We start from the raw sequence: 72,089 nt of genomic DNA, 5'->3' as shown, positions 1-72,089 counted from the left end.
TATTCATTTTCCTTTATTTAAAGTACTAAATTAATATAAATATTAATAATAAAGTAACATATGTAAATGGTTAATGTATATATTTGAAAGGTTAGTTTAAGATTAAACATTAGCCACAACTATATAAAAATATTATTTTGCTTTATTGACTTCTATCGGGTGAAAATTTAAAAAGTAGACGCATAATCTTTTGACCAGTCAAGTAAATTTTCTTACGCTCTAAGCCCTAGAGTCCTATCAGAATTGAGCACACAATTGCATTAACTCCTTGTACAACCCTCCAAGAAGCCTGAAAAACCCTATAACATAGGTTGGAATAGCCTTAGCCCTACTTTTGATAACAATTTCTCTGCCTTGCAAGAAAAAAAAATGATCCTTTCCAACCCTGTAATGCATTCCACACCCTCTCCTTGTGAGCGGAGGTGTTCTATACAAAAGGGTTTATATAAGACCAGTCCACGAAATGAATTATCTCATTATATAATACCGTTAATAATAGAGACTTACATTTCACCAGGATGACCATATGTGACATGACTTGAATCTTGAGTGGATTGTGAACTCCTACCTATGAAGGCGATCATTTGATTTATGTGGGTGAGAGTGGCCGAGTCGCCGACTTAATAACCATACAATTTTGGGGATTAGTCTAATTGGGGAGTTGGGAATACAGGTATACAAGAAGGAATTCACTTCTTCCCTAATGTTGGGGTAAGTAGATAAATTGCTTCATTAAGGGTTGATTCCAATGTAGCGCCACACTCTCTCTTGGCTCGAGAGGGGTTTGGTCATAGTTAGACTATGATTTATTGTTCATTAGAGGGATCGGTGGTACTTAAGGAGTTAGATGTAACTACAGCGGCAGAACGATAATTTTGGTCCAACTGTACTTACGTGGAATTTGTGAAGAGTCATCGCACTGTTGACATATCCAATGGACATAGAAATATATTTGTAATGTGAAGAGTGCAACAATCATTCTTTAATGGAGTGACTGCTAGTTAATGGATGTTGAGTAATTTAAAATTTAATTAAAGGAGTTTAATTAATTATTTCATAAGGTCCCCTTTGTAGCTCAACAGAGATCACTGAGAATTAATTTTGGATTAATTTGAATTGTTCAAATTAATTGAGGAAATTAATTATATGTGATATAATTAATTTAAATTAATTATATGTGTGATATAATTAATCTAATGTATTTGATACATTATAAAATAAAGTTTATTAAGAAAGAAATTAAATATTTGAATATGATTCAAATATTAATTTATATAAGTGAGATTCATATAATTATGTTTAGTATAAATGTGAATTATATTAAATATTATGTATTAATGAGAGAATTTAAAACTATAGGTTATATATTGTATTTGATACAATATAAAGACTATAGTTATGTGTTATATATGATATAACATATGGTTATATATACATATAATAAGTTAGTTATTATATATATATAGTATTTAAAGTAAATTAATTTTAAAATTAAAGTGAGGGTAATGACATTCCTCCTCTTAATTCTCTTCTTAATCGATCGTGGAAAGGGGAGTTGGGGTTTTGACGTTTTTTTTCTTCTTCCCAAGGGAGAACAAAACTTTTTGTAAGTTTTACAGAAAATTTTCCTTCCTCGATAGAGAATACAAAGATTTCGCTTGTTGTGGTGTCTTGGTTTTGGTTTGAATTTCGAGGAAGGATCGTGACCTTTTGGGAGGATTTTCATGAAGACAGATTGTTTCTTCAAAGGTAAGTCGAATTCTAACCCTTCTTCCTTTCCTCTTATTCTAAAGCATGCTGTAAATTATTTTGTGTATATGCATAATTTGTTTGTATTGTAATTTTAATTATTGTGAAAAACGAAATTGGAAATGATTCGTGCTTCCGCATCAGACCTCACGGTTCCTTCAATTGGTATCATAGCAAAGGTTCTTGGTCACAATTTTAATTTTTCAGAATTGAATTTACAGTTAATGGTAGGTTTGCATTCTGTATTTTATTCATGTTGATGAATGGATGAATGATCTACGATTTATGAATGTTTTCGTGATTGGTCTGTAGATTTATTGCTTTGTTTTTACAAAATTGATTTGTAAGGGTCCGGTGTTTTGGGTATTATTTGTTGCAATCGAGTCTATAATTCTCAAGTTGTATTGTTCGTGAGTTTTCCCACGACATTCTGATGGATTCGAGGCCCAAATTAAAGCAAAATCGATGGATTTTGCAACTATACAATGAATGACTATACAGTAGCGTTGCAACGTTGTGCCCTAGCATTGCAACACTATGATGAGGCGGATGGATCATTTTCCCTTAGCGTTGCAACGCTCTGAGACGAAAAAAATGAACTAGTTCGAGTGCGGTTCGGTTCGTGGCTCAGCTGGTTCATGTCCGATTCGCTTGGTTCGAGTGGTTCGCGAGTGGTTTGGGTTTTGGGCAGTCTGGTCCGTGCGGTTCAAGGTCCGGTTCACTTGTCTTGAACCGATTTGACTATTATTTGTAATAGTTAATTTTTTATTAATTAAATTAATGGTTTAGGAGCCCAATCTCCATAAATTGCTGTTTAAATTATACATTTGATGAGTGGTCTAATTTATATACATCATAATGTATGCCATATAGTAAAACCCCACCATAAGTTATGTATTATTTATGTCTTATTTATATTATAATGTTATAATATATAGTTGCATGATTTAATTTTTATAGCATGCTCATGCATCATATAATATAAGTGTTATAACATATGCTTGCATGCATTAATAACATTGTCATGCATCATTTATATTATAAGAGTTATAACATGTAATTGGATGTATATATGTATGTTATTATTTGAATTTCATTACTTTAGTATATAAGTGTTATGTATGTTAAGTAATAAAATGAAAATTGCAGAAAGCATGACACTACTTTATATTTTTATAAATGTTATAACTTTATTAAGTATGTCATTTAATGTAATATATGGTTTTAATTTGTTTAATTTATTTTATAATTGTTAAAATTAAACGAAAAAAGAAAATAAAATCAATAATTCAGAGTTACATGCAAACTTAGGTTCAAATAATTTTGAAAATAGTTTTAAAATATGATTCACATAGACCTAAGATCACAAAATTTCTAATGTGATTAGAAATTAGTTTAATCTCTTAAACAGATTAATAGGATTAAATTGTTTTTAATAAAAGATTAAATTTGTAGCAAACGTATCTATAAGGGACCTTTTGTCCAAGGTTAGTTCTGTCTAGGCTGGGATATTTAAGTTGACAGAAACAAAACATCCCTATCTAAGAACTGACTTGGAAAGGTGAATTAGATAGATTTGCTACAAGCATGTAATTAATTGATTAAATTTTATTAAAATTTTTAATAAACATTTGTCAATTTGTTTAACTATCCAAAGTAAGTGTTACTATTGGACAAATTTAAACAATCACTTAGTAAAATATTTAGCTGTATTTTTCTAAGTTATATTAATCCTAGGTAAAACACTCAATGGGAAGAAAATGGGGTATATGATACTTCATTTTTTCTTTTCACATTTCTCCCTCATAGTTCACACCACACCGTGAGATCTATACTTGGCCTCGAGGCACCTTTGCTTGTGTCCCCCTACGGGTGGTGTTTGTATAGGTCAATACCAAGGTGAATGGAGACAGTGTTTATAGTAAGTGAGGGCAGGATGTGTGTCAACACATCCCTCAGTCTCTCTCATTAGTTTGTAGTAAAATTTCTTGCTCGACCTCGAGGCACCTTTGCTTGTGTCCCCCTACCGATGGCACTTGCATGACTATTTACTCAAACTCCATAAATGGATAGGATTGTTTTAGTTTTTGCCCTAATCGATTTTTTCCTACAGTTGGCTCATTAGACGGAACTCTAGAATCTAAGATGAGAGGTTACACTTACAAGAAAATGTTAAGCTAGTTAACAGTTTTTGGACCGAACAATGGTGACTGATATTTACAGTAACAAGGAGTTGTTCTATATATTAGTTGAGATTGTCTCATTTCAGGGAATGAGTACATGATCACTCTATAGTGACTTTTACCCTGCCTTACTGAAACATCGTTGCAAAATAGATGTCACATAGGGGTGCATGAAATTATTTTGCTAAATTTGATTAGTTTTCAATTGGGTAATGCTTGAATACTAATATAAATAAATTGTATGTTTTAGAAAATTTAACAAATGACTTCCGCAACTCTAAATTTATTTGTCGCCGACAAACATACTGGTGAAAAACTACACTACATGAAAAAATATTATCAACATACTGGTGAAAAACTACACTGCATGAAAAAATATTATCAACACAATATTAATCATCAATGACCTAAGATTTGTCCTTATGGAGGATTTCCTCTTGTTCCAGTTTAAAACACCACTCGAAACGTTTGGGAGGCATATGAGTGTTGGGTACAGACAAATGAAAAGGCCCAAGCGTATATCTTGGCAAGCTTTTCTGAAGTCTTGGCCAAAAAGCATGAGCCCATAAGATCATGGAGTCCCTGTGGGGAATGTTTGGACAACTGTCTGCTCAATTCAAGCATGATGCTCTGAAATACTATTGGGAATGGTGGCCTAAATCTCCTTGTGAGTCGTAGTTTGTAAACTCTGTATAAATATATTGTTATTAATAAAATAAGTGTTATTTTATAAGCATTTACTCAATCCAATAAACTAAGATCTGAGGTTATTTTATGTAAATTTAAACAAGTATGTAGAGACATACAGGTAGATCTTGTTTAAATAATAACCTAAATGGTCTGTAGTATATGGATAAGGTTGGGTACCTTATCATCCTTGTGACACTATGGATACGACCCGCTTTATAGGTGTTACAAGTGTTGTAAAGGGCTACAAATAATCTGATCCTGATCATTCATGTGGAGACATGCAACCGGGGGTATCCTATATAAAGAGTTTGTATAAGATCGGACCACGAAATGATTAGTCTCTTTATATAACACTGTTGATAATAGAGACTTACATTTCACTAGAATGATCATAAGTGATATGACCTGAATCCTGAGTAAGTTGTGAACTTCTACTTATGAAGACGGTCCTTTAATTTGGGTGAGAGTGGCCAAATTTCCAACTCAACAAGCCTACCATTTTGAGGATTTATTTGATTGGGGAGCTAGGAACTCAGCTTCACAAGATGGAATTCACTCCTTCCTCGATGCAGGGGTAAGTAGATAAATTGCTCCCTTAAGGGCTGATTCCAGGTCTTGAACATAGTGGCCACACCCTTTCTTAGGAAGAGGGGACTCAGTCATAGTGGAACTATCACTTATTGTTCATTAGAGAAATCAATGGTACTTAAGGAGTTAGATGTAATTATAGTGGCAAAACGATAATTTGACCCAGCTGTACTTACGAGTAGTTTGTGAAGGGTCATTGCATTGTTGATTGGTTATATGGACATAGAAATATATTTGTAGTGCGAAGAGTGTGGCTGTTGGTCTTTAGTGGAGTGCCTGTAGTTAACGGATGGTGGCTATCATGATTAAAGAGTTTAGTCAGTTATTCACGTACCGTTGGAGCTTTAAACTACAGGTCCATAAGGTCCCCTTGGATTCAAGCTGAGAATCAGTTTTTGGGTTAGTTTGAAATGTTCAAATTAACAAGAGGGAATTTGATTATATATGATACAATTAAATTGATTCAATTATATATGATATAATTGATTTGATGTATTTGATGTATTTGATACATTATTATTTGATTGGAGGAATTAATATAAATATGATTTATATTAAATGCCATAAAATAGGAAAAAAAAACTATGATTTATATGTTGCATATGATACCTAGTCTAAAATATATATATATGTTGCATATGATACAATATTAAAACTATAAGTTATAAATATAATATGATAAGTTAGTTATTGTATTTATTTATAATTTATGATAATTAATATTTCTTTTTCTAAATAACCGACTTTGGTGGGTAGTTATGCACGGTTTTATGGTAACTGTGAGATTAAAAAAAAAATATTTTTCAAATCATTCGGTCGAATCGTCTCACAAAATTCACTATCGAGTAAAAGGAGTTTTACTACACGATAGTTTTATAGAGCCTAAATAATCAAGCATTGAGTTACTATGATAATACTCATTTCTACACGATCGAGTATCAAGTCTATAAGATAGAATTCTTCCTCTATACGATTGTTCATCGCATACCCGATCGTTTACTTCCTCCTTCCCTCTATCCAAATTCATACAGAGCCCATAACTCTTGGATTCTCACACTGAGAATACCAAGGTAACCTTTGTTGGGAATGTCCTAGAATTCGCAATTCGTGTTAAACATTTTATTTATCAATAACAATGACTTGTTGATTTTGCATCTTATTATGGAAATCAAATAAACGCATCCTTGGCTATAATCTGAATGATGTAACTTTATGTAGTGACATAAACAGGATCAAGTTGACAGTATATAGCCTAAATGATCTAATAAGTATATGGATGAAATTGGGTATCTCATCCTGGTAACACTATTGGATGCGACCCCACTATGTAGTTGTTACAAGAGGTTGTAAGGTGCTACAAACGATGTGATCCACAAATCGTTCATGTTGAGACATGTGAGTGGGGGCATCTTATGCAATGAGTTTGCATATAGACTGGACCATGAAAATAGTCACTTTTCTTTATAACGACCATTTACTATTAAAACTAACTATTTCATTTATAACCTAGGTTAACTCGATCTTAATCCTGAGCTAGCTATGAACTCCTGTTTTTTCGGATTTATTCTTTGATCTGCAAACGGTGAGAGTAGTTCAACAACATACTCAATAAGCTTACCATTTTGGGGATAAGATCGAATGAATAGCTGGGGACATAGCCTTGCAAGATGGAATTCACTCCTACCCTATTTAGAGTTAGCAGATAGGTTGTTCTCTTAAGTACTGATTCCAAGTCTTGAACAATTGGGGCCCCGCCTTCTCATGGTAGAGAAAGGATTTGATTCATAAAGATTATGAATCAGAATTGTTCATTAAAGGATCAGTAGGAACTTAAGGAATAAAATGTATTTATAGGGGTAAAACGGTATTTATGAACAACCTATGAAGAATTGACTTACTGATTATGGTTATTAAGTAGACATAATATATCTATAGTGAGGGGAGTTCAACTATGGGCTATAGTGGAGTGCCCATTAGTTAACGAATGGGGGGTAAATCGGACTAATGAGTTTAGCCGATTAATCTCGAATCGTTGAAGCCCATGATCTGTAGGTCCGTGAGATGCCCTTACTAGCTCGTAAATAGATAAGTTTTAGGGTAGCTTGAGAAATTAATTTGAAACGTTCAAATTAAACAAAACAAGAGAATATATATTTAAATATGTTTTAAATATATGAAGATGATTATTGTGCAAAAATTGATTTATGAAATTAATTTAAGAAAATCATTTTTCAATTTTATTAATCAAAATGGTTTTGAAATGATTTTTTATTTTTAAAAAATTGGTTTTGCATGTTGAACAAAATGGAGAATGCATTTTTTTCCATTATCTTCATCTTCTTGCTCACACAAAAGCCATTAACTTCTCTTCATTAATTCTCAAAGCATGAGTTGCAAGTCATGCAATTCACTTCTTTACATGTTCATCTATAATATATAAAGAAGCTTAGAGTCATTTGAGAAGAACTAATGCAGAAATTTTGAGAGAAAATCTCTGTGAGAAGAAAAGTGTTCTTCCATTCGGCTATTGTATGTTCTTCACTGTTCACCATTTCAAGTTGTTCTTAAGTCCCACATCTCTGTCTAAAGCTTCAGGAGGATAGTAGGGAAGACTTTGAGGTGATTCACGGTGATCTCTGGTGAAGATTGCTGCTGTACATTCGAGTTCTTGGAGAGTTATTCAAATGTATGATCTGAAAACCCTCTTTTTAGAAGAAAAGCATGCTTTAGTTTTTGCCAAAAATAGTGAATGTGAATGCTTATGGATCCTTGATACTTCCGCTGCATGTTATTTAACTCTTTCAACCTTGTGGTGGTGTCGATTTCTGTTCGAGGATCGAAGATCGAGTTTTACTCGCTGGTGATCGAGGATTTTCCAGTTGCTCATTGCATTCGTGCTGTTTGGATGCTTTAGTGACTGATCAAGGGAAATACGTGAAGAAGAGTTCTTCAATGGTATTGCCACTCAATCCTTTGTATTTAATTTAAGAAGCATGCTATAATTTATCATTTAATACATAACCTGTTTATAATGACTGTAAATGTATGTGTTCTTTCTCAAGGGAGTTTGGAATAATCCGCTTCCGTTCACTGGTTCTATATTTAGAGTCCCTTCAAATACATCTTCAATGCCCGTATGCAAGAAGGAGCATCTGTTCGAGAACACGTTATCAACATGATAGTCCACTTTAACGTGGCATAGATGAATGTGTTTGTCATCAATAAGGCCAGTCAAGTTAGCTTCATCCTGGAAACTTTACCTAAAAGTTTCCTGCAATTCTGTAGCAATGCTGTTATGAATAGAATTGACTACAACCTGACCACTTTGCTCAACGAGCTACAAACTTTCCAATCTTTAATGAAATCCAAGGAACAGAAGGGTAAGGAAAATGATGCCTTATCCTCTAAGAAGTTCTATAGAGGTTTGACCTCTGGAACTAAGTTTGTGCCTTCTTCTTCTAGCACCAAAAAGTGGAAGAAGAAGAAAGGGAAAAGTTAACCCACTAGCTGCTACCCAGAAGAGCTAGAAGGCCAAGGCTGCAAAGGGAATATATTTTCATTGCAACCAAGAGGGACATTGAAAGAGGAATTGTCCCAAATATTTGGCAGAAAAGAAGAAGGCTAAGCATGGTAAATGCGATTTACTTATTTTGGTGACTTATTTAGTGGAGAATGATGATTCAGCCTGGATAATAGATTCAGGCGCCACTAACCATGTTTGTTCTTAATTTTAGGAAATTAATTTCTGGCGGCAATTGGAGATTGGAAGATGACGATGCGTGTTGGGACTGGAAACTTCGTCTCAGCTACGATAGTGGGAGGTCTTCGACTCTACTTACAGAAATCTTATATTTTATTAGATAATGTATATGTGGTTCCAGGTTTAAAAAGGAACTTGATTTCTGTAAAATATCTTCTAGAACAACAATACCCTTTAAATTTTCATGCAAATAAATTGTTTGTTTACAAGAATAGAGTACATATTTGTTCTGCTAATGTCGAAGATAATTTATATATGCTAAGGCCATTAGCAACTGAAGCTCTCCTAAATAACAAATTGTTTAAAACTGTGATCAAAATAAAAGACAGAAAATTTCTCTTAAGAAAAATGTCAATCTTTGGGACATAAGATTAGAACACAGAAATCTAGATATGATTGAGAGACTGGTCAAGAATGGACTTCTAAGTGAGTTAGAAAAAAATTGTGAGTCATGCCTTGAAGGAAAAATGACTAAAAGATATTTTACTGGAAAAGATCATAGAGCCAAAGAACCCTTCGAACTTGTACATTTAGATCTCTGTGGTCCAATGAATGTTAAGGCAATAAGAGGGTTTGAATATTTCATCACTTTTACTGTGATTATTCTAGGTATGAGTATGTTTATTTAATGCAACATAAGTCTGAAGCCCTTAAAAAGTTCAAAGAGTACAAGACTGAGGTTTAAAATGCATTAAATAAAACGATTAAAACATTTTAATCTAATCGAGGTGGAGAGAATTTGGATCTAAAATTCCAAGACTATTTGATAGAGAATGGAATTGTATCCCAACTCTCAACATTTGGTACACCTCAGCAGAATGGTGCATCAAAAAGAAGAAATCGAATCCTGTTGAACATGGTTCGATCTATGATGAGTTATGCTTCCTTACCTGACTCATGTTGGGGTTATGCAATATAGACTGCAGCTTACATTTTGAACTGCATTCTGTCAAAAAGTGTTACTAGAACATCTTTGGAATTATGGAGTGGTTGTAAAGGAAATTTACGCCATTTTAGGATTTGGGATTGTCCAGCACATGTGTTTGAGGTAAATCCTAAGAAATTGGAACATCATTCAAAATTGTGTCTATTTGTAAGTTACCCTAAAGGAATGAGAGATAGTTTCTTCTATGATCCTAAGGATAATAAGGTATTTGTGTCGACAAACGCTAATTTTATAGAAGAGGACCACATAAGGGAGCATAGGCTCTGCAGTAAAATTGTGTTGAATGAGTTTTCCAGTGAAATTACTAAACCTTCAATAAGATTTGTTGAAGAGCTTAACACCTCAACAGGAGTTGTTGAAGTTGGTTTATCTAGTAGATCACATCTACTTCAAGTGTTAAGGGAGTCTCGACGTAGTGGGAGGGTTACAAACCTGCTTGTTTGTTATATGTGTTTAACAGAAAGCCTAGCTATTGTAGTTGATGAAGATGTTAAGGATCCATTTTCTTACAAGAAGGTAATGTGGGATGTTGACAAAGATGAATGGATCAAGTCTATGGATCTCAAAATGGATTCTATACTTCAATTCAGTTTGTGATATTGTAAATCAACCTGATAGGGTAAAACTTATAGGTTACAAGTGGATCTACAAGAGAAAGCGGGGTGCTGATGGGAAGATACAAACCTTCAAGACTAGACTTGTGGCATAGGGTTATACTCAAGTTGAGAGAGTCGACTATGAGGAGACTTTCTCACCTGTTACCATGTTGAAGTCTATCGGGATACTCTTATCCATTGCCTCATATTATGACTATGAGATTTGGCAAATAGACATCAAGATTGCTTTTCTAGATGACAATCTTGAGGAGACCATTTATATGGAGCAACCAGAAGGATTCATAATCCAACTTCAAGAGCAAAATGTTTGCAAGCTTAATTGATCCATTTATGGATTGAAGCAAGCTTCTCGATCTTGAAATATAAGATTTGATACTGCTATCAAATCTTATGGTTTCAATCAGAATGTTGATAAGCCTTGTGTTTACAAGAAAATCATCAACAGTTTAGTAGCTTTTCTTGTATTGTATGTAGACGATATCCTACTCATTGGAAATGATGTAGGTCAACTGACTGAAATTAAAAATTTGCTAGCGGCCAAATTCCAAATAAAATATTTAGGAGAGGAAAAGTTTGTTCTAGACATTTAGATATTTAGAGATCGAAAGAATAAAATGTTAGCCCTGTCTCAAACATCATACATTGACAAGATGCTTGTCAAGTTTTCGATGTAGAATTCCAAAAGGGGTTTACTCCCTTTCAGGCATTGAATTATTTTTTTTAAGGAACAATGTCCTAAGACACTTCAAGAGGTTGAGGAAATTAGACGGATCCCCTATGCATTGGTTGTTGGTAGCTTGATGTATGCAATGTTATGTACTAGACCTGACATCTACTATGCAGTGGGGATACTCAATAGATATCAGTCTAATCCAGGATATGATCATTGGAACACCGTTAAGAACAACATCAAGTATCTTGGAGAATGATGGACTTGCTTGTGTATGGTTCTAAGGATTTGATTCTTACAGGATACACAGACTCCGATTTTCAGATTGATAATGATTCTAGAAAATCCACATCAGGATCAATGTTCATCTTAACGGAGGGATAGTAGTTTGGAGGAGCACCAAGCAAGGGTGCAATGCTGACTCCACTATGGAGGCTAAGTACGTAGCAGCTTGTGAAGCTGCTAAGGAAGTTGTGTGGCTTAAGAAGTACATGACTGATCTGAAAGTGGTTCCATACATGTCTAAGCTCATCACTCTTTATTTTGGTAATAGTGGTGTGTGGCTAATTCCCGAGAGCCTAGGAGTCACAAGCACATGAAGCACATAGAACGGAAATATCATCTCATTCAAGAGATTGTGCATCGAGAGGACGTGATCATCACGTAGATAGCTTTGGAGCACAACGTTGTTGATCCATTTACAAAGGCCCTTACGACTAAGGTGTTTGAGGGTCACTTGCAGAGTATAGGTCTACGGGACATGCCACATTTAGTCTAGGGAAAGTGAGATATTTTGTATTAGGCATGTATTATGCCCTAGTTTATTGTTTTGTGTGTACTTTTTTATTAGTATGACTTTTATATTATACACCCCACTAGCTTTAAGACGAGTGAGAGATTGTTGGGTTGATGCCCTAAATCTCATGGGTCATGTATTTTATAATTGTAATGTACAAACAATTTATTTATTTAATAAAATCTGAGGCATTTTATTCTAGTAGCATTATCCCACAAAACCAATAAACTAACATCTAAGGTTATCTTCTGTAGTTTAAACTGTAGGATTGTATCAACAGCAGTAGAAGCACAAGGATCATCTAAGCACTCAAATTCACTAATTTTGGCATAATATAAAGAATGCTTCTGTAGAAAAATAGGTTTCAAGACATACCTCTTGTAGAACTTCTTCAAAGCTCCATCTCCAGCTGCTATCTTCTTCATATCTTATTATAGACCACATCAAAATCTTCTCCACTATTCTCTTGGTGCTCTAGATTGAGTTGTAGGATTCAAAACAAGCTTGAATCAAGGGATGAAGGAAAAAGGCTCACTGCTGCAACCTTGTTGAAGAACCATTATTCCAACCGAATTTTCTCTCAAAACTCTATAGATTGCATGCCCGATTCTTATCCAATCTCTTCATTATATTACAAATCAACATGCAAAGAAAAGAGTTGCATAAGTTGCAGCTCATGCTAGGAGAGGACAAGGCCAAGATATTGCAAGATGTATGAGCTAGTTCAAAGATGGATAATGGAAAAAACCATTTTTCCATTTTGTGTTTTTGTTTTCCAATTTTTTCAATTTTATCTAAAAATAAAAATTTGATTTTATAAATCTATTTTGATTTTAAAAATGAAAATTTAATTAATTTCATAAATTAATTATTAAATAAAACTTAATTAATTTAATATAAAATATTAAATTAATTTTAACACATATCCATCTTTATATATTTAAATCATATTTAAATATATAAATTCTCCTATTTCGTTTAATTCTAAAATTAAACATATAATTATATCTCATATAACTACTAATTCCCTTAATTCTAATTTGAACGTTTCAAATTAACTTATCACACTATTCTAGAGCTAGCCCGTTACGAGCTAGTTGGGGGACCTTGTGGACTTACAGATCATGGGCTCCAACGATCCGAGATTAATTGGCTAAACTCATTAGACCAAATTAATCCCCATTCGTTAACTAATGGGTCATTCCACTAAAGCCCATAGTTGCACTCCCCTCACTATAAATATATTATGTCCACATGATTTAACCATAATCAGCAAGTCGACCCTTCACAGATTGTTCGTAATAACGACTGGGTCAAATATCTGTTTTACCCCCAAGATTACATCTTATTCCTCAAGTCTCTACTAATCCTCTAATGAACAACTGATTTGTGATCTAATCACCAAACCAAACTCTCTCAGTCCAGTGAGAGGGTGTGGCCCCTTGTTTAAGACCTGGATTCAGTACTTAAGAGAACAACTTTTCTCTTATCCCTAAATCGGGTAGGCGTAAACGCTGTCTTGCACCCTGTTTCCCCAGCTATCTATCCAGTCTTACCCTGAAATAGAAGTCGTATTGAGTTAGTGCTGTTGAGCCAACCCTCAACTATGCAAATCTAAGGGCAATCCTAAATAAACAAGAGGTCATAGTTAGCTCAGGATTAAGATCAAGTTACCTAGGTCATTTAGGTGAAATAGTCAGTCTTAAACAGTAAACAACGTTATAAACTAAGAGTGACTTATTTCTTGGTCTTGATCTTATGCAAACTCATTGCATAGGACACCCCCACTCCCCATGTCATAACATGTACGAATTAGGATCACATCGTATGTAGCACTTTATAACTCTTTGAACAACTACAGAGTAGGCCGCATTTAATGGTGTTACCAGAACAAGGTACCCAACCTCATTCATGTACCATATATCATTTTGACTATTTACTCGAACCCGATCCACTCTTATATCTCCATATAAAGTTCAAGTACTCATATAATAGTCATGGATTTTAGTTTATTGGATTTAGACTTTCATACAATTTATGAGATCAATAACAATTATATTGATAATAGAAAATGTTTATCATTTTACAAACTGCGAGTTTTTAGGACATAAAACCCAACAATACTCCCACTTGGACTAAAACTCTAGTGGATCAATATACAAATATATACAATGTTGAGTTTACATGGAGAGAATAAAATGTACAAATACAATAAACTAGGGCATCACAATACCCATCAATTCTCCCACTTGCCCTAGTGATTCAAAACTCGTAGACATAGTCCTACTAGGTGACCCTCGAACACTTTAGCCGAGAGGGCCTTCGTAAATGGAACAACTATGTTTCTTTTGTTGATTCACTTATAGCAACATACTCAACTTGATGCTTCTCCACACAACTGCTCCTCCGTTAAGAGTGAATACTGACCTTGAAGTTGATTTCTTCGAATCAATATCGGTCTAAAAGTCAGAATCAGTGTATCCAGTAAGGATCAGATCCTTAGGTCCATACACGAGCATATAATTTCTCGTTCTCCGAAGATACTTGAGAATGTTTTTAACAGCAGTCCAATGGTCATGACCAGGATTGGACTGAAATCTGCTGACAATTCCTACGGCATAGCATATATCGGGACGAGTACACAACATTGCATACATCAAACTCCCAACTGTAGATGCATATGGAATTCAATTCATCTCCTCAACTTCTTGAGGTGTCTTAGGACTCTGCTCCTTAGACAAGTGAATTCCATGCCTGAAAGGTAAAGATCCTTTCTTGGAATTTTGCATTTTATACCTACAACATCTTATCTCTATAAGATGTTTGAGATAATGCCAATGTTCTGTTCTTGCGATTCCAAACTATTTGGATTTCAGGAACATATTGTGCTTCTCCCAAATTTTTCATTTGGAATTGTGAAGCCAACCATCTCTTAACGTCAGCTAGATATTCTACCTCATTCCCAATGAGTAGAATATCATCAACATACAACACCAGAAAAACGATAGTTTTGTTGATGATTTTCTTGTAGACACAGAGTTCGTCAACATTTTGTTAAAAGCCATAAGATTTGATCGCAGCATCAAATCTCATATTCCAGGATCTAGAAGCTTGTTTTAATCCATAAATGGATCGATTAAGCTTGCAAACTTTTTGCTCTTGAGCCTACTATATAAACCCTTCTGGTTGAGACATATAGATACTCGCTTCAAGATAGCCATTCAGAAAAGCTATCTTGACATCCGTTTGTCATATTTCATAATCATAAAATGTGACTATGGACAAGAGTATTCTAATAGAATTTATCATGGCAACTGGAGAGAAGGTTTCTTCAAAATATAATCCCACTCTTTGGGTAAACCCTTTTGCCACATGTCTAGCTTTGTAGGTCTATACCTTACTAGCTTGGTCTCATTTTCTCTGTAGATCCATTTACAGCCGATGGGTTTTACCCCTTCCGGTTGATCTACAAGATCCCAGACAAAATTGAAATACATAGATTCTATTTCAAGGTCCATGGCTTTAATCCATTGGTCTTTGTCCAAATCATTCAATGCTTGATTAAAAGACAATGGATCCTCTAAACCATCATCTGGTATGATGACTTGAGTTTCAGTTAAACCTATGTACCGGTCAGGCTGTTGCACAACCCTCCCACTACGTCGAGGCATTCTCAACTCTTGAGAAGGATGTGAAGTATCAGTTTCATCAACAACTCTTGTTGACGGACCTGCTCTATCAACAACTCTTGTTGAAGGACCTGCTCAATCAACAACTCTTGTTGATACTTTTATCGTTTCTCTGGACATTTCTTCTATTACTAGTATTGCGAGGTTGATGGTTCTTTATATAATCTTCCTCTAGAAAGGTTGCATTTGTCGATACAAATACTTTATCTTTCTGAGGATCATAAAAGCGACCACCTTTAGTTTCTTTTGGGTAGCCTACAAATAGGCATACTTTTGAATGGTGTTCCAGCTTTTTAGGATTCTGCACCAACACATGTATTGGACAACCCCAAATCCTAAAGTGACGTAAATTTTCTTTACGTCCCATCAAGAGCTCGTACGACATTTCAGAAACGCTTTTTGAGGGAACTATGTTCAAAATATACACCGTAGTCTCAACTATGTGTCCCCAAAAAGAATTTGGTAACATAGCGTAATTCATCATGGAATGAACCATGTCCAACAAGGTTCTGTTTCTCCTCTCTGCCACATCGTTCTGCTGGGGTGTGCCAGGGGCTGTGAGTTGAGACTAAATTCCATGTTCTATCAAATAGTTTTGGAATTTTGTGTCCATATACTCACCACCTCGATCCGATCGAAGTGTTTTAATCTTTTTACTTAATTGGTTCTGAACCTCAGCCTTATATTCTTTGAACTTTTCAAAAGTTTCAGACTTTTGGTGCATTAGGTAAACATGCCCATACCTCGAATAATCATCTATAAAAGTAATGAAATATTCATACCTTTCTCTTGCTCTAACATTTAGAGGCCCACAAAGGTCAGAATGAATCAGCTCTAGGGGTTCTTTGGCTCTAAGACCTTTTCCAGAAAAAGATCTTTTTGTCATTTTACCCTCAAGACAAGACTCACATGGTGGTAATGAATTGTCTTCCAACTTATTTAGATGACCGTTCTCAACCAATCTCTCAATCTTGTTGAGATTTATGTGACCCAATCTCAAGTGCCAAAGATAGGCATTTGGAGAAATCTTCCTCTTCTTATGAGTCCCAACAGTTTTAAACATCTCCATGTTCAAAATAGCTTTGACCTCAGTTGGTTTTAACATGTACAAGTTATTTCCCAATTTTGCAGAGCAAATTTGTTTATTACCCATATTGATGAACACTTCACCATTTTTGAAATAAGCTTTATAATTTTGTTCTAGCAAACAGGAGACAGATATTAGATTCCTTTTCATAGAAGGAATATAATATACATTTTTCAAATAAATGTATTTATCTCCTATAAATAACTTCATATCTCCCACTGCTTTGGCTGAAACAATCTCCCCGATGGACCTTAAAGATTGTTTCACCTTCTGTCAACTGTCTCCAGGAACTTGTTTCTTGTGAGATAGTACATACATGATTATTGACACCTAAATCAATTATCCAGATTTTATCGTTTTCCACTAAACATGCTTCGATAACAAGTAAATCATATTTATCTTGTTGTTTGAATTCAGCATTCTCATCTATATAATTCATAATTTCAGATGAGTTGAAAGATAGAGGAAAATCCTCTGTTAAAACTCTGTTGGTATAATCAACTGCTAGTAATTTGTTTGTTGATTTGATTTTACTGTTATGTACATCGAAAGTGAGTATTACAGAATTCGACATGCTGATAAAATTCAAACAAATTCTAATTAGCAAATTGTAACTAAATCCAAAATCAAATTTTAGCAAAAGTAATAATGTACCCATAACCATTATTTATTTGCAACGATATTTTAGTGAGTTAGAATATGTGCTACCGAGGGGCAGTCAAATACTCCTTCACTAAACAAACAATTTTGACCAAACACTCTCCCTGGAATAACTCTTATTTCTATAGTTGATTAGTTATCATTTTCGGTCAAGATCTTTACTAACAACTTAGTAATTCTTGTAAGTGCGACCCGCCATTTTCAGATCCTATAGGACGGTATGAATTTGCCTTTGAAATAGAAGACAATATCCAAAATGGAACTATAAGACCTTATTCATTTTACTGAAGCCTATGTTGTTCCGAATCCTATGCTACAACCCTTCGTGGGGATAGCCGTCGCTAAACGACCAGCAAAGGGCCGCTTAAAGCTAACCAGTAGGCACAACATAGGAATCTCATGGTTCAGACTAATGGAGAAGACCTTAGGATGTATTGACGCATATCCTTCACCCACTTACTATGAACTACTTCCTCTGTTTACCTTGATATTGACTCATACAAAACACTTTCCGTAGGGAGGTCATTCCCAGGGTGACACGAAGTGTCATATGAATCTCACGATGTAAACTATATGGAGACGTGGTAGTTGAAATCTATTTATCGTATAATAGACTTATATTTGAAAAAATTCCTCTTATTCACCAAAATCTAGATTTAAGCTAAAAAATACTCTCCGTAGGGAGGTCATTCCCAGGGTGACACGAAGTACCACTTAAATCTGGATTGTGAACTCTTAGAGACATGAGAGCTAAAAATAACGTACTGTATATGTTATTAATCTCCTATTGAAGTTTTATAATAACTCTATCATATAGAAGTTATTAAACCGCCACTGAAGTGTTCTACTTTGGGTAGATTTATACTTAGGTTCTTTTTGGCTAATAAAACAACCTTAAGTCTATGTGGTTTATCCAAGTATAACTCTTATAATTGGATTTTAACCTACGATGTCTAGGTGATAAACCATTTTATTATCTCATATCACTCACATATGCTCATAAAACCGATTACCAACGCTCAATAATTCGGTCATAATCCCCAGATAGGAGGTGTTCCGTAACCCGTCAACTTAAATACCCCCAGCCTTAGACAGGATTATATACCCGTTGAGTTTGTAACCTAGGTCTTATAAGTTTTAACAATTAAAATAGGTGGTCAACCTATGTGAGCATGCAACTGTTGTTTATGGATTTTAAATATCTAACCCAATTTTATAACAACTTATAAAACTTTAGACATGTTATTCATCCATAACATACATGAGGCATTCAAATTTAATATAACATTTATATTAAATACAAGAAACCCTAACATGCATACTATATATTATAACAATTATAACATACTTTCAATGCATGTTACATGCTTCCTATGGTGGGATTTTAAATCTAAATGGCATACTATATGCCCATACAAGATTTATTTAATTATAACATACATCAAATGCATAAATAATTAAACACAGACTGATATGGTTTTAGTTTTGGCAAAAAACAAGCAAACAGAAGCCTAACTATTACAAAACAGCTTCCGAACCGCTCCCGGACTACTCGAACCGCTCCAAAACGAACTCAAGTAGCTTGAACCAGACCCAAACTATCTGAACCGGACCAGCCAAGAATTATTCAAAGCTGAACAGACTAGACCACAAGAGAACCGGTCGAACCGGCATCCCCTGCACATGTTAACATTTTGCTAAGTCTCATCGTTTAGCAATGACGACCATCGTCTAGCATTTTGCCAGATCGTTTAGTAAATGTTTGATCGTTTAGCGCGCGAAAAGGTAAATGATTGTTTAATGCCATCGCATAGCATTCAACGCATCGCCCAACTGCTGCACAAAGGTATGTGATCGCATAGCAACTCGACGCATCGCCTAGCTCCCGCATAGAGGTAAACGATCGAGTAGTGCTATCGCATAGCAACTCGACGTATCGTTTAGCTCCTGATCAAAGATAAACGATCGAAGTAAGCAATCGCTCAAGGCTATCGTATAGCTCTTCATCGAATTGCTTAGTTCTATCGTATAGAACCAAACGATTACTTAGCACCATCGTCTAGTGCTCATGTCATCGTTTAGTATCCACTGTGTAGCTAAACGATCGCTTAGCTCCATCGCATAAAACATCATCGTGTCGTTCAGCATCGTAGGTAAGAGATTTGTTTAGTTTCATCACATAGAAACGCCAATGCATCGCTTAGCACTTTGTCTACACGATCGCTTAGCTCCACATCTAAACGATCGCTCAGTGCTATCACGTAGCATTTCATCGCATCGCTTAGCGTGCATCGTTGCTAAACGATCGCATAGTACCATCGTATAGTAAATTTAACGTATCGTTTAATTCCCACGCCAAAACTAAACGATCGCTTAATGCTATCGTATAGCAAATTGAACGCATCGTTTAGCTCCCGCAGGTACACGATCGTCTAGCGTTCAACATCACAACGACCAGCGCCCATTGCTATACGGTCGTATAGCTTTTCTTCACATTGTGTAGCATCTGAAGCTCGACGATCGTTTAGCAACTGGAACCTCAGTGACGATAAGAACAGAGGCTGATTTTCTGGAACTACAACTCGGCCTCTTCGCTTGTTTCTTCGATTTACCGCTTAATTTCAACTCTAATGACTCCAAATAAATTACAGACTCTTAAGAACACATTAAAGCTCATCAAGCAAGAGCAAATTACAAATTTAAATGAGAAATTAAAGAGAATTAAACAGCCAAAACTCAGAAAACCATATCAGTACATCAGTTTCATATTGCTGATATAAAACACCCACCAAACAAAAACTAAACCGAATTGAATGCTTATTTGATGCTCTGATACCAATTATAGGATTGTATCAAAAGCATCGGAAGCACAAGGATCATCTAAACACTCAAATTCACTAATTTTGGCATGATATAAAGCATGCTTCTGTAGAAAAATGGGTTTCAAGACATACCTCTTGTAGAACTTCTTCAAAGCTCCATCTCTAGCTGCTATCTTCTCCATATCTTGTTGTATACAATCTCAAGATCTTTTTCACTATTCTCTTGGGCTCTAGATTGAGTTGTGGGACTCAAAACAAGCTTGAATCAAGGGATGAAGGAGAAAAGCTCACTGCTGCAACCTTGTTGAAAAACCATTCTTCAAACCGAATTTTCTCTCAAAACTCTATAGATTGCATGCTCGATTTTCACTCCAATCTCTTCAGTATATTGCAAATCAACATACAAAGAGAAGAGTTACATGAGTTGCAGCTCATGCTAGAAGAAGACAAGGCCAAGATATTTTAATATGTGTGAGCTAGTTCAAAGATGGATAATGGAAAAAACCATTTTTCTATTTTGTGTTTTTGTTTTCCAATTTTTTCAATTTTATCTAAAAATAAAATTTTGATTTTAATAATGAAAATTTAATTAATTTCATAAATTAATTATTAAATAAAACGTAATTAATTTAATATAAAATATTAAATTAATTTGAACACATATCCATCTTTATATATTTAAATCATATTTAAATATATAAATTCTCCTATTCCGTTTAATTCTAAAATTAAACATAAAATTATATCTCATATAACTACTAATTCCCTTAATTCTAATTTGAACATTTCAAATTAACTTGTCATGCTATTCTAGAGCTAGTCCGTTACGAGCTAGTAGGGGGACCTCGCGGACCTACAGATCATGGGCTCCAACGATCCGAGATTAATTGGCTAAACTCATTAGACAAAATTAATCCTCATTCGTTAACTAATGGGTCATTCCACTAAAGCACATAGTTGCACTCCCCTTACTGTAGATATATTATGTCCACATGATTTAACCATAATCAGCAAGTCGACCCTTCATAGGTTGTTTGTAATAACGGTTGGGTCAAATATTTGTTTTACCCCCGAGATTACATCTTATTCCTCAAGTCTCTACTGATCTTTTAATGAACAATTGGTTTGTAATCCAATCACCAAACTAAACTCTCTAAGCCCAGTGAGAGGGTGGAGCCCTTTGTTCAAGACATGGATTCAGTACTTGAGAGAACAACCTTTCTCCTATCCCTAATTCGGGTAGGCATGAACCCAACTACCTATCCAGTCTTACCCCTGAAATAGAAGTCTTATTGAGCCGGCACTGTTGAGCCAACCCTCAACTATGCAAATCTAAGGGCAATCCCGAATAAACAGGAGTTCATAGTTAGCTCAGGATTAAGATCGAGTTACCTAGGCCATCTAGGTGAAATAGTCAGTCTTAAACAATAAACAGCGTTATAAAGTAAGAGTGACTTATTTCTTGGTCCTGATCTTATGCAAACTCATTGCATAGGACGCTCCCACTCCTCATGTCATAACATGTACGAATTTGGATCACATTGTATGTAGCACTTTACAACTCTTTATAACAACTACAGAGTAGGCCGCATCCAATGGTGTTACCAGAACAAGGTACCCAACCTCATTTATGTACCATAGATCATTTTGACTATTTACTCGAACCTGATCCACTCTTATGTCTCCACATAAAGTTCAAGTACTCATACAATAGTCATGGATCTTAGTTTATTGGATTTAGAATTTCGTACAATTTATAAGACCAATAACAAGTAGATAATAGAAAATGTTTTATCATTTTACAAATTGCGAATTTTTAGGACATAAAACTAGGGTTAGCAATGGGGCCGCGGCGGGGTAGGGTCCCCTGTCCCTAGCCTCGTGGGGGAAATTCCCCTCCATCCCTGCCATTTGAAGGCGGAGATGGGGGCGGGGATTCCCCATCGGGGAAACGGGTCTCCGTGGGGCCCCATTCCCTGTTTCCTCACGGGGATTCCCCATGGGGAATTCCCTATTAGATCCCCGTGGGGATTTTCCATTTTTTTTTATTTTTTTAAGTTTGGGCTTAAATTTAGAATTTATATATTCAATATTGGGCTCACAACACTATAAGTCTATAGTATACTTTATAAACATACATATAAATAAGTTATTTTATATATTATAAATATATATTTATAAAAGATTAAAAATATAACTATATAAAATTGGGGTCGGGGTTGGGTCGGGGCAGAGATACCATCCTCGTCCCCGCCTCCGGGACCGGGCCCAAAGAAAATTCCCCGATTTGACCCCATCCCCGGTCAAACCGGGGATTCCCCACCCCGCGGTGAATTTTGCCAAACCTATATAAAATCCAATATAAATATGTATATAGAGACATATAGGTGGGTCATGTTTAAGTGATATCCTAAATGGTCTGTAGTAGATGGATAAGGCTGGATACCTTATCCTTGTGACACTACGAATACATCCCGCTTTCTAAATGTTACAATTGTTGTAAAGTGCTAAAAATGGTCTGATCCTAATCATTCATGTGGAGACATGTGAGCAGGGGTGTTCTATACAAAAGGGTTTGCATAAGATCGAACCACGAAATGAATAGTCTCATTATATAACATCGTTGATAATAGATACTTATATTTCACTAGGATGACCATAGGTGACATGACCTAAATCCTGAGTGAGTTGTGAACTCCTGGCTATGAAGACGGTTTTTTTTTTATTTGTATTGGTGAGACCGTTAGCTCAATAAGCCTACTATTTTGAGAATTCGTCTGATTGGGGAACCGGGAATACAGCTACACAAGACGAAATTCACTCTTTCCCTAATGTTGGGGTACTTAAAGAGTTAGATGTAACTACAAGAAAAAACGGTAATTTTGGCCCATTTGTACTTATAAGCAATTTGCGAAGAGTCATTGTACTGTTGACTAGTTATATCCAATGGACACAGAAATATATCTATATAGTATGAAGAGTGCAGCTGTCGGTCTTTAATGAAGTGACCAACAATTAATAGATGTTGAGTAATTTAATTAAAAAGTTTAATTAATTATTTAAGTACCATTGGAGCTTTAATCTATAAGTTCATAAGGCCCCCTCTGTAGCTCAACAAGAATCATTGAGAATTAATTTTGGATTAATTTGAATTGGTCAAATTAATTGAGAAAATTAATTATATGTGATATAATTAATTTAAAGTAATTATATGTGTGATATAATTAATATAATGTATTTGATACATTATAAAATAAAGTTTATTAAGAGAGGATTAAATATTTGAATATGATTCAAATACTAATGATATGGGTGAGATTCATATAATTATATTTAGTATAAATGTGATTTATATTAAATACGATGCATTAATAAGAGAATTAAAAACTATAGGTTATATTGTATTTGATACAATATAAAGACTATAGGTCATGTGTTATATATGATATAACACACACACACTCACACACACACAAACACACAAACACACAAACACATGTATAATCACTATTTAAATTAAATCAATTTTAACTAAATTTTAAAATTTAAAATTAAAGGGAGGAAAATAACTTCTTTTCCCTTAATTCTCTCCATAATCGATCGTGGAAAGAGGAGTTGGGGGTTTTGATGTTTTCTTTTTCTTTTCAAGAGAGAACAAAACTTTCTGTAAGGTTTACAAAAAATCTTCCTTGAAACTTTTCCTCTCAATCTATTCACTCCCTCTTCCAAAAAGAAGCAATGCTCACACCTCCTGCCAATTCTCTTAACCAACAGAGAATACAGAGATCTCTCTTGTGTTGGTATCTTGGTTTTGGTTTGAATTTCAAGGAAGGATCGTGATCTTTTGGGAGGATTTTCGTGAAGACAAATTTTTTCTTCAAGGGTAAGTCGAAATTCTAATCCTTCTTCCTTTCCTCTTATTCTAAATCATGTTGTAAACTATTTCGTGTATATGTATAATTTGTTTGTACTGTAATTTTAATTACTGTGAAAAACTAAATTGGGAGCCATCTGCGCTTTCACTTTGGACCTCATGGTTCTTTCAATAGTGAGTTTCTTAATTTAATCCATAGTGATGTATGTGATATGAAAAGTACTCCCACAAGAGGTGATAAAGATATTTTGTCACATTCATTGAAGATTATAGTAAATATTGCTATGAATATTTATTACATAGTAAAGATGAAACCTTTACTATTTTTAAAACATATAAGGCAGAAATTAAAAATCAACTTGAATAAAAAGTAAAAGTGCTCAGATAAGATAGAGGTGGTGAATATGAATTATCATCACTTTATGAATTCTGTGAAGCTAATGGCATAATCCATCAAACTATAGCACCTTATACACCATAACAAAATGGTGTAGCTGATAGAAAGAACTGAACTTCAAAGGACATAGCTAATTGCATGTTAAATATTCAGGTTTACCTCGTAATTTGGGAGAAAAACTTCACTAGTAGCAAATTTTATACCAAATATAATTTCACATAAGAAGACTAATAAGCTACCTTATAAAGCATGGAGGTGTTTGGAAAAGGTACAATTTCTTTTACCAAACAGGACCAAACTTGGACCTAAGACAATTGATTGTGTCTTTACAGGCTATGCAATGCATAGTGCTACTTATAGATTCATGGTAATTAAATAAAAAATATCTGATATTAATAATAATAATACCATAATGGAATATATTGAAGATGAATTCTTTGAAGATATATTTTCTTTAAATGAGGAAGGACACAAGATTATTGGTGCCAAAAGAAATTATGAGGCCAGATGTTCAAAAGGTCAAGATGATCAGAAAACTGAAGCTAAACCTAGAAGAAGTAAAAGAGCTAAAAAAGCTATTTCTTTTGGACCTGATTTCATAACTTATATGATCGATGGTAAGTCATGAGACTTTTCAAAAAGTTGTATCATTTCCTGATATACCTTATTGGAAAGAAGCTATCAATAGTGAGCTAAAATCCATTTTACAAAACAATACTTGAATATTGGTTGATTTATCTCCTGGAAGTAAACTAATTGGGAGTAAATGAATTTTTAAGAGAAAGCTAAAGGTTGATGACAACATTGATAAGTACAATGCCCTATTCATAGCCAAAGGCTTTCGCCAAAGAAGGACTAGATTTCTTTGATACCTATTCTCCAGTGAAGAGGATGTTAATTACAATAGCAGCTTTATAAAATTTGGAAATACACCAAATGGATGTAAAAACAACATTTTTAAATGGAGATTTAAATTAAGAAATCTATATGGAACAACCTGAAGGGTTTATTATTAAACGACTTGAAGACAAAGTTTGTAAACTTGTCAAGTCTCTTTAAGGGTTGAAACAAGCACCCAAACAAATGACATGAAAAGTTTGATCATACTATGTTATCAAATGGATTTAAGATAAATGAGTGTGATAAATGTGTTTATGTTAAAACCATAGATCAAGAATATACCATTATTTGCTTGTATGTGGATGATATGTTGATAATGGGCACAAGTAGAAGTGTCATTGATTCCACTAAAAGGATGTTGAAATCCAACTTTCAATATGAAAGACCTTGGTCTGGCTGATGTTATATTTGGAATTCGAATAACAAGAAATCCAAGTGGATACATACTTTCTCAATCTCACTATATAGAGAAAGTCCTGAGAAAATTTGATCATTTTGAGAGTAAGCCAACTGTTACTCCATTTGGTCCAAATTGTAAGTTGAAGAAAAACAATGAACGAAGGTATGTCTTCTCTAGAATATTCTAGAGTTATTGATAGCTTAATGTATATAATGAATTGTACAATATCTGATATTGCCTACTTAGTAGGAAGGTTAGCAAGATATACTAGCAATTCTGAGCATGATCATTGGAATGCTTTCGTCAGAGTTCTAAAGTACTTAAAGTACACTCTTGACCATGGATTGCATTATATGAGGTGTCCACATGTACTGGAAGGATTTAGCGATATTGCATTTCTATCAGAATTAGTCATTGTATTCTGTTGAGATGATTGCTATAGTCTACTTTAGTCCTTGTAGAGCGCATAATCGTCTTCAAGACAATACTTATCAGAAGCATGCTTCAACTATGTTTTGGATTCTCCAAAGGTTTTGAGATTTTTTCAAGTCTTTGATTATTTTCATATCTAAGCCTTGTTACACCATTTGAATTTGGTTTGAATTTGAATATTATATATTAAGTTTATTATTTCTAGTAATTGAGGTGTAAACAATTTAATAGTATATTCAACTCTATATTTATACCATTTCCCCTAACAACCATTAGGCCCTTAAGCTTTAGTTGGGTGAAAATTCTTAATAGCAATAAATGATCTCCTCCATGGTAAAATGTTTGCCAAGTCTTAGAAGCTCTGACTCTAAAATCAGGCAGATGGGGCCTACAATCCTCAAACTTCTTTGCAAGGACACAACATTGCCAATAAAGTGATCTAAACAAAGACTTAGCTAGTCAATGTCGTTCCTTTGGTTGTACCACATGAAAATCCCGCCACACTCATGAAGGGTATTTCGGAAGTTACACATCAATTGCTCATTGCATGTAAATATTATCAGAATTTTTATCCGGCATTAATTTGGAAATTAAAATTAATTAGGTATATATTTAAACAAGCTATTATTATTATTATTATTGTTGTTATTACTGTTGTTATTATTGTTATTGTTATTACCATTATTTTTTTTTATCACTACTACTGCAGTTGAATTGCAAAAATAATTATGTAAGTTTAAATGTTTATTATCAATTAAATTTTTTATATTGCATATTTATATTATCAACTTTTTAATAAAAAAAATATTGATAATTAATTTAAGTATCTATTTTCTTTCCTTCTTTTTTTTGTAGTTGTGTTAATTAAAGAGTTAATTAACTAATTGATTATGTCAATTATAAGCTTTCTATATATACAGAAGGAGTTGATATAAACTAATTGATTTTAGATCATCAAACAATGTCTTTAATTAAAAAAATAGCTATAATTATAAATTAAAAAGAAGTACAAGTGTACAAGATTATTTAATTAAAAATTAACTTATTTTATTATTAGTTAGTTAATTAATATCTTTTAAAAGATCAATTAATAATTTTAATAAATAATTTATGTTGTTATATATTGCCAATAAAAAGAGATTTAAACAAATATAACTATGTTTATCCATATTAATTCATAATAATAAAATAAATTATTTTTGTAAGTCAAAAACTTCAAACTTAACTGGCATATTGTACGTGTTAACCACCAAAACACTGTGTTCGAATCTCGCTCTCTATTGTACTCGAGGGAAGAAAAAAAAAAAACCCTTCAAATCCAACTCCTCATTTACAAAGCAAAATTCTCTACATATTTTAGAGACAAATCATTTTCAAAATTTGAACCAAGCTAGATTTTCACATTTTAAATAATTTTTCTATAGTAAAAATGTTTCGATTTCAACGAGAAAGAGTATTGAAGTTAAAGAGATAAAATCGTGTTAGACGCCAATTTAAGCATGAATAATTTAAATCTTCAACCCCTTGAACTAAAAATAAAAATTGTGCCAAAAACAATGAGCCAAAAATGTATTTAAAGAGTGTAAGAGTGTTGGTACAAATGCAGAAGGATAAGTTGAGAGAAACATATACCCTAATAAAGATTAGGAAAATTTAAATTCTTACTCTAAACTAGTCAAGTTATATCAATTTTCACTCTAGACTTCCAATTTCTACTAACTCCCACAAATTTTAACAAAATATGATGCAAAATCTACAGGCTCACCGATTTTAATAATATCAAATTATCAATTTTTTTATCTACATATATATTATACCTAAAATCTGCCTCAACGGAAGAACACAGGAAAAAATACATACAACCATGAACCCAGTATAGGGTTAGAAAAATTTACAGCCAAACGAGCAAATTTCATATCGATTAGATCAAATTCCGTTTACGTTCTGGTTTTCTTTTAACAAGATACATTCTGAATGTTATTGGAGTGCATGCTCATCTTAAAGAACAGTCCTTGCAAGCACACAAAACAAATCACAATGGGTATAAGATCTTCAGTTTTATTTCACAGAACAATCTCTACAAGCAGCAGTATTTACCTGTTTAGACATGTAAGCTTCATAGACTTCCACGACAAGCCGTGGATCCTTCTCGACAAGTTCCATATACTCCTCCCTTTTGGTAAGCTTGTCCATGTTGTCGATAATCACCGACAAAGCTGCATCGATCATATGCTTGCCATTGTGCTGGTGTGCAAAGACATAGTTCATGATCGAGTTGTCCCAGTTCAGTTTTGATATTAGGAACTTCTCGCAATGTGCCTTCAGATGCTTCACTTCGTACTTCTCAGCCAAAACTAAAAGGTCATAAGCCATTTGCTCATCAAGACAGGCGTCTGCTGTGTACAAATAATTAACAAAGGCACGGAGGGCATCAAATGAAACATCGCTGATTTTTATGGTACCGCTACGACTTTCTTCCATTTCATTCTCAAGCATAGCTTTGAAAACTGGGGAGCGACTCACCTGAAGGATACATGAAAAAAGGTAAACTATGATAAGAAAAAGGAATGGCTAGGGTCTTGTCTATACTAGACCATAACACGAGAAGCTAGGCAAAGTTATATGCAAAATTGCAAATGTATATATGCAAAATGTTATATGTATAAATTGAAAATGTATATAGAACTCAGCTAATAAAATAGTATCATCCTTCAGAAAGTAATAGAAAAAAATCAAGTCGTAAATTTTGATACTCCAATCTTGTTCCATCTTTTATCTCATCTCCAAGGCACTAAATTTATAATCATGTTAAAATAATATTCATCCACCAAGGTGCAACAAAAGTTACAGAGAAACATCTTCTGACCTATTATTCTCTCTCTCGTGTATTCTGTAGTCAAAGGAAGATAGAGGCCTCTCATATCTCCCGATAAAATATTTAGGGATAGGCATTAAATGGGTAATCAAAACACAATTTCCCACAATTGTATTAACACCATGTGTAGTAAATACTGCCAATTTCCAAAAATTTCCCACAAATACAATTTCCCACAAATGTTCTTGCCTTGAAGAACATTTGTACTGCCAAGAATGTTGAAATCAATCAACTTGTATATAAGAAATGCAACTGCATCTCTATTACTGCTAGTGACGTTATAGTTATGAAAATTTGTATTATGAATCATTCAATGAGGTCCGTCATGTTTAATGAATTTGAATCTCTTAAATTGCTTTATGTGATTGAAACACGTTTTTGCATTGGTTATCATCATGCTTAAGAGGTATAAACTAAACTAATTAAAGGTAGTTTACGTCATGGTCATTAGTGATACATGGGAAAATCACAGAAAAGATGATGCAGGAAAGGCTGGCATATAAAGGAGTTGGTGCTTGATAAGTTGATAACTTATGGTTATATTCTTTCCTTCGCTTCATATATGATCTGAGTTTGGAATACATGCACCTTGTCTAGATTTGATGTATGATATATGGGATACAATGATTAAAAAGGTGAAGACAATGATTTATAAACATGAAGAATTGCAACAAGTGACTTGTCCCCTTTTTATGATGTGGTGTAATATTTTCATTGATTGTTGGAATAAGAATAATACTGCACTTCATTGTTTAGCACATTTCTTGAATCCAAGGTATTTAATTATATTATCTTTTCTATCTTATATTCTAACCTTATAGTTTATATTTTATAAGAGTAACAGTTTTTTAAACCTCTATTTAGATACTATAGTAAAGAATGACATACAAAGTCCTTTAATTGAATGGCTCAAGAGGTCGAACTAACTCGAGAGAGAATGAAGTGTTTTAAGAATGATTTTAGTGACCTTGCAGATCCTGCAAAAGTGAACATGGATTTTGTAACTTTTCAAATCTGGAGATTTTGCTGAGTATGCTTATATCTCAAAGATATGTTATCGATCCTATACGTTGGTAGGCAACTCATGGGGTCTATGAACAAATGCTTCAACCAATTGCTTTGAAAGTGAAATCTTTTTCCTCTTCATGTTGTGAGAGAAATTGGAGTACATACTCTTTAATTGACTCTCTCATGGCATGGGATCTACAGAGGATTTGGATCTACGCTTTTTTCCGCGAAAACTCCAGAATATCCAAAAGGAGAGACTAAGTCATAGGATATTGTTGGAGATACTTTTGATTCTTTTGAAAATGCCAGCATGCTTGAAGTAGCTATTGTCTTTAAAGGAACCAGATTGGAGGGTGATGTTTTGGAAGATGATGGTGGTGAAAGTGATCAAGATGATAATGTTATGAAGATTTGACACTTGAGAGGCTTCAAGTTTTTCTAGGTTCTAGTCTACTTTGTTTTGATTTGTTGAATCGTGAATGTTTTGTTGGATAAATGTGTTAGGTACTTAAGCACCTTGGAGAACACACCCCAAATGCTAGTTATTGGGATGGGAGAGCCAAGCCACTTAAGTATCACATTGGTCATCCAGTTCTAACCAATGTGAGACAAAGACATCCCATACTATCTTGGTTCCTAACAATACCCCATCCCTAGAAAGCCGACCTCCCAACGGCTACTCTAGCGGTACTTCACTCGGCCACACCCGATCAGAACCCTAAACCGGTTCCACTCCAGAACGTCAACCGGCTCTGATACCATTGTTAGGTACAAGCACCTTGGAAGACCCCTAGTTATGGGAATAGTAGGATTATTAGTAAATATTAGGATAGTTACTAGAAGAGGCATTTTGGTAATTAGATAGTGAGCTTGTTATGGCTTTTGATTATAAATAGAGGGAGTAGGTTGAGAAAAAGGGTGTGAAGTATTTGGAAGAAATTTTTTTGAAATTAAGGGAGAGACTAGCCCTCTCGAAAAGCTAGGTTATCTTGTTACCCGTTCTATGATATTATAGCATATTTCAACATATTTCAACATATTTTCACATATTTCCATATCTCTATGTTCTTGGATTTATTCTTGTATTCTTAAGTATTTCCTTGTTAGGTGGTATTCTAACAAATTGGTATCAGAGCACGTTCGTTCTGAGAATATCGTTATGGATTCAGATGCAATGTGTGATAGGCTAAAGGTGTTAGAGACCCTGGAATCAATGCAACAAACATTGAAGGATTACCAGCAAGGATGTGAAGAGAGAGAGAGTAAAAGAAGACTAGCAACCATTAAAGTAGAGAAGGAAAACCGTGTTTGAAAACTATCTAAACGAGCTCAAAGAGTGGGGGGAAGACAAAGATCGTACCCGAGGGTACCTCCACAAAAAGAGGGGGAATGGATTGATCAGGTAAGCGGGAAAGAACGAAGGAGAAATCTATGGTAAAGGCGGGTGGAACAAGAATGGCATGAAAGAAAGGAGAACATATCGACGAACCTGTGTTCAGAGAGGTGGAGGAGCGTGCGGAAGAAGAAACATGGGAGGAAGGGCTACCTGATGTGCAAGTGGTTAGAAAATCGAGGAGGCGGGCAGAAGAAGAAGCGACAAATGACGAGACAACAGGAGATGAAGTTCTGGGGAAAGGGTTGTTGCAAGTTTAGAGAGGAGAGAAAGAAGAGATTAGAGAGGAACAACCATGAAGGAACCATCGAAGTAGAGCACTACCGACGACAAGAATGGGGGTGGCCAAACACAATGTGTCAAAGAAGAATTGGCCAGTGGAGTGGCAAATAGACGGATAAACGACGAGGTATGAACTTAACTGATTTCACAAACTCAAATAAACAAGATGGCGAGCAAAGAAGGGGGAACACGCGAGCGGTTGATGGGTTAGGATGGCAAAGAGACTGGCGAATGAAGAAATGGTGGCTAACGAAAACACCGGTGAGCGAAGTCGCGAGGAGGATGAAAAGGTTAGGTGTGCTGAAATTTGCAAAAGAGGGTGTACTACGATAGATGAAGATGACGAATAAACGACATGGAGAAGTTGAGGCTGAGTTGTGAATGAAAGATTGGGGAAGACAACATGGGCAATTCCAAAAGCTGAGGGGTATACGAGGCGACGCCAAAAGTAAAGAGGACGTCTACCGAGGCCAAAGGCAAAGAGGAAGGTGGCCGACGAGGAGTGCAACCTGGTGGATAATGGCAGAAGAAGTCGTGACGATGGAGAAAAGGGAGCACTTGCATGATAGTTGGGACCACTGACGTGTCAAAAGCTGATGGGAAGGAATGCCAACCATAGCATTATGGGCTTAATGTCTTTGTTTGGGTTGAGTGAGACTAAAGCTCTAGAGACCCACGACTATATTCTGAAAGAAAGAAGAAAAGGAAACATACAGTGGCAAAAATGGAAGGAAATGTAAAGTCTAACCCTAATGCCATCCGCGTGTCAACCGTTCGTGTGGGCGAGATATGGGATTGTGGGTTTTTCATTCATAGACTGAGCAAGCTATGCCTTAATGGGCCAAATTTAAATAGGAAGGTTAAGGTCCACATGCTGTCAGAGGTGGAAAAAGGGGGATTACTCAATGGACTTCTTAAATGTGGGTTTCGGTATTTTAGTGGGGTGACAAAACCCAATATAATCCACAAGAAATTGAAGAATTGGGGAGAAGGAACAGGCACTAAGGGCTCGATTAACAAGGCAGGATCGTGATAAGCCATCACATTTCATAACTCATGGCATACTATAATAATTAGTTTCTATATCAAAACATTTGAAAGTAAACCGCTCACTGTTAATCGGCTCCTCCTCAGATTTTTGGTTCCTTCGACTCCCATTTATCCTGAAATTATATTGATAATCTTCTAATTATCCTCCACGTGACCATAGTCAAATTATTTGCAAATTAATCTTCAAGTATAACCAATTTCACTAAACTTTTCCCAAATCCCTAATTTGATCCAAGGTAGAGTTTGCTTTGTAATTTGGTCCTTCAATTGCTCTAAAATTAATTTGATTCAATAGGGTGGGATCGTGATAAGTCAGATACTAAGGGTTCGATTTTAAATAGTATGGATGGGGCCCAGTCCATTGCTAAGTTAGAAAATGAGGAAATAGTTGAAGATGGACTTTTGGTGGGGCGTTATCTTGACTTAAACCCAGAACCCAAACCGCCCAAGCAATATCATACCATATGATCTTTGGCCAAGTGTTCCTCGAGGTAAGCATCATCTTTAGTGGTTTTATTTTGGCTTACTATCTCTAGCAAGGTATGATAATGATGATTGAAGTGTTGTGCAGCAAAGTGGGACGTCCAAATGACCGAAAGGAGGTTGTCGGACCATGGACAACAAGAAAGACACGATCCAAGCTGAAAATACACACGAAGGAGCTGATGGAAAAAGTGCCAGTGGTGGAAGGAGACAATGATTTGGAGAAAACGCTGTTTTCTTTTTTTTGTGAAGCGGTGGGATGACAATTCCCACGTGATGTGTCAAGTGGTGGGGCCAACAAGTTGGAAAATGTTGCAGAAACATACTGGATTGGTTATGGGCTGGGATTGCTGGAAGCCTACTGCTACCTTTAAGAAAGATAATGATTTATGGGCCCAACTTTTGAAGAGTTGTGCGTGTGGGGCAATCCAAGTTAAAAGAGGTTGTTATATTCATCGCCTGATATATGGGCAGTGGGGTTACTTAAGGGAAGGCTGCTGTGTTGTTCTGGGCAGCAAGTTGATAGTGGGCCCAGCCCATTTGAGGAGAACAACGCCAGTGGAAAAGAATGTGGAGTCATGGCCTGCTTAATGGGCTAAATCCAAATGAAGAAGTTGAAGCCTAAATTGCTTAACAAAGTTGAAGACATTTCTTGTAAAGAGGCTGGAGGTTTTGGGTTTACTGTTTTATTTCAATTTAAAGGGGAAAAAAAAAAAAAAAAAAAAAAAGAGAGAGAGAGAGAGAGAGAAAAAAGAAAGAGGTCGCCCACTTTTGTGATTGCATTTTAGAAGCACACCTTGAGGACAAGGTGTCTTCGAAGGGCGAAGTATTGTAAGACCCCTAGTTGGAATAGCAGGTTTATTAGTAAATATTATGATAGTTATATAGAAAGAGGCATTTTGGTAACTAGATAGTGAGCTTGTTAGGGCTTTTGATTATATATAGAGGGAGTGGGTTGAGAGGAAGGGTGTGAAGTATTTGTAAGGAATTTCCTTTGGGGAATGAAGGGAGAGACTAGCTCTCTCAAAGGCTAGGTTATCTTGTTACCTGTTCTATGATATTATAGCGTATTTCAACATATTTTCACATATTTCCATATCTCTATGTTCTTGAGTTTATTCTTGTGTTCTTTAGAATTTCCTTGTTAGGTGGTATCCTAACAAAATGTAATATGTATTTCACTTTCAAACTTTAGTATTGACATGACATTTTATGCTTTTTGGTGAACTACATTTTAATATCTTTATGTTAAATTTACGTATGTTCAAAAGAAGATATATGAAAAAATAATGTATCCTCGATGTTCCATATCTTAGTTTTTAGGAATTGGTATATCACTATATCCTATCGTATTTGTATCTTATATCCGTATATGTGCTTCTTAGTCTAATAGCAATACAAAAAGATTTCTCTCTTATTCTATGACAAAATCAACACATTCTTACTAATAGATTGGTTCATAAATAGCATACAATTAATTACGTGATGAAATAAAAATGACAACACAAAATAATTAAATATATGTTTCCTACTTAAACCCTATAAAAAATAGATGTGCAATCCCTAAAAAGAGAGCAAATAATTATAAGGGAACATACTCTTGATAAAGGACTAAGAGATCATGGGTTCAATCCATGGTGGCCTCCTCCTACCTAGGATTTAATATCCTACGAGTTTCCTTGACACCCAAATGTCATAGGATCAGGGGGTTGTAAGTTTCAAACATAATTTTTTATTGAGAAACTATGCCTTCATGAAAGACCAAATTGAAAGGAGTATACAGAAACAGAATGTTAGAAAAGAAAGGACTCAAACCATGGAGAATCAGGGATAAAAGATAATAATGATTTTTTTTAAAAGAAAAAAACCCATGGTTACAAAAAACCCGAGCAAACTCATTGATTCTAGCCAAAGCTCTCAATACTCTCCCCAAAACGTCTCCAAATCTCTAAACACTCTCCTATTCCTCACAAGCCAGATATTCTATGAGACAAAAAAAAACAAAAACAAGAACCCAAAATTTTTGGGGGAGAGGGAGGGAGGGGAACGCCAAAGTTATCCTTCTTATAGACCAACATGAATTGTTATGAGCCAACTACATTCAAAAGCCTTAAGGTTGCCCTAAATTGAGCCTGCCAACTAACAACCACAGAAAATATGCTCCATATACTCTCACGACCCTAACGATATTAAAATGTAACAATTGAAAAGCCAGCACATCCCCAACCAAGTGTCTTTCCAGAGCATGAGTCTCTCACCATTGCCCACATTTAGGCCACCGAAGGATTGAATTGATAAACTGTTCTACAGTAACAAGTCTGGGAGCTTCAATTGCAATCCCTCTCCAACACCCAAATGCTCTATCTATTACAACTAAACCCACAATTACTAGGAAAACCTGAAATCCATTCAACCGTTAAGGGTGTGTTCTTTCTCCTTAAATTTCCATGATCAAGGCCACTGACCATTAACTCCCATGCCATAAAAATTGTAACCAATCAACCAAGTGCTCTGCTCCCTCTATTTCCACCTGTTTACAAGGGAAATGTCCATTTCTTCAACATCTAAGCTAATCCACAACCTCATTAGAAATCAAAATAGAGTGTAGGATAACTTGGCAGAAACGTCCAACTAAACTCAAGCAAATCTTCATCCCTTCCACTTGTTCCCAGGCGTACTACAAATTTACAAACGGTAGTGGAATCTCTCTCTCACTAATTTAGTCATACTTGGTTATCAAAATACTATCAGAAGAGGGATGACGGAAAATTATATGAACTCATAGTGAAGGCTTGAAATCCTTTTTGTCTTATAGCTAGAGAAAAAAATTGAGTAGAAAAAGGAATTTCAAAAAGGAGAATTTTAAGTAGTGAAATTGAAATGAGTTATAATAATTGTATGCAGAATAAAGAATATTGGTAACAGGAAAGAGAAAACAAATGACTTGTGAAGGGACAAACCCCATTTCAATGAAAATTTCTAAATCAACATGCAATGGCCAAACCATATTTACCAAATAACAAGTTTATGCCTACAGATCAATTCACGACTTAATTATCAGACTCGAATCAACGATTCACACATGGTAATTCGGAATTCCAATTAGCTTAGCCTCCCTATCCCCCCTTCACCTCCCCTCCAAAATAAAAATCCTTTCAGTTCGTACTATCTTTCACATAATTTTGCTACAAATCCAAGCTTACTGCACCAATGCTTATGAATTTAGCAGTTAAGCATCTTACTCTTCGACGCTTCGTAACTAAAATAGAAAAACCACTTAGATTCAAAATAACAAGTGGCCATCTTACCAGTACACAACTTAACCTCATACCCAAGCCAGACCGGAATCAAATCAAAACCACAAAGAAAAGTATTGTATTAGAAAATAACCAAGTAAACCTGTCAAATTCATACTAACCAAGACAGCTTTATGAGCGGGAAGAGGCACGGCGTATCCCTCAGGCCCATCGCTGGAGGCGATCAAAACGACATCCGTAAAGCAAGGAGCATTCGACCGATTATGAAGATGATCGAGAGGGGACCAAAACCTGAGGAAAGCGACCTTTGATTTCAAGTCTTCGATCTCACGCTTGAGCTCTTCCTCAGTCTCATTAGCTTCATCGTAGCACTCCTTGCAGGTTCCGGCGTGGCGTGACGGGTATTCGTCCTGACACGATAAGCACTTCATCATTTCTTGATCGGACTCATTCTCTGTGTCCGAAATGGCTGTCGACGACAAAACCCGGCGCCGCATCGGGAAATTTGTCGTCGGCGCAGGGTTTCTGTGAAAATTCTCTTCTCGTTGCTTTGATTGAACGGAAACGATCCGAAAGAGACCGGCGATTGACGAAGGATTACCTTTTGGAGATCAATCAATTTCTGTTGCAAACATCGAGATAATCTTTTTTCCAAATTGGAATTAGTGAGAACCCAATGGAATCGAGGACCTCAAAGTAGAAGTAGTTTGTATGTATTCTGGCGTATTAGGGTAATTTTAAAAAGCTGCTTTCAAAATTTTCATTATTTTCTCATCTCTAAATAAAAAATTTTACATTTTTTTTTTACAATATATGGGGACTATGAAGCATAGACACAAATACGGTTACACGATATGGATACGATGATTCTGTCAATTTCTAAAAAACTAAGATACGGATACATCTAAGGATACGTCTTTTTTTTTATATATACTTTTTTAAAATATATATTTCTAAAAAACGAGGATACCGATATGTTGAAGATACATTTTCTTTTTCTAAAAAAATTTAGGATACAAATAAATTTAGCATACAAGTTAATAACAATAGCACAAAATAGAATATAAACACTGAAATACAATACAAAAAAAAACATCTAACGTGTTGAAGTACAATAGTTAATAAAATGCAATAGAAAAGTGACTCATATTACAAAGAACAAGAAGATTAAAGGGAGAAATATGAAGATAAACGAAGAACTTCTTCATTGTATTATTGAAGATATCCAAATGGTTTATATTTTGGTAGACTTTGTGGGGACTCAAATGTGAAGATGAAGATTAGATGATTCTAGGGTTTGGTTTTTTATTTATTTTTTTTCCTTTTAGTTTTAGACTCGAGTAGTGAGCTTTTTAAATAGGTTGCCTAGTTTTAGATTGGGAAAGATTAGATGAGTTGCTTGTCTTTTTTCTTTAAAAAAAGGTACGCGTGGAAATAAATACGTCAAATCGCGTGTCAGATACGTATCTGGGAAGTATATGAAAGTATCGGTATCTGATACATGTCTGATACGGATTCTTTGCCTCACATGAAGTATCTGTGCTTCATAGTATGGGGATAAGGTAATCGAAGTACAAATCTACGTGGCTTGAGTTAGGTTCATTTTGGCATTTGAATTTTACTGAAAAAGTATATCAAATATTAAGGGGATGTTTGGCGTGCAGAGTTAAGTTAGCAATAATTATTTGGGAAATTAAGTTATCTAAGGAGTTAGATTGTCTGTGTTTAGGGCGCAGAGTTGGGTAAGTTAAATTTGAATGTTTATATTTGGGGTGCTGAGTCTATTGAGTTTGGGTATCTGGTGCATTTTTTTCAAACGAATTTGATTCTGTCTTAAACTTTTTTTTCCAATTTTTTAAAATTTCCAACTACACATATTTTCCTAAAATTTTTAATGATAGAAATTTGTTTTATTCTTTTTTCTCATTCTTAAAACATAACAAATTCCTACAAAGTCTACTAAAAGAAATCCTAAAAAGAAAAAATATACCAAACATAAACTTTGAATTCAATTTTTGAACACTCAATTGCTTAAATAGACATATATTTTTTTTTCTCATTCCTAGACACCAAACATATTCCGAACAAATGTAAACTTTTGACCATTCAATCATGAACACTGATGAAGCTTACAACAACTTTTTTTTTTCCTTCTTGAATAATGTAACATATTTTTACCACACAACTTATGTTGGAAATGTCCTAGAACTCGCAGTTCGTAAATTTTGTTAAACATTCTATTTATCAATAAAATATTATTGAGTATTTTATTCAATAAAGTTGTTGATTTTGCATTCTATTATGAAAATCCAATAAACATATTCATGACTATAGTATGAATACTTTAACTTTATGTAGTGACATAAATAGGATCAAGTTAATAGTAAGCCTAAATGGTCTATAAATATATGGATGAAATTGGGTATCTCATCCTGATATTGCCTAAATGGTCTATAAGTATATGGATGAAATTAGATATCTCATTCTGGTAACACTAGTAGATGTGGTCCATTTTGTATAGGTAATATAAATGATATGATCCACAGATCATTCATATAGAGACATGTGAGTGGGGGCATCCTATGCAATGAGTTTGCATAAAGACTGGACCACGAGATAGCCACTTTTCTTTATAATGATCGTTTACGGTTAAAATTGACTATTTCATACTAAAGTAACCTAGGATAACTCGATCTTAATCCTGAGCTAGCTATGAACTCCTGTTTATTCGAGATTGTCCTTTGATCTGCATGGGTGAGAGTAGTCCAACAACACTGCTTAATAAGCCTTCCATTTTGGGGATAAGACTGGATATATAGCTGGGGACATAGTCCTACGATATGGAATTCACTCCTACCCATTTTAGGGTTAGCAGATAGGTTGTTCTCTTAAGTGCTGATTCCCGATCTTGAACAATCGGGGACTCGTCTTCTCATAATAGAGGGAGACATGGTTCATAAGTAGTATTATGAATCAATTGTTCATTAGAGGGTCAGTGGGAACTTAAAGAACAAGATGTATTTATAGGAGTAAAACGATAATTTTGACCCAACTGTAAATACAAACGACCTGTGAATGATCGACTTACTGATTATAGTTTAAATGGACATAAATACAACTACAGTGAGGAGAGTGCAACTATCGAGCTATAGATATGTGCCTTGATAGTTAACGAATAGTAATGAATTCGGTTTAAAGAGTTTAATGAATTAATTACAAATCGTTGGAGCTCATGTAGGTCCATTAGGTCCCTCTACTAACTCATAAATTGGAATAACAAATTGAGTATTGATGGATGAAATTAGGGTTATGAATTTGAAATGTTCAAATTCGATTTTAGGGTTTTAAATTGATTGTATATGATACAATTAAAAATGTTTAATTTAGTTGAAATTAAACGAAATTGGAGAATCAATTAATATTTAAATTATGATTTAAATATGAAGTTTAATCATATTGGTGGAATTGGTGTTTTATAGATTAAGATATTGAATTAATTTTCTATTAATTAAAAGATTTAATCAAAATAAAATTAGTTTTATATAAATTAATTTTATAAAAATAAAATTGTTTTATTTAAAATAAAAATCAATTTTAGGAAAATTGATTACAAAACTAAATGAAAGAGAATTTTGGAAAAATCCACTATCTCTTTAAGTGGTAACTCACCAAATTCCATCAAATGTTTCATTAATACTCCAAGTAGGAGCTGCCTTCCATGCAGCCCTACTATCATGCATGATTTCAGTGTATATATACAAGTTTCATGTAGAAAGATTGGATGAAATTCTGAATTTACTTACTGAAGTGCTAGAGAATTGAAAACCCTAAAAAACCCACCTACATTCATCCTCAATTCAACTTGATTTGAGTGTTTCCACCACACATTCCTTCTTGAGCATGGTGGAGAAAATCTTGGTGGTGGTCTTCTTGAAGAATCAAGCTCAATCTTGGTGAAATTCTGCAGAATTCGTGGAAGATTCAAAGGTAGTGTTTGTTTCAAACCCTCTTATGAATGTCATATGAGTAGCATGTTTAAAACTCAAATTAAATATAGTTTAAGTGCTTATTGATTCTGAATTATTCTGTTGCATGTTATATTACTCCCTTCAACTTGAACACTCAATTGCATAACAATTTGATCTACAATTAATTTTAATAAAATGAACATTTTTTTAATCCCTAACCCTAATAAAATTAACATTTTTTCGAATCTCTAACCCTCAATTAATTTTAATTCTACCATAAATGTTAATTCAAATAAAACAAAACAAATTCTTATCTTATTTCTTGTCCATGTGTGAAATATGAATTTTAATTTTTATAGTTAATAATTTTGTTCTTTTTTGCAAACGTTTGATTCTTTACATTTTACACTAATAAAACAAAATATATATATATATATATATATATTTTTTGTGCAGACTCATTTTTTGCAAACATTTTTGGGTTAAGTCTAATTTTCAATATCTATGTAATGTAAAAAAATGCATAACAATGTAACACTCGATACATCAAAAATTGTTTCCCAACAATTAAACAAAATTTGGACTATAAAAAGTAGACTCCGAATGTAAAACAAATGAACTTCAACTAATTATTGGAAGAATTGTGCAATTAGTTTGAGCTCTACCAGTAAGATAACAAACTACAGTTAGATTAGAATAAAGCTAAACATAAATCAAACTAAAATCAAACATACTACAACATACCTTCAAAGATTCGGAATGAATTAGATTAAAACGCCAAGACTAAATAGGGTTGTTATTAAAGGTCTTGTTAGAGATGATTTTTGTCGAAGTTGGTCATCTGAGGTAAATGTTAGTGTTGGTTGACAGAGGTGATATTCATTGGAGCTGATCATCAAAGATGGCTTTGTTGGAGTTGTCCTCGAATGTAATGACCGGATCCTTACATATTATGGTCCAACCACTACGACATGCATACTTAGACTTTTCTATCATGAGATGAGTTTTGGTAAAAATCTCAAAAGAACATATCTAGGATTTTATTAATTAGGTAGAAAACTATATAAAAAGTTTATTTTACAAAACACCAGGATCCATAAAACATTAGCGTAGTGATACAAAAATGCATATGCCTATGATAGTGAGCTTAATGGTTGGCCATTTGAGCGACGTCCAGTTCTGCCACCTACGCTGTGTGGACCTACAAAGTCTGTAAAATAGGATGAGTATATAATATACCCAGTAAATAGTTCTCACATAGAGTAGTGACCAAATGCACAATCACATGCAACATGTCCTGAAAACATATGATTGGGACCGAAAACATATAATAACATGTGATGGTCGGTTATGCTTCTAACGTAAATTTCTCCACCCTGGTAGGAAGATGAGGACTTAAGCGGAAATTAACCCATCTGATGATTAGCGGGTCATGCAGTCAGTAGGGCTAGAGTTGCATCCAACATCAACCATTAGCATAAACGTAAGATTGGACTAGAGGGGTGCAACCATACATACCCTGTTAGTCCCTAGCATAAAGTTGACATAGAATTGGGTCTAAAGGGGTACAACCATACATGCCCTGCTAGCCCTAGAAGCATAACATTTATCTAATTAAAATTTAATCTTATTTCATCGTTGTGAACAAACATAAAGTATAGTCCCTTGTCGATAAACGTATTTTAAACATATAATGCAACATAACAATAACATAATTATGCAACATATTAAAGGTACAATACCATGAAACACTTAAAGAGAGGGTGAGATAAACTACTTACCTTGACTGCGATCCTTGTTATTTCTTATTATTCCTTATGGTTTAATCAGTAGAGCTTTCCCTCTTAAACCAGAAGGAAATTTGGTCAGCACTTCCCTCGCGTTTCCTCCTTCTAACTAACAGAATTACTTTACCCTTTCCACACGATTTTTACTACTGAGTTTTTTTTTAGAATGAGTTTAACTTCCAACCCAAAGCCTTCTATTTATAGTCGTTTCCAGCTCTTCTCTGTGTGGCAACTCATCCTACAAATGGCTTCTTTAAAATTACTTAGGTTTAAGAATTTCTCTTAATAAAACACCTAATTTTGGCTAACGTTTGCTCTTACGTCATCAACCTTTATTTGTATTCAATTTTAGGGTTCTCCATGTATAATCTATAAGATCGTGGCCAAATTCAACGCATAATCCATGCTTCTGTCCAAATCTCGCTCTCTCTATTCTTAGAATCTCACTCTCTCCAGCTTTCTCGCTGGTTTGGCTCTCGTGGCTCTCACTCTCTCCGGCTTTCTCGCTAGTTTTACTCTCGTGGCTCTCGCTCTCTCCCACTCTCTCGCTGAGAATCTCGCTCTCTCCACTCTCGCTTTCTCCAATTCTCTCTAATGAGCAGTGCCCAAACAAAAAGTTATCTACTACTCTTTGTTTTCCGAATTAGCTAGCGTCCAACTTCTAATTAATTCTCCATAATTCTGCCCCCTTATTCATTATTTTTGGATAATTAATAAATTTCTTTTTTTTTTCTAATTTTAAATTTTCACTCGATTTTCCTTTTAAATTTATATATTTTTCATTCTTAATTATATATTTTATTTTTTTTCCTGCTTTCTAAGTTAGGGTTAGGGTATTACATTTACTACCTCCTTAAATAAAATTCTGTCCTGCTTAACATTTGACATTTAATTTCCTGTAGTGTATGCATACAAATTTGGGTTGCTACATCGAAGGTGGTTGTTGGAGCCCCAAGTTGTTCGTTGGAGTTGGCTGCTGGAGGTAGTTGTCGGAGCAAGGAATTGATCATCAGAGACGGGTGAGCAAAGGTGGTCGTTGGAGTATGTTGTCGGAATTACTTGTGTGAAGGTGGCCATTAGAGTTCTTGTCGGGGTGGTTGCCAAAGCTCGGAGTTGGTCATCAGAGTTTGCTAACGAAGGTGGTCATCAGAGTGTGGCAACGGTAGTAGCCTACGATAGCCTATGCATGGAGCCATTGAATGAAGAAAATTTTTGAAAAATATTCTTTGAGTGGAAGCAAAGATCGACCCAAATTCCATTTTTTCATTGAATATAAGTTTTAATTTTTTTTTAAAAAAAAAGAATAAGATATGCATTTACTTAAATCAGAAACCCTTAACCTTTGAAGAACCATTTCTTCAAGAACTCCCTCGTACAAGTCACGAATGGATCACCTTCTCCACGCGGATCTCCTTCTTCAAAAAGGACAACACCAATTGAGAACCTTTTGTATTCTCTTGGGATAAAGGGTTCAAGCAAGAGTTATGGGCTTTGCTTGAATCCTTGGAAGAGAGAAAGAGATGGAGAGGAGGAAAGGGAAATTTTTCCAGAGAACTTTTTTCTTCAGTGTTATTCTTTCAAAGAGAACACTTCTCACAGAGAAAATTGAGGAAGAAGAAGATTCTCCAACCACTTGAATCCCACGTATAATAATTGAGAGAATGAGGGAAAGGAGTTGTAACTCCTTCCCTTTAATCAATTTCAATTAAATTAATAATATATATATATATATATAATAACTACTTTATCATATATATATATACATTATATGTTATATCAAATATAACATATAGCCTATAGTTTTATATTGCATCAAATACAACATAACCTATAGATTTTATTAATATAAATCACATTTTTATATTAAATTCACTTATATGAATCTCATCCATATAATTGATATTTGGATCATATCCAAATGTTTAATTTCTCTCAATATAAATCATATTTATATTAATTACATGAATCTCATTCATATAATTAGTCATTGAATCATATTCAAATTCCTCTCATATAATGTATCAAATACATTATATCACATATGTAATCGATTTAATTAATTATATCATATAATTAATTCCCTCAATTAATCTGAATACTTCAAATTAATCCAAAATTAATTCTCAATTAAATCCCTGTTGAGCTATAAAAGGGACCTTATGGACCTGTAGATTGAAGCTTCAACGGTACTCGGATAATCAATTAAACTCTTTAATTAAATTACCCAACATCCGTTAATTGCTGGTCACTCCACTAAAGACCGACAATTGCACTTTTCACTCTAAAAATAAATTTTCGTGTCCATTGGATATAACCAATCAATAGCGCATGACCCTTCACAAATTGCTCGTAAGTACAATTGGGCTAAATTACCATTTTGCCGCTGTAGTTACATCTAACTCCTTAAGTACCACTAATACCTCTAATGAACAATAAGTCATAGTCTCACTATGACCAAGTACCTCTCAGGCTAGGAGAGGGTGTGGCCACTATGTTCAAAACCTGGACAGCCCTTAAGGGAGCAATTTATCTACTTACCCCTACATCGGGGAAGGAGTGAATTCTGTCTTGTGTAGCTGTGTTCCCAGATTCTCAGTCAAACGAATCCCTAAAATGGCAGGCTTGTTGAGTTGGCAATCTGGCCACTCTCACCCATACAAATCAAAAGACCGCCTTCATGAGCAGGAGTTCACAACTCACTCAGGATTTAGGTCATATCACCTATGGTCATCCTAGTTAAATGTAAGTCTCTATTATTAACGACGTTATATAAAGAGACTAATCATTTTGTGGTCCGATTTTATACAACCTCTTTATATAGGATACTGCCACTCACATGTCTCCACATGATGATCAGGATTAAATCATTTGTAGCACTTTATAACACTTGTAACACTACAAAATGGGTCGTATCTGTAGTGTCACCAAGATAAGGTACCCAACATTATCCATTTACTATAGACCATTTAGGTTATTATTTAAACAAGATCCACTTGTATGTCTCTACATACTTGTTTAAAATACATGAAATTACCTAGGATCTTAATTTATTAGATTGAGTATATACTTATTAAATAACATTTATTTTATTAATAACAATATGTTTATACTGAAGGAACTCTTATTCAAGAGTATCTACGAGCGGAAGCGGATCTTTTCCAATTCATTGTGACAGAATTATCACATATACATTTAAACATGCTAATATGCATTCATAATGCTAAAGAGATCAAAAGTTCATACCAGATTAAGATTTCTTCTTCACAATGAATCTAAAACCCAACCGTCTACCTCGAACAATCACCACTCGAACAGAAAGAAATGGATATGACACCACCACTCAGAGCCCTCAGTATTCTTGGAGTGAAAATCCAAAGTGTAGGCTTTTTCGGATTTGGTAGAGGGAAGGAGGAAGAGAGACCGTACTCAACGATCAAACAAGTGGGAGATGTGGTCGTCTATCGCATAGACAAGATGCTTGATCGTTTAGGTAAAGTATACAATCGTGTAGGAAAAATTAAGTGATCGTCTAAACGATCGTGTAGGAAAGGGTAAGCGATCGTCTAAACGATCGTGTAGGAAAAAGGGTGAGCGATCGTCTAAATGATCATGTATGAAAAACTAAGCGATCATCTATACGACTGTTTAGTAAATATCGAGAGTTAAAGAATCGCTTAGAAAAAGGTAAACGATCATTTAGTTAACAGCACGCGAAGGTATAGTCGGTAAGCGATCGCTTAGCAATATCGTATATGTAAGCAATCGTGCAAGCACTGATTTTCTAAGCGATGACACTCTCTTTAACACAATGTCTGTGCATCTCATGCTTAACACACCGTCAGCTATTTATGCATCTCAAAGTGATCTTTCAATACACTCATCCGTTATTAGAACAGAAGAGACACCGTCCCATTTCCTTTATAACTGTCCAATGAATGTGATCTCATCATGTTCATAACATATAAATTAATATCATATATTAATTATAATATTTTCCTCTACTAGATATAAATCATATTTATATCCAATTTCCTCCAAATTAATATATCTCATACACAAAGTTAATTATATCATATTTAATTAACTCGTTCAATTATATCATATATAATCGAACTCCTTCTTGTCAATTTGAACATTTCAAACTAACCCAAAAACTGACTCTCAACTTGTATCCAAGCTACCAAGGGGACCTTATGGACCTATGGCTCGAAGCTCCAACAGTACGTGAATAGCTGACTAAACTCTTTAGTCACGATATCCACCATCCATTAACTGCCAGACATTTCACTAAAGACTAACAGTTGAACTCTTCTTGCCATAGATATATTTCTATGTCCATTGGATATAACCAATCATCAGTACGATGACACTTCACAGATGCTCGTAATTATAGTAGGCCAATTTACCGTTTTGCCCCTGTAATTACATCTTCCTCCTTAAGTACCACCGATCCCTCTAATGAACAATACAACATAGTCCTACTATGTGTGAACACCTCTCGGGCCTTGAGAAGGTACGTGGCGCCACATCGTTCAAGCCCCAGGATCAACCCTTAAAAGAGTAATCTATCTACTTACCCCTACTTTGGGGAAGGAGTGAACTCCATCTTGTGAAGTTGAGTTCCCATCTCTCAAATTAGACGAATCTTGAAAATGGTAGGTTTGAGTCGGCGCTCTGGCCACTCGCACCCATGCAAATTAAAGGACCACCCTCAATGGTAGGAGTTCTCAACTCACTGAGGATTGAGGTCATGTTACCTATGGCCATCCTAGTGAAATGAGGTCGCAGTCATGAACGGAGTTATATGACAAGATATTAACACTTTGAGGTCAGGTCTTATACAAACTCTTTGTATAGGACGCCCTCGCTCGCATGTCCACTACACGAATGATCAAGTTTAGACCATCATGACAAGTCACAACATTTGTAATTCCACAAAGCAGGTCGCGTCCGTAGTGTTACTAGGATAAGGTTTCCCTCCTATATCCATATACTACAAACTATTTTAGTTGTCACTTAAGACATGATCCACTTGTATGTCATTACATACATGCTTAAGTTACATAAAGACAACCAAGGATATTAAGTTTTTTGGTTTGTGGTAAAATAAAAAACATCTAAATGTGCAAAGTCAAGAGGTGAAGTAAATATTATATATATTATACATCACAAATGTTCATACAAAATTGTTTACAAACTACATGACACGAGACTTTAGGGCACAAACCCCAACATATACAAAGTTTACAAACTATGGGATTACAAAGATATTTAGGACACCAATTCCAACAATCTTCCACTTGTCCTAAAGCTTAGAGAGCTTAATGTACAATACAAATAAAGTAAAAAAATACAATAAACTAGGGCATACACTATATACCCTAGTAACATCTCCCACTTGCCCTAGACAATATGCCGCATATCTCGTAGACCTAGACTTTCTAGATGACCCTCGAATACTTTAGCCGTGAGAGCCTTTGTAAACGGATCAACAACGTTGTGCTCCGAAGCAATCTTCGTGACAATCACATCACCTCAATGCACAATGTCCCGAATCAAATAATATTTTCGTTCTATGTGCTTTTCTTTTTTGTGACTCCTAGGTTCCTTAGAATTTGCCACAGCACCACTATTGTCACAATAAAGTGTGACGGGCAAAGACATATGTGGAACAACTTCCAAATTAGTAAGGAACTTCTAAAGCCAAACAGCCTCTTCTGCCTTTACAAGCAGCTATGTATTCGACTTCCATAGTGGAGTCTGCAATGCATCCTTGCTTGATGCTTCACCATACTATAGCTCATCCATTCAGAGTAAACACTGACCCTGATGTGGATTTCCGAGAATCTCGATCAGTTTGAAGGTCAGAGTCTGTGTATCTTGTAAGATTCAAATCCTTATCTCCATACACAAGTATATAGTCCCTCATTCTCTGAAGATACTTAAGGATCGTTTTGACCGTCATTCAGTGATCTAATCCTGGATTGGACTGATAATGACTGACAATCCCTACTGCATAACAAATGTCAGGTCTAGTACATAATATTGCATACATAAGGTTGCCAACAACTGATGCATAGGGAATTCATCTTATTTCTTCAACCTCTTGAGGAGTCTTAGAACACTGTTCTTTAGACAATACAATTCTATGCCTGAAAGGTAATAAATTCTTCTTGGAATTGTGCATCGAACATTTGACAAGCATCTTGTCAATATACGATGCCTGAGACAAGGCCAACCTTTTATTCTTACGATCCCTTATAATCTGGATCCCTAGAAAAAACCATGCCTCTCCCAAATCTTTCATTTGGAATTGGGCAGCTAGCCATTTCTTTACATCAGTAAGAAAACCTACATCATTCCCAATGAGTAGGATATCATCCACATACAGCACGAGGAAAGCTACTGAGCTGTTGATGATTTTCTTGTAAACACAAGGCTCATCAACATTCTGATAAAAGCCATAAGATTTGATCATAGTATCAAATCTTATATTCCAAGATCTATATGCCTGTTTTAGTCCATTAATGGACCGATTAAGCTTGCAAACCTTTTGCTCTTGATCTTGCTCAATGACCTTGTTGATTCATGTAGATGGTCTCTGGCAGTCTTGACATCCATTTGTCATATCTCATAGTCATAATATGTGGCTATGGACAAGAGAATCCTGATAGACTTTAACATGACAACAGGTGAGAAAGTTTCTTCATAATCCACTCCCTCAACCTGGGTATAACAGTCACAAGTCTAGCTTTAAAGGTCTGTACCTTTCCATCTATACCTCTTTTCCTCTTGTAGATCCATTTACAACCTATAGGTTTTACCCATTAGGTTGATCTACAAGCTCCAAGATAGAATTGAAGTACATGGACTCCATTTCTTGATTCATGACTTTAATCCATTCATCCTTGTCAACATTTTCCATTTCTTACTTATAAAACAATAGATCCTCAACACCATCATCAGTTATGATGTTTTGGGTTTCTGTTAAATCCATGTAGCATACAAGTGGATTCACAACCCTCCCACTATGTCGAGGTAATCTCAACTCTTGAGATTGATGACTAGATGAACTGGCATCAACAACCCTTGTTGATCATCAACTTGTTCAACAACTCTTGTTGATGTCTTTAACAATTTCATTAGAAATCTCATTTAAAACAAGTTTACTTTGTGGTTTATGATCCCTCATGTGGTCTTCTTCCAAGAAGGTAGCGTTTTTCGATACAAACACTTTATTCTCACTTGGATCAAGAAGTATCCACCTCTCGTTTCCTTGGAGTAACCTACAAATAGGCACAATTTTGAACGAGGTTCCAACTTTTTGGGGTTTTCCATTAGCACATGGGCTGGACATCCCCAAATTCTAAAGTGGCGTGAATTACCTTTATGACCTCTCCATAACTCAAAAGGTGTTTCAGAAACACTCTTTGAAGGAACGATGTTCAAATTATAAACTAGTCTCTACTGCATATCCCTAAAACGAGTTAGGAAGATGAGCATAACTCATCATAGATCGAAGCATGTCCAACAGGGTTCTATTTCTCCTTTCTGATACACCATTCTACTGAGGTGTACCTGGGACTGAGAGTTGGGACGTGATTCCATATTTTATCATATAGTTTTGGAATCTTAAGTCCATATACTCTCCACCACTATAAGATCGTAGTGCTTTTTTGAAGGAAATCTAAACATAAAGATTAAGTGAACGGAAGCAGATCGTTCCAAATTTCATTGTTAAAGAACTCAAACAATTACAGTCTAAACGGAAACGATTATGCATAAAAATAAATTACAGCATGCTTTTCAAATGAACAGACAAGGGATAGAGTATGCAAACCTTTGAAGAACCTTTCTTCAAGTATCCCTTGATCGTTCAGCAACTGGTTCAACAACACGAACTTGAATACAACGATTAACACACGATCTCAACGTATGTCTGGATGAACCTCGATCACAATCGAGTTCAACTCAATTCTCAAACCTCGAACGAAACTAGAAACCACCACAAGAGTTACCTTGGTATGCTCGATGTAGATGACCGAGTAGACGATCGAGTAAGTGGGAAATGGATGAAGTCTATCATATAGACTAGATACTCGATCGTTCAGTAAGAAGAAGCCTGTCGTATAGACTTTGCTACTCGATCGTGTAGCAACGAGTAATCGAGTAACTATCGTATAGTAAACTCGAAACTTGATCGTGTAGTCTCTCTTTACTATTGTTTAGTAAAACACTTTTACTCGATAGCCTTTCTATGAGATCAATCCGAATGAATCCATCAACTTGATTTTCGAAAACCATTTTCCTTTTATCTCACAGTTACCATAAAACTTCCAATAACCTCACACTCAATTCGATTATTAAAGAAAAAGATTAATTATCATATAATTAATATATTATAAATAAATATGACAACCAATTTATCATATTACATTTATAACATATAATTTTAATATTTCATCAGATGAAACATATAAACCATAGTTCTTTTTCTATTTTATGGTATTTAAAATCATATTTATATTAATTCCTCCAATTAATGTATCTAATACATCAAATCAATTATATCACATATAATTGAATTAATTTAATTATATCACATATAATTAAATTTTCTCTTGTTAATTTGAATACTTCAAACTAACCCAAAATCTTATTATCAACTTGAACCTATTGGCCTACTAAAGGGACTTTATGGACCTGTAGTTTGAAGCTCCAACGGTATCTGAATAACTGAATAAACTCTTTAATCACAAGATCCACCATCCATTAACTGTTGGTCACTCCACTAAAGATCGAAAGTTTCACTATTCGCACTCCAGATATATTTTTGTGTCTATAACCAATCAAAAGTGCGATGACCCTTCACAAATCGCTCGTAAGTACAACTGGGCCAATTTACCGTTTTACCCCCGTAGTTACATCTAACTCCTTAAGTACCACTGATTTCTCTAATGAACAATAAGTCATAGTCCTACTATGACAGAGTCCTCTCTTCCAAGAGAGGGTGTGGCTACTATGTTCAAGACCCGGAATCAGCCCTTAAGGGATTAATTTATCTACTTACCCCTGCTTCGAGGAAGGAGTGAATTTCGTCTTGTGTAGCTGAGTTCCCAGCTCCCCAATCAGACGAATCCCCAAAATGGTAGGCTTGTCGAGTTGGCAATCTGGCCACTCTCACCCATACAAATCAAAAGATCGCCCTCATGAGTAGGAGTTCCCAACTCACTTAGGACTAAGGTTATGTCACCTATGGTCATCCTAGTGAAATGTAAGTCTCAATTATCAACAACGTTATATAAAAAGACTAATCATCTCATGGTCCGGTCTTATACAAACTCTTTGTATAGGATACCCCGCTCGCATGTCTCCACATGAATAGTCAGAATCAGACCATTTCTTACTTTTCAATACTTGTAACATTTACAAAACGGGTCGTATCCGTAGTGTCACCATGATAGGTATCCCTCCTTTATCCTTATACTACAGACCATTTAGGTTATTACTTAAGGCATGATTCACTTGTATGTCTCCACATACATGCTTAAATTACATAAATAACCTCGGATCTTAGTTTATTAGATTGAGTAAATACTTATAAAATAACACTTATTTTATTAATAACAATATGTTCACAAAGTGTTTACAAACTACGAGACTACTAGGAGAATTAGGACACCTATCCTAACATTTTTATCTTTTTACCTAACAAGTTTTCAACTTCAGTCTTGTACTCCTTAAACTTTTCAAGAGCTTCAGACTTATGTTGCATTAGGTATAGATACTCAGATCTAAAATAATCATCTATGAAAGAGATGAAATATTCATACCCACCTCGTGCTCTTACATTCATCGGACCACAGAGGTTTGAATGTATAAACTCCAAGGTTTCTTTGGCTCTAAAACCTTTTTCAGTAAAGGGTTGTTTGGTCATTTTGCCTTCAAGGCATGACTTATATATTGGTAAAGAGTTCTCTTCTAAACCATTTAGAAGTCCAAATGCTAAAGATGGACATTTCTTTAGGATAAATTCTTGGTCTTTTTACAGTTGTTGTTGTTTTAAACATTTGAGTATTAAACACAACTTTTATGACTAACGACCTTAGTACATATAAGTTATTTTTCATTGAACCAAAACCTAACTTCATTCCATTCTTAAAAATAAACACTATTCTCAAAGAAGGCTATAGAATATTTTTGTTCAATTAGACAGGAAACAGAAATTAGGTTATTCTCTATATGAGGAACTACATATACGTTATCTACTACATATACATTATCTAATAACATATATCGTTTCTTGTCCAAAAATAACTTAAGCCTGCCTACAGCAACAACTGAAACGGCCTCACTAGTACTGACTCTAAGAGTCATCTCTCTAGGTTCCAACTGTTTCCAAGAATTAAATCTTTGATGGGAACAACACACGTGGTTTGTAGCTCCTGAATTAACTATCCAGGTAGAAGCATTGTTATCTACTAAGCAAGTCTCCAAGACAAATAAATCATATTTATTTTCTTTAGAGTTCTTCCTTTTCTGGAGAGTAATGGGATCAACTCCAGAACCTAAGTCAAAAACTCCAAATTTCATCTTAGAGGAAAATCCTCGTCGATCAACAATTGCATGCTTGTAGCAAATCTATCTAATTTACTTTTCCAGATAGGTTCCCAGATAGGGGTGCTCCATTTTCGTCATCTTAAGTACCCAAGTCTAGCCAGAACCCGCCTTAGACAAAAGGTCCCTTATAAATATATTTGCTACAAATTTAATCTTTTATTGAAATTAATTTAATCCTATCAAACCGAATAAAAAAGATTGATCTTGTAACACCTCAAAAGTTTATGGTAGTGTAATTTCAGTAATTTTTATTATTTGAGGGCGTTTTTTGAAATTTTGGGCATTTAAGTGTAATGGCTGAAGTTTAATTATTGTGGAAATTGGGCTTTTCATGTCGCATAGTTCAATTTAGATGCTATTAATTAATTTCATTTTGGGAAGAAAAGAAATTTAATAGAATAAGTGGAATCGGAAAAGAATAAAATGAAATAAATATATTATTTTATTTTATTTTTATATTTTCTTTTACTTTCATTTTTCTTTTTTTTTTTCTTTCTTTACCTTCCCCTTCCTTTCACCCTCGCGCCGCCCAAGCCCCCCTAAAATTTTTCTTCCTTTCCGTCGACTGGATCCAGCCCCTTCGTCCACCACTCGATTTATCAGCCGTCGCCAGCCGTTCGCGCCTCCAGCCAATCGCGTGACTTCAGCTATATGCCAGATCTGACACTCATCGTTCGGATCTGAGACGCATCCAACCAGCCGTTGAGCCGTTCAGATCTGAGACGCGTCCAGCCAGTTGTTGATTGCCAACCCACACTCACCGAGAGCCTTGTCCACTCTCATAGCCGCGCGTCGCCCAACCTCGACCGACGCGCTGCTCATCTGTCTAGCCTTGCAGATCTACGCGCCACAGTTGCTACCGTCGTCAAGCTGCCATCGCGGGCCTGCCGTGAGGGTTTTCTTTCACCACTACTTTCGTTGAATTCTTGAGATTTTTGGTAAGTTAATGGGTATTTTTATGGGTTTTCTTAAAGTAGCTTGAATGCCTGTCAAGTTTTGACATAAATTTGTGGTTACCCACTAAGATTTTGGTCTTATTTGATTAACCCATAATGTTGGAATTTTAGATTCAAGATTTGGGAGGATTTTGAGATGGCCCATCAAGTTTGAAGTTTAAGACCAATTTTGGTAGAAAATTTGTTAAGGTTGGTAAGTCTTTGTGAGTTTTGAAAATTAACCTTGGACCAAGCCACGATTTTAGTAAAGTTAAAATGGGAGACCTTGAGTAAATTGGTTAATTGGAAAGGACTCGAGGGATAATTTGAATATTGGATTTATTATAGATGTCGCTTCAAGGCTCTCCTTGGCAAGGAGGGGATAAACTTGCTTGAACTAATTTGGATTTACTTTGAGGCAAGTAATCTTACTACTGGAACTGCCCTAGTGCTAGGCAATGATAACTATGATTTATTAAGGATTATTAGTTAGCATGATATGTAAGTATGCCTTCATTGATTGGGGTTTGAAAGGACTAGAGCCAAGTATTAATAATTATGGTTACTGAGGATATATTGATGGTTTGATGTTTATGTATGCCTTGCTGGCATGAGGATTTAAAAGACTAGATGCACATAGAAACGTTTGAATGCTAGGATGATTGATTATATTATTATTCTTGAAGATCCTGCTAAATCTGAGGATGATGAGATGTATATGTATGTTATAGAGCTATGATAACGAAATCTATATGTATGTTATAGAACCATGATAATGAGATGTATATGTATGTTATAGAATCATGATGATGAGATGTTATGTATGTTATAGAACCAGGATGACAAGGTATATACGTATGTTATAGAACCATGATGATGAGATGTGTATGTATGTCATAGGACCAGGACGATGAGATGTGTATGTATGTTATAGGACCAGGATGCCAAGGTGTATATGTATGTTATAGAACCATGATGATGAGATGTGCATGTATGTTATAGGACCAGGATGACGAGATGTATATGTATGTTGTAGAACCATGAGGATGAGATGTATATGTATGTTACAGGACCATGTTATGATACTTGTGATATTGGGATTGTGATAGTGTTCTCACTGATTAGTTAGATGCTCACTAAAGGTTGTGTGTCCTTCGAGATTCACTAGAGGTGGTGGTTTCCTTCGGGATCCACCAGAGGTTGTGTTTCCTTCGAGATTCACTAGAGGTGATGCTTTCCTTCGGGATTCACCAGAAGTTGTGTTTCCTTCGGGATTCACTAGAGGTGGTGCTTCCCTTCGGGATTCACTAGAGGTTGTATTTCCTTCGGGATTCACTAGAGGTGGTGCTTTCCTTCGGGATTCACCAGAGGTTGTGTTTCCTTCAGGATTCACTAGAGGTGGTGTCTCCTTTGGGGTTCACCAGAGGTTGTGGGTCCTACGGGACTTACTAGAGGTAGTCGGTATACTTAACTATAGTATGATGAAATTCAGTTATTCATGTATTTTATATGTCCCATGAGAACTAGAGAAGTTTATATGTTCCACCAGAGGTAGGCATCTAGAAGACATAGATACCTAGCCTGATCTTAGTAGTGGGGTTACTTATTGATTATTTTGTACTCATTCTTTCTCATGTTGTTGTTTCAAGTAAGGGTAGAGATGTACTGACGATTGACAAGCGGAATCCATGATCGAGCCACTAGGACTAGTATTATGCTTCCGCTCATGATATTTAGATTACTTTTCATGTTTCCAACTTTCAGTTTTGATGTTTGAACTTACTATTAAGATTTGTTTTCAGACCTATTTATGATCATTTATGATTTATGGATACCATATCGTTTGTTTTTAATATTTGAATTTAATGAAGGTCTTTTGAATTTACCTTATTCATTTAGCATTTATTTCACTATAAAAGGGTGTCGTTTTAAGTTCCATGCATGCATGTATTTAGTAACGACCCAACTTGATGTTAGAGTGTAATAACATGCAACGAAAGTATCAAGGATCCATAAGCATTCAAATTCACTAATTTTGGCAAAAACTAAAGCATACTCATCTAAATAAGAGGGTTTTAGATCATACCTTTGTAGAACTCTTCAAGATCTTGATCAAACAACAACAGTCTTCTCCTAAGATCATCGTGAACCACCTCAGGATCTTTCCCACTATCCTCTTGGAGCTTTAGACCGAGTTGTGGGACTCAAGAACAGCTTGAAGCAATGTAAAACAAAACGAAAAGCTCACAACACTCAGTTTTGAAGAACTTTTCTTCAGTCAAAAGTTTCTCTCAAAATTTCTGTAGAATGCATCCCTCCAGATCACTCCATTATTCTTTATTTATTGCAGATGAACATGCAAAGAATAAAATGTGCATGGCTTGCAGCTCATGCTTGGAGTTTAATGAAGAAGAGGAAGTGATTTTTGTGTGAGCATAAAGAAGATGATAATGGAATACCACATATTTTCATTTGTGCATGTAATCCCAATTTTCTAATTTTTCTTTAAAACCAAAACCAATTTCAATTTGATTTCAAAAACTGAAAAATCAAATTTCATAAATTAATTTCATAAATTAGTTTAAAAATATTAATTAATTTAATATCAAATATTAAATTAATTTTTGCACAAAACCATCTTCATATATTTAGATCATATTTAAATATATATTCTCCTATTCCGTTTAATTTTAATTTGAACATTTCAAATTAATTTCTCAAGCTACTCTAAAGCTTAACCATTTATGAGCTAGTAGGGAGACCTCGTGGACCTACAGATAATAGGCTTCAATGGTTCGGGATTAATTGGCTAAACTCATAAGACCGATCTAAACCCCATTTGTTAACTATTGGGACACTCCATTAGCCCATAATTGAACTCCCCTCACTGTAGATATACTATGTACACTTTATAACCATAATCAGTAAATCGATCATTCACAGGTTGTTCGTAATCACAACTAGGTCAAAATAACCATTTTACCCCTGTGAATACATCTTGCTTTTTAAGTTTCTACTAACCCTCCAATGAACAATTCTGATTCATAATCCCTATGATTCAAATCCTTTCTCTATCATGAGAAGGCGGGCCCCGATTATTCAAGATCTGGAATTAGTACTTAAGAGAACAATTTATCTGCTAACCCTAAATTAGGAAGCGAATTCCATCTTACAAGGCTATGTCTCCAGCTATTCATCCGGTCTTATCTCCAAAATGGGAAGCTTATTGAGCAGTGTTGTTGGACTACTCTCACCGTTTGCAGATCAAAGAATAATCCCCAAAAAACAGGAGTTCATAGCTAGCACAGGATTAAGATCGAGTTAACCTAGGTTATTTGATAAATGAAATAGTCAGTTTTAACATTAAATGGTCGTTATAAAGAAAAGTGACTATTTCCGTGGTCTAGTCTATATGCAAACTCATTGGATAGGATGCCCCCACTCACATGTCTCAACATGAACGATTTGTAGATCACATCATTTGTAGCACTTTACAATTTCTTGTAATAACTAGTGAGCCGCATCCAATAGTGTTACCAGGATGAGATACCCAATTTCATCCATATACTTATTAGATCATTTAAGCTATATACTGTAAACTTAATCCTGTTTATGGCACTACATAAAGTTACAGTATTTAGACTATAGCCAATGATATGTTTATTGGATTTTCATAATAAGATGCAAAATCAACAAGTCATTATTATTGATAAATAGAATGTTTAACACGAACTACGAGTTCTAGGACATTCCTAACACTTGAGTCCTAGGCGGTTGGGTCATTACAGTTGGTATCAGAACCTAAGTTTTAGGTTCTGTAGACTGACTTACTATGTAAGTCCAGATTATCCTTATGGCTCATGAATGGATTCCTCGTCATCGCCATGTATGTCTTATCAATTAAAAGTTATGTGATAGTTGTGCATTAAAATATTTGTTTAGCTTAAAGGCACCAACATGTTCTAATGCTAGGACAGTGACACAATAAAAGTTATTATAAGAGGATTATTAGGTATGACACTACAAAAAGAGAAAAATAAAATAAAATAAAATTATGAGGTCACTTGGCACTAGTTTATCTCATGAAATTATGTTAGAAACAAACAAATATATATACCTCAGATCAGAGATCTTAAAGGTTGATGAAACTAACTAAGCCCAGAGTCTTATTGTGATGAGAAGATCCAAGTTAGGCAAATTTGAAGAAACAAAAAGTCTTTTAGAGTTTACAAGTATGCAAATTGGTAAAGAAGAATTCTACAAGATGGAAATTCTTAGTAAGAGAGATAAGATTTATGGCAGAGTTAAGTAAAATATAATTTAGTAAAGAGATTATGTTCCACTTGGAAAGTGGGAAAAAGAAAAAGAGGTGTCTTGAATTTAGTGGTTTTATCAAAGATAAGTGTGAAGGAGAGAAAAGTATCTAAGAAAGTTCACTCTTTTGGAAAGAGAAAGGAATTTAATGTATTCAAAACTCCTAGTTATATGTGGTTTGGAGGCATGATATGAGGGGTTACAAAGAATTTGTTTTGGTGTAAAAGAAAAATATCTCATTATCATGTGGAACTTTAGAAGAATATGAGTTGGATGGAAAGATAGCTTACATAGGTGATCGGTATGAAACTTTATGTTAACATTTGAATCTTTTACCGAAATAAAAGGTTGAGAAGGGATAAGCTAAAATGGAGTTACTAGTAACAGTAGGTGTTCAAGAACTATTGACATGGTATGTTGAGGCTTCATCAGTTAAGAGGTAAACCATTGAGGGCATTAGTAAGATTTAAGGGATTTTGACGTGGTGTGCAAGTTTGAAACATGAACTAGCAAGACCATCAAATTGATTGAAAAAGGGAATTAATCCAGCTCGAGGTAGACAAAAATGGTATATGCACAAAAGTAAGTAAGCTGGATCTTCCAATATCACCATTGGCATAAGGGATAGACTGGTAATAAAGTTGAGTTGATAACAAGAAGTTGCTATAGGTGGGTTTGGAGCAGTACAGGATAATATGTTTTCCCTTGCATTGGCAATGAGTTAACGAGCTTTAGGGAGTACGAGTAATTCAAGCTATGACTTATGAATCAAGAAGGTTTTATCATAAAAAATGAACTTCAGGGATCAATTACGGTTATTACGAGGTTATAGAAATGTGTTATCAATTGATTGATGCTTTAGCATCCAAGGACTTCAAAACCTCATTTCAGAAGGAATTTTAGATTCATCCGCAACAGGGTCTAAGTTTTATGTGATTGTTTTAAGGCTAAAGAATAATATCAGAATTGGCTAAAGCAAGTTTTATAGCCCATGACATTATAGAGCCTCATGATGAGTTTCTCATGAATGTGAGACTTAATTAAACAGAGTTATTCTCAGACATGTAGACCCTAAGAAAGACATCATAGTCAGCACTTCTAGAGTAGAAGCATTTTTCTATTGACCAGATTTGTTTTGGTACGTATCTTCAGATGACGCATTATATAGTATGACCAGTTTCTCCATTACTTATATGGAGTTTTACCTGTGACAGAATGGTAAGCTCAGATATATGTTTTTAGTGGATAAGACTTTCTTAAGTTCACAACAGTTTTCATGGTTCTCAGCTTGAACATGTTAAAGTATTGTTGGTTTTCAGCATCTTAAGTTTCATAGTTATGTATGGAAGGGGTTGTCACACCACTTTTGATGCTAGTTTCAGCTATGTCAAATGACAACCTCGTTTTACATCTATTTTTTTTTTGGAAGAATCTCCAGTTAGTATTGGGTACTCGATGGGGATTTAGTACAACTTTTTACCTGTAGACTGATGGTCCGACAGAACGTTTGAACCAGACATTTGAGGGTATGTTGTGCGCTTGTTCGTTAGAGTTTTCAGGGTGATAGGACTCTCACCTGCATTTAATAGAATTCACATATAATAACAGTGATCAGATTATCATGGGCATATCGCCATTTGAGGCCCTATATGGATAGATCTGCAGGTCTCCTGCGTGTTGGAATGAGGTAGGAGAGAGGAAATTACTAGGACCTGAGCTAGTGCAGACCACGAATGAGGCAGTATAGAAGATCAGGGCTAGTATGTAAATAGCTCAGAGCAGACAGAAGAGTTATGCCGATGTGAGATGTAAGGACCTGGAATTTGAGACTAGTGATAAAGTGTTCTTAAAGGTGGCACCTATGAACAGTGTTTTGAGGTTTGGCAAGAAAGGGAAGTTGAGTCCGAGATTTATCAAGCCTTTCGAGGTCTTGGAGCAAATTGGCCCCGTATTTACCGATTAGCTTTGCTTTCATCATTGTTTTCTTTTCATAATGTCTTCTATGTTTCGATGTTGAGAAAGTGTGTGGTAGATCCGTCCTATGTAGTTGACTTTGAGCCATTACAGTTGAATGATAACTTAAGCTACAAGGAGAAGCCCATGGAAATTCTCGTTAGAAAGGTAAAGATGTTGCGTAACAGGGAGATAGCTTTTGTGAAAGTGTTATGGCAGAATCATTAGTTCAAGGAAGCCACCTGGGAGCGAGAGGATGAGATGAGAGCCCAGTACTCGAAGCTATTTCAGGAGTAACTTTCGAGGACAAAAGTTCTGTAACTGGGGAAGAATGTAACACCCCAAAAGTTTATGGTAGTAAGCTCAATAATTTTTATTATTTGAGGGTGTTTTTGGAATTTTGGGCATTTAAGTGTAATTAATGAAGTTTAATTATTGTGAAAATTGGGCTTTTCATGTCGCATAGTTCAATTTGGAAATTAATAGTAGGAATTAATTTCATTTTGGGAAGAAAAAGAATTTAATAGAATAAGTGGAATAGGAAAAGAATAAAATGAAATAAATAAATAAATTTTATTTTATTTTTATATTTTCTTTTCCTTTCATTTTTCTTTTTTTTTTCCCCTTTTTTTCCCTTCCCTTTACCTTCACCCTCACGCCGCCCAAGCCCCCCTTGAAAATTTTCTTCCTTTCCGTCGATTGGATCCGACCCCTTCATCTACATCTATCAGCCGTCGCCAGCCGTTTGTGCCTCCAGCCAGATGTCGCTGCTCCCCTCTCCCTCGCCCAACTGTGTTGAGGCTCAGAAGCCAGCCGTACGAATTCAACTGTCTGCCAGATCTGACGTTCGCCGTTCGGATCTGAGATGCGTCTAGCCAGCCGTTGAGCCGTTCGGGTCTGAGACGCGTCTAGCCAGTTCTATTTGCCAATCCATGCTCACCAAGAGCCACCGCTCTTCATCCGCACTATCCAGATTATTAGTTGCGTGCTGCGCAGCCTTGTCCACTTTTGTAGCCATACGTTGCCCAACCTCGACCCACGCACCGCTCATCTATCCAGCCTTGCAGACCTGTGTGCAGCGGTTGCTGCCATTGCAGGTCTACCTTGCGGGTTTTCTTTCGCCACTGCTCTCGTCGGATTTTTGAGATTTTTTGGGTAAGTGAATGGGTATTTTTATAGGTTTTCTTAAAGTAGCTTGAATGCCTATCAAGTTTTGACATAAATTTATGTTATCCACTAAGATTTTGGTCGGATTTGATTAACCCATAATGTTGGGATTTTAGATTCAAGATTTAGGAGGATTTTGAGTTGGCTCATCAAGTTTGAAGTTTAAGACCAATTTCGGCGGAAAATTGTTAAGGTTGGTAAGTCTTTGTGAGTTTTGAAAATTAACCTTAGACCAAGCCATAATTTCAGTAAAGTTAAAATTGGAGACCACGAGATATCTCTCCATTCATAAGCCAAATCCTTTTCAAAAAGCAGAAAGAAGGAAAGGTGGATTTAGAGGGAACCATGCGTTGATCATGAAGGCCATGCGTTGGTAGTAGAACTATGCGTTGGTCATGAAGTTCCAAGAGGAAGAGATGCTGTCGGACAGTAAAGTCTAGAAGTAGCATCAACTTGGGACGAGGAATTCTCCCAGACTACTCGTGCGTTTTAAGTAATTCTAAAGCCACCTAAAAGCTCTGAGAGTCTAGTTTTTAGGGTTTTGCTACAAGAGAAGAAGCTCCAAGGAATTGGGTTGGAGGGTGAAGAAACAACAAAAGGGTCGAGCTATTGGGTAGACTTGAGCCAGTCTTGTTGTTTTGAAGATTTCGGCCAAACCACTAAAATTTATGAGCTAAGATTTTAAGGTAAGCTTCCTGAGACATTTTAGAGAATGTTTGTAGAAGAAAGTATCTCGATATAAGACTTAGAACTATGAGTAATCTGAGCTTTAAATTGAATCTAGATTCTAGGGTTCTAAAGGGAGGCCGAGAAGACCTAGGAACTTCTAAAGAGAGAAAGATTCCTACCTTACCAAGGTGAGTGGTAATTTTCTTTAAGTCTTAAGCATATCTTTTAGAGTATATGTATATATTATGTTATGAATGAGTAAAAAGCATGAGAAATGTGATTATGTGATCGGGATAGTCAGGGGGTCAATAGACCTAGTTTCTGAGCCTCGAGTGGAACCTCACGGGATGGTCAGGGGACCGAGAGGTCTAGTTCCTAAACCTGTGGGAGGAAACTGGCATGGGATAGTCGTTGTATAAACATTACATTGTTGTAATAAAATGGGCCTAATCAATCAATTGTTGTTTATCTCATTGACTTAAAGTTTACTGAGAGTAAAAAGGTTTCAGATGGGCAGTAAGTATTGCAAAAGTGTAGTATCTAGGTCCCTCACGCCTCTCCTCGAGCTCAAGAAGTGGGCTCAGAGCGGGGTGTGACACATACTCTGCAGGTGACCCTCAAACACTGTAGCTGTGAGGGCCTTCATAAACAGATCAACAACATTGTGCTCCAAAGCTATCTTCGTGACAATCACGTCCCCTCGATGCACAATCTCTCAGATGAGATGGTATTTCCACTCAATTTTTTTGCCACGCTTATGACTTTGAGGCTCACGAGAATTTGCCACAACACCACTATTATCACAAAAGAGTTTGTATAAGACCGATGTTTGTATAAGACCAATCTCATAATGTTTAGTCTCGTTATATAATGTGCCTTAGTTTGATAATAGTGATAATAGTAGGCAAAATAAATGGCGCTCGCATGTAAATAACTCATATTATTAAATAAAAAACATTTGTTTAATACAAGTGTTTACAAACTACAAAACCTAACAAGACTTTAGAGTATCAACCCCAACAATCTCCCACTTGTCCTAAAGCGAAGGGGGTGTACATTACAACAAGTACAAAACAATAAACTAGGGCACTAAGGCCCAATACAAAAATATACCACTTGCCCTAGTCCAGTTGCAGGCGGTCCCATAAACCCATGCTTTGAAGGTGACCCTAAAAAACTGTAGCCGTGAGAGCCTTCATAAACGGGTCAGCAATGTTGTGCTCCGAAGCGATCTTCGTGACTATCACATCCCCTCGATGCACTATCTCGCGGATGAGATGACACTTCTACTCTATATGTTTACCGCGCTTGTGACTCCTAGGCTTTATCGAGTTTGCCACAGTACCACTATTATCATAATAGAGGGTGATGGGCCTATACATGTCTGGAACAACTTTCAGATCAATTAGGAGCTTCCTGAGCCAAACGGCCTACTTTGCAGCTTCACAAACCACTACATACTCAGCCTCTTTGGTGGAGTCCACGATGCACCCCTGCTTGGTGCTTTACCATACTACAGCCCCTCCGTTAAGAGTGAACACTGATCCTGAAGTGGATTTCCGAGAATCCTTATCAGTTTGAAAATCAGAGTCCATGTATCCTGTATGGCTCTAAGACCTTTTCCTGTAAAATGTCTTTTGGTCATTTCACCCTCAAGACAAGATTCACACGGAGGTAAAGATTTGTCTTCTGACTGACTTATGAGTCCACAGTTGAGCAATCTCTCAATCCTATTGAGATTACTGTGTCCAAGTCTCAAGTGCCAAAGATAGGTATTAGGAGAAACTTTTTGCCTTTTATGCCAAGTCTCAGCTGTTTTAAACAATCTCAGTATTCAAAATAGTTTGAGCCTCGGTTGGTTTTAACATGTATAAGTTGTTTTCTAGTTTTGCAGAACAGATTTGAATACCTCTTGAACTAGTGAACACTTCATTTATTTCAAAAGATACTTTGTACAGTTGTTCTATCAAACAAGAGATAGATATTAAATTCCTTCTCATCATAGTAGGAACATAAAATACATTTTCAAGTAAAATGAATCTATCTCCAAAAAATAACTTCAAGTCTCCCATTGCTTTAATTGAGAAAACCTCTCCCGTTCTAACTTTGAAGGTTGTCTCGCCTTTTACAAGCGGTCTTTAGGAATTAGTTTCCTGAGAAAAAGCACAAAATTGATTAGCGGCCCCTTAATCACTATCCAGGTTAATGTACCATTCTCACTAAAAATGTCTCAACAATGAGTAAATCATATTTACCTTGGTTTTCTTTCTCAGCTTTCTTATCTATGATAGCACCGTATACTTCCACCCTCATATCCAGAACATGTTCTCTAATAGAGGTTTGTTCTTTTATGTGGTGGTCGTAAACCTCCTTAAGAGTATCGTGCCTGACAGATGAGGACGGTTGTCCAAATATTGCCTCCAACGAATCCATTATCCCCTTCGCAGTGACCATGCTTTCATGTTTCTTAGTCGAAACATCTTATATGTTTGCTAAGATATAGGCTTGGGCCTTTTCATTTGCTCTAACCCATTTATCATAGACATTCTGAACATTTCAGTTTGCTGACGAGCCGAGAGTCGGAGAACATTCCTCTGTTAAAATGAACCTAAGATCACTGATCAATAGTACCGTGTTCAAATTAGGTTTCCAAGTTGCGTAATTATTTTCGTTTAATTTATTAGAAGCGAGTAGTTAAATGATTGAGTTAGACATGTTGAAAATATAAACAAATTCTATTAGTGAAATTCTAGTAAATCCAATCAAGTTTTAGTAAAAATAATAAGGTACCCATATATCTCATCAATTTTGCAATGATACTTCAGCGAGTCAGAATAATCGCTACCGAGGGGTAGTCAATTACTCATTCACTTAGTCAAGACATTCTTGACTAAATACTAATTCTAGAATATCTCATATTCCTATAGTATTTAGTTATCGTTTTTTGGTCAAGAACCTACTAACACTTAGCAATTCTTATAAGTATAACCCATCATTTTTAGATCCCAGAGATAGGTATCAAATAACTATCGAGGGGTAGACAATGCTAAAGAAAAACCTAAGAGACCCTATCAATTTTTTGAGTTTGCATTGTTCCAATCCCCAAGTCATAACCCTCCGAATGGGTGATCGCCTAAAAATGACACGCAGGCAGAGCATGGGAATCTCATGGTGCAACTTAATGGAGGAGACCGTAGGATGTGTTGACACGTTTCCTTCTCGCACTTACTATGAACAACTTCCCCTATTCATCTTGTTATTGACCCATGCAAACACTTTATGAATGGAGTGATCGCCTAAAAAACGACACGAAATCGAGCATGAATCTCACGATGTGAACTCTTATGGGCGTGAGAGCTAAAAATAATATATCATATATATCATTAATCCCCCGTTGAAGTGTTCTAGATGGTTTGGGTAAACTTTTACTTACACATATTCCGACTAATTAAATACAACCTAAGTCTAGGTATTTATCCGAATATAACTTTTATACTAGATTTAACCTACAATCTCTAAGTGATAAACCTTATTGCCTTACATCACTCACGCATGCTCATCAAATCAGGTTAACAAAACTCAAGAACCGACTCCATCTTTAGGTAGCAGGTGTTCCGTAAACCGTCAACTTAAGTACCCACAGTCTTAGACAGGATCTTGCTGGGTGAGCTTGTGATTGAAGTTTTACAAGATAACGACCTATTTTAACTATTAAATAGGTTGTAATTTGTTAATCCTATGTGAGCATGCAATTAATTATCTTTGTTATAGATTTTAAATGTCTAATTTATTTTATAACACTTATAACTTAGACATTCTCCATAACATATATCATACATTTCATAATTTAATATAACAACTTATATTAAATCTCATAAAAACCTACACATGCATACTATATATTATAACACTTATAACATACTTTCAATGCATGTAACATGCTTTCCTATGGTAGGATTTTAAATCTACATAGCATACTTTATGCACAAACAAGATTAATTTAATTAAAACATACATTCATAATGCATAATTAATTAAACACACACTGAAGTGACATTGGTTTTGACATCCTAAATAGGAAAATAGCTAAATTATTACAATAATAATTCAAAATCAGCTCCGAACTGCTCCGGAACACTTCAAACTGACCCGAGCCAACTGAAAAACCCTTGAACCGTACCTCCAAGGCACCAAAAAGGTTGAACCGGACTAGAATAGGCTGAATCGGGTCAAACCGCTATCTGGACCACCGCTCCTTGCACACACATTTCTGGGCTCTCTGATGAACAGTGTCGCACTGGTTGAAGGAGCGTCACAATGCTGTTTGACAGAAGTAGCTTCGACCTACTTTTCCTGCTGTGCCTTACTCCAATTTCTTCCAATTACAACCTAGTTTCAACTCTAATGACTAACAAATTTATAGACCATTCTTCACACATTAAAGCCCACAAAGAAGGGGTCAATTACAAAAATTACTACAGAATTGAAGGTAAGACTTGATGCTAAAATCGTAATATGTCTACTTCAGCAAGCATAACATTCATCACATGAATTAACACCCACTAAGCTAAAATTAATGCAAATTGAGTGCTTAAAACATGCTTCAATACTAATTGTAAGAGTCTACAATGCATATCCAGAAGAAATCAAAATTCTAAGCACTCTAACTACATTAATTTTAGGATTAAAATATGCATGATCAAGATAAGAATATTAGGGTTTCAGAAATACAACCTTTGTAGAAACACCAAATTGATGCAGTCTCTTGCACGAATCTGATAAAAAATGGTTCGTGGACGACCTCTAGAGTCTTCCACACTATTCTTCGATTTTAGAACGGGTGCTGGGATCCAATTTGTGAAGAAATTGAAGGGAATTTGGAGAGTTAGAGAGTTTTTGAGTGAGAAACTTGGAGAGAACAATTCTCTTCAAAAACACAAATTGCATGAACTGTTTCCAAAATTTATTCTAATTATAGAAGAAATTCAAGCAAATTGAATTTCATCCTATAATGACACTAAATCAACATGCAATTAAGTGGAATTAGGTGTTCAAATAAGTGAGAAATGTGGGATTTTCCCACTAACCCTATTTTCATTTTTCTATTTTCCAAAAAAATCAATTAAAATGAATTTTAATTTTAATTCAAATTAATTCAATTAATTAATTTTAAATAAAATTTCTTTAAAATCAATTTTAAATAAAATTAATTCCAATAGTTAATTTTAAATAAAATTAATTCCAATAGTTAATTTTAAATAAAATTAATTTCAAATATTAAATTAATAATGAATACCAATCCCGAACATGAATCCCTATTCATGTATAATATTTAAATCATATTTAAATATTTTCAACTTTCCAATTTCGTTTAATTCAACAATTAAATGTCAACTATATCACATATAAGTAGTACTTATTCCTTAATATGAATTTGAACATTTTAAATTCTCTCATCACACTATTTTAAGGTTTAGTCCAATATAAGCTAGCAGGGGGACCTAATGAATCTAAAGATCATGAATTCAGAAAATTAGAGATTAACCAGCTAAACTCTTTAACCTAATTAACCGACATTCGTTAACTATTGGGACACTCCATTAAAGCCTAGTAGCAGTACTTTCCTCACTGTAGATATATTTCTGTCCACTTGATTTAACCATAATCAGTAAGTCGATCCTTCACAGGTTGTTCATAATTACAGCTGGATTAAAATCACCGTTTTACCCCTATAATTACATTCTGCTCCTTGAGTTTCACTGATCCTCTAATGAACAATTGATTTGTGGTCCAACCACCAAACCGAGTCCCTCTTAGGTCAATAAGAGGGTGGGGCCCCATATTCGAGACCAGAAGTCAACACTTAAGAGAACAACCTATCTCCTGTCCCTAAAATCAGGTAGAAGTGAGTTTCATCTTGCAAGACTATGTCCTCACCTATCTATCCAGTTTTACCCCTAAAATGGAAGGCTTATTGAGTTGGCGATGTTGAGCCACTCTCACCCATGTGAACTAAGGAATAATCATGAATAAACTGGAGTTCATAGTTAGCTCAGGATTAAAATCGAGTTACCTAGATCATCGAATTGAAATAGTCAGTCTTATTAGTAAACGGTGTTATAAAGTAAAAGTGACTATCTTGTGGTCTGGTCTTATGCAAAATCATTGCATAGGATGCCTCCACTCGTATGTCTCCACATGAATGATTCAAGATCACATCGTTTGTATCAAATACAAAGTGGGCAGCATCCATAATATCCTAGGTTAAGGTACCCAACTTTATCCCTATACTATAGACCGTGTTGGCTATATACTCGAACTTGATCCATTTCTATGTCTCTACATATAGTTCAAGTATTCATACTACAGCCAGAAGTTCTTAGTTTATTGGATTTAGGATTAAAAAGGTGCAATTCACACATCTTGCTCCTTAAGTCCCACTGATCCTCTAATGAATAATTGGTTTGTGGTCTAACCACCAAACCGAGTCCCTTTCAGGTCAATGAGAAGGTAAGGCCCTCTTTTCAAGACTCGGAGTTAGAACTTAAGAGAACACTTATCTATTATTCCTGGAATTGGGTAGGAGGGAATTCTGTCTTGTAGGACTATGTCCTTAGCTATCTACCCAGTCTTATACCTAAAATGGAAGGCTTATTGAGTTAGTGATATTGAGTCATTTTCACCTATGCAGATTAAAGGATAATCCAAAAAAAAAAAGGAGTTCATAGTTGGCTTAGGATTAAGATCGAGTTACTTAGGTCATCGAATTGAAATAGTCAGTCTTATTAGTAAACAGTGTTATAAAGTAAAAGTGACTAATTGGTGGTCCAATCTTATGCAAACTCATTGCATAGGACGTCCCTCTCGCATGTCTCCATATGAATGATTTAGGATCACATTGTTTGTATCAAATACAAAGTGGGCAGCATCCATATTATCCTCAGGTTAAGGTGCCCAGCCTATCCCTATACTACTATTTTGGCTATATAATCGAACTTGATCTATTTTTGTGTCTCAATATATAGTTCAAGTATTCATGCTATAGCTAGAGGTTCTTAGTTTATTGGATTTAGGGTTAAAAAATGTGCAATTCACATATTCAATAACATTTTTACTAAATAACCTTAATAACAACTTTATTGTAAAATAGAATATGTTTAATGTTTATAAATCACGAGTTTTATGACATAAAATCCTACAATGAATACTTGAGAAGGACTAACTTGCTGTTATTGGTCTATATTCGTGGACACAGAAATATATCTATAGTGAAAAGAGTGCAACTGTGGAGTAGAGTGTACCAACAATTAACGAATATTGATTAATTTGGTTAATGAATTTAGCCAATTAATCTCATATCGTTGGAGCTTCTGATATGTAGGTCCATAAGGTCCCATTCTTAGCTCACTAAAGGATATTAATGAAGATCAATTGAGAAAATTGTATGTTAACCTGATTAATATATATATAACTAATTATAATGTGATCTATAATTCATATTATGTAAGAGAGATATATTTGAATAAAATTCAAATATCAAATTTGTGGGAATTGGATTCCTAAAAAGATGTATACATATAAATATGTGATATTTATATGTTAATTAACTTTATATTTAATATGATTTAATATAGTTACTTAATTGATTAATTAATGATTAATTAATTGATTAGGAAATGATAAGAGAGGTGGAAGAATATAAACATTTGATGTTTATATATTAATTAACTATATTAAATTAGGTTTAATGGTTATCTAATTAAAGTGCCAATTAATTAGATAAGATGTTATTTAATTAATTGACATCACGGGTAAACAGATAATTACTTTGAGAAGGGGTAAACTCTTTTCCATATATAATCATAAAGCCCATTTGGGGAAATAGTTGATTTGGTGAAATCAATACCCTAGCCTCCACAGATTATTTCCTCTCTACAATTTATCTCTACAATCTCTTTGCCTCTTCCTTTTCCAAGGGTTGGAGATCACTCATCCAACTCTTAGAATTCTTAGAAGAATAACAAGGTATTCTTGTGGTAGTGTCGGTGACGGTGAGTTCGTGTGGAGATCAAGAGGAATATCAAGAGGGTCGGGAGTTTACAAAGGTAAGAATGATTCTTCCCCTTTGTTTCTCATTTTATTGCATGCTAAGCATGTTATTCATCCTATTTATGTTATATTTAGCTTGTTGTTTTGTTTCTTTAAAAATGAAAAAAAATCGAATGCAAGATGATCCTAACGCTTCTACTCGGAATTTCATTCTCAACAACTTTAATCACATAAAATATTCTCCACTACACAAGATAGACTCGAAATAAACATAATGAATGTGCAATTCCATATGGAAGAAGCACACAAAAATTATAAGCAATTGAATCAACTGAACGAACATCCCCTTCATCCATCACCTTAATCTTTGTCAAAATTTATCGTTTCTTTATCCTAATGTCTCTGAATATCTAAGTGATACCTAAGTGTCACATTTTTAATGCCCATAAATAACATCTATAAACATACTTGTACATACTCATGTACAAGAATCATAAATAACCTCTTCTTCTAAGAATGTAAAAATAAGATGCAAATGAAAACAGAGCATTGAAGATAAAATGATGTTCATCATTTTCATTGTTTTTACCATTCATTCAAGGAAAAAGAAACAAAATAGTCATTCTCATTCTTCGTATTCTAGAGTACTCGAACAAAGTTATAGCTGCAACTTGGGACAAGCTATGAGTTTAATTTGAATAATAGCAAATGATGAGCATGATTCGCTTGAGAGATTTGGTGGATATGAAAAAATGTTTCTCAAACAAACAAACAAAAAAAAACAATATTTGAAAGGATTATTTTTAAATATAGAAAAATGAACCAAAATATTTATAAAATATAGCAAAATTTTAGAACTATCAATAATAGATGCTGAATCAGTGTTTATCAGTGACATTGATAGACACTGATAGATTCTATCAATGTCTATCAACGTCTATCATTAATAGTTCTAAAATTTTGCTATATTTTGTAAATATTTTCAATAGTTTTACCATTTGAAATAATTTCCTTATTTTGAATGAAAGGAAATTGGACTATGAAATAGAGAATCGCAACCAAAGAAATATTGAAGTCAAAGATTATATGTAAGAAGTTCTCCTCTAATAGGAAAAATAACATAGAATCAAGATGTAACGTATTACTCCCAAAAATTAAAATTTAATTCCTAAAGGACAACAACATTGAATCACTTATATGAAATGTGCAAGTACTTGAAACATCAAGATTATCAAATCTACCCACAAATAATATCATTAAGAATTTGGTATGAAAGAGGTTGGGGGAGAAGAAGCTCATGGAAGCAAATGAGAAATAGTAATTTTCTGTCTCCATACAAATAATTTTAACAAAAGAGTGTCCCTTCATTGCAAGTTTGCAACACACTAATCAAGGTTATTAGAATTTCCATTAACTATGTCACATTAGCTAAACACCTATTAATTCTATATCTACTATGAAACAAAAGACATCTAAGAATGATAGGGATCGTTTATGTTGTGACTTTAATAAAATACTTATCAACGTTTTCCACATAGACATTGTGTCGTATTTATTTTCTTTCTCTTCTAATCAAGGGTTAACTTTAAGATCTTTGAATCGCTCATCCTTGCAACTTTACAATTAAAAATATGGCAACCATTACATTAGTTAATCTGTCTTGCAACTCATTTATGTATAAAAATATTGTTATGGAATACTATTGAAATCAACTTTACAAGTTTGTTATAACAGTTCTTTGTAAAGTCCTATATAAGTACAACTTAACTAACTGATTGAATGTACTGAAAACTAAAGAAAGAATCCTAACTACTTATCTGTATTCTTCAAGAAACTCTACAAGATTTAATAAATCTCAGCTCCTCCGTGGATGTAGGTCCTTTTATGGTCGAACCACGTTAAAGACTGGTGTCTTCCTTCTTTCCCTTCTCTTTACTCTTCATGCATAGCAATTTGATCTTCATCTTCTCAGATCTCTCTAAGAAAATTGACAGCATTTCACCATTGTTCTTCCCTCTC

The 72,089-nt window shown here is 35.0% G+C and overlaps 1 protein-coding gene and 1 long non-coding RNA gene across 2 annotated transcripts in view; one reads left to right on the top strand and one right to left on the bottom strand.

The window, feature by feature from the left end:
- Positions 1–28,150: 28,150 nt before the first annotated feature.
- On the bottom strand, positions 28,151–37,292 carry LOC120087038 (BTB/POZ domain-containing protein At4g08455). The gene is made up of 2 exons (XM_039043882.2): positions 36,770–37,292; positions 28,151–28,783 (listed from the first exon to the last, which is right to left on the bottom strand). Exons 1-2 carry the CDS (start codon positions 37,103–37,105, stop codon positions 28,319–28,321), a joined length of 801 nt encoding a protein of 266 aa, XP_038899810.1. The 5' UTR covers positions 37,106–37,292; the 3' UTR covers positions 28,151–28,318.
- A 23,505-nt stretch (positions 37,293–60,797) lies between these two features.
- LOC120085330 (uncharacterized) overlaps positions 60,798–72,089 on the top strand; it is a 16,555-nt gene continuing 5,263 nt past the window's right edge. The window contains exons 1-2 of the long non-coding RNA XR_016531843.1: positions 60,798–62,209; positions 70,062–70,126. This is a non-coding gene — a long non-coding RNA (uncharacterized LOC120085330). The remainder of the gene's footprint in view (positions 62,210–70,061; positions 70,127–72,089) is intronic.

This window comes from Benincasa hispida, chromosome 9 (genome assembly GCF_027475165.1).
Source record: "Benincasa hispida cultivar pf3 chromosome 9, pf3_genome.v1.1, whole genome shotgun sequence".
NCBI lineage: Eukaryota > Viridiplantae > Streptophyta > Magnoliopsida > Cucurbitales > Cucurbitaceae > Benincasa > Benincasa hispida.
Note: the sequence above shows the minus strand (reverse complement) of the source record. Positions and strands in the feature narration are given on the sequence as shown.

Excerpts from the sequence above, each read along its gene's own strand:
- LOC120087038 (XM_039043882.2), bottom strand. The coding sequence starts at position 37,105 with ATGCGGCGCCGGGTTTTGTCGTCGACAGCCATTTCGGACACAGAGAAT. Across the intron at positions 28,784-36,769 it reads CCGCTCATAAAGCTGTCTTG|GTGAGTCGCTCCCCAGTTTT; the intron begins GTTAGTATGAAT and ends TGTATCCTTCAG.